The sequence below is a fragment of the Colius striatus genome, chromosome 1 (genome assembly GCF_028858725.1).
Source record: "Colius striatus isolate bColStr4 chromosome 1, bColStr4.1.hap1, whole genome shotgun sequence".
NCBI lineage: Eukaryota > Metazoa > Chordata > Aves > Coliiformes > Coliidae > Colius > Colius striatus.
In genome coordinates this window covers 177,354,398-177,426,486 of record NC_084759.1, presented here as the reverse complement: position 1 = coordinate 177,426,486, position 72,089 = coordinate 177,354,398, and the positions used below count along the sequence as shown (strand labels likewise).

Below are 72,089 nucleotides of genomic sequence, written 5' to 3'. Positions count from 1 at the left end.
CTCTGTATGAAGAGAAACACAAATAAAGCACAAATAGCTATCATGGAGTTTTTAATCTCTTCTTTCACAGCAAATGCATTAAACTGCAAGATATCCAAGCGCTGAGGAGAAAATAAGGATTTCTATCTTGAAGTTTTGTTCACATATTTTTTGTGCATAGATAGTTACAGCCAAACACATACCATCCCAGAATATGAGATTGCATCAGTCTTGTCAACAGAGGATCAGAAATATAAATCACGTTGCCAGCAGACAGGAATTTGTATTAAATGTATCAATAAGCAGTGTGTTCACATCATGACTGTGCTTGCCAGAAGGCTTGTATTCTCTATGATGAAGTATAATTTTTCCCATCAGTAAGTCAAAAGCTGGAGCCACTCAGCATTAAATCATTTGAGGCCAGACATCTATTAACACGTTTAAAGACTTGGGCAAACATTTTCAATAATCTGTGACAGCTAGGAGATAATTTATTCTTTTTATCTCCTCAGAGATAGTGATACAGATAATACTTGAACTCAAAAATAAGCCAAGGGATACAAGAATGGCAGCTTAAAGCAGAAGTTTTTGGTATAATATATGTATGACTAAATGTTTAAACATGACACAATTTGTTAATGTTTTTTGCCAAAATTCATCTTTGGGTAGCTTTATAGAATTCAATGCACAGGACAATAATCCAAAGAACGTATCTGTATTTTTTAGCTAAATAAAATAATAACATCAGAAATAAAAGTTGCATTTGTGATTGAAATGGTGCCTTTCATATTTGTGGAGGTTTAAGCCTGGCTATGTGCCAGGTGCCTACCAAAGCCGCTCCATCACTCCCCCTGCCTAAACTGGACAGGGGAGAGGGAAATATAAGAAAAGGCTTGCAGGTTGAGGTAAGGACAGGGAGATCACACAATTACTGTCATGAGCAAAACAGACTCAACTTTGGGAGAATTGATTTGATTTATTAACAATAAAAAAAATATATAGAAATGAGAAATAAAAACTGAATCTTAAAACACTTCTCTCCACCCTTTCCCTCTTCCTGGGCCTCTACCTTCTTCCCCACAGTGGTGCAGGTGAACGGGGGTTACAGTCAGTTCAGGACAGATGGTCTCTGCTGCTGTTTCCTCTCAGAGGGAGGCCTCCTCACACCTCCCCTAGTACAGTGTGGGGTCTCTCCCACAGGCTACAGCTCTTTACAAACTACTCCAGTGTGGATCCTCTCCACAGGGCAAATAATCCTTCAGGCACAGACTGCTCCAGGATGGGTCCCTCACAGGGTCACATGTCCTGACAACAAATCTGCTCCAGCATCGTCTCCTCCTTGTCTGTGGGGTGCTACCAGGAGCTTGCTGCAGCTCAGGCTTCCCACAGGGTCACAGCCTTCATCGAATGTCCACCCATTCCTGCATGGGGTTCTCCCCAGGCTGCAGGTGAATCTTTGCTCCCTCATGGCCCCCATGGCTGCAGGGGGCAGGGCCTCACTACGGACTGCACCATGGGCTGTGGGAGAATCTCTCCTCTGGTGCCTGCACCACCTCCTACACTCCTTCTTCACTGACCTTGGTGTCTGGAAGGTTGTTGCTCTCACATTCTCACTCCCTTCTTTTGCTGCAGTTTTTAGCACCTGCACAGTGACTTGTGAGGGTGAGGGAGCAGTGGCACGGGCTGTCCAGGTGGGGTGTGGAGTCTCCTTCCTTGGAGGTCTTCTAGATCTGCCTGGACATGTTCCTATGTGACCTGATCTAGGTGGACCTTCTTCTGCAGTGGTGTTGGCCTAGATGATTTCTAAAGATCCCTTCCAACCCCTACCATTTTATGATTCTATGACTCTTCCACTTGTCACAGAAGCGTTACTACGAGCACTAATTGGCTTAGCCGTGGTCAGCAACCAGTCTATCTTAAAGACAACTGGCTTTGGCCCTATCAGATACAGTGGAAACTTTTCACAAAGGCCACCTCTGCAGCCCCTTTGCTACCAAAACCTTGCCACACAAGCCCACTACAATATTATTTTAGCTTATGAATTGGTCTACATATCTTGCACTGTGCCAAGTTTATGTTTTATTTTAAAACTTATTATAGGTTATATGCTGGTTTAAATAATGATGATGATAATGGTGACGATAACGGTGATGACAACAATGATGGCAAGAATACTAAGTCTTTCTTGTATTTGGTTTTAATATCTGTTACTGGATCAATTCTCTTGAAAAGTGCTTACTGGGTTGTAAAGTGATGTCTGTCTCTAGTTTTATCCAACTCCCCAGCCATGATTTCCATAGACCTTCAAGGTCTAAACGATTTGTTTGGCATATTTTCAAACTTATTTCCCAGCTGGTACTGAAATATTTCCTCCACAAGATCCCACTGATTTCCATATTGTTAATTCAGAATTCATGACATTTGTTGATAAAATTTGGGTATTATAAAATTGTAACAATTTTTGGAAAGTATACTGTATTGAAGAAACATAAATCCACAATTCTGACGGTCTTTCAGAATGTCAGTCATGATATTAAAAAGCATTTGATGAAAACAACAGAACTTGAATATGTTTGCACTGCATTTCTAGGGCAACAGAAATTCAAGGAGCCTTTGGTTAGAGTTTATCTTCAAGGTTCATTAAGAAGATGGATGATAGGACAGTTAAATTAGTTGTTATAACCCACTGGTGGGAACTGTATCCTTTGGTCTATTGTTTTGGCAAGAAAAGGAAGCAAGGAGTGGATATGGCTTGTTTAGTTTCATTCAAAGCCTATTCTTTCTTTTGTTCCTGAAAAAAGTGAAGCACGAGGTAAAGGAAATACTTTTAATGAGATGACCCTCAGGAGGTCCCCTAGTGGCAATAGCAGGAGCTTCACATAAACCCAAGAGAAAGATACAGCTTCTGTCTTTTTGTTTCAGAGGGGAAACAACCTTGGGTGAAGAAAACCTGGGGTATCTCTTCAAGACATTTGGGAACTGTATTGAAGACCATGAAATTATATCTGGGGCCACAAGAGCATAGAGCAGCTTGGTGTTCACACACACATAGGACTGAAGAGGCAGATTTTGGGATGTCAGTTCATGTTTTAATGTGGAAGCATAAATTATATCAGGTTTTATTTCTGATTTTCTGACAGTATGATTTCCTTTCAGTAAAAAACTATATGTATCAGCTAATATAGCAGTAAAAAAAATATTTGTGACTGGCTTACTGTAAGTAGCACAATTCCTATTTGAAGTGTGTTCCTTTCCAATCCTCTTTCACTGCATGTATGAAACATCTGAATCATAATCAGGGATGTTTCCTGTAGGTACTCGGAGCATTCAAAGCCAAATCCCTGCCTTATGAAGGCACAAACCAGCTTGCTGCTTTTTTCTTTTTTTTTTACCTCTCCCTTTTTTTTCCTTCTTCTCTAAGGAATCCAACCCAAACTGGATTTGACTGGAAGAACTGAGTAGCTGGATTATCTTGCTTTGCTTTTGTCTGCTCACGATACCCTTCAGCCAAGAATAACTAACATTTTTAAGCTCTTGAGGATAGTTTTATCCTGGCCATGTGTTTAGGAACTAGATAATACAGCCATGTCTGCATGCCATGTCTGCCTCACATAATAAACTCTGCCAGTTCCAACTTGGGTCTCTACGTCACACTGCCAGTCTTCCTCCAGCAATGCAGAGACAGGAGCAGCTCATTTAACCCAATAACCAGTTACCATTGTCAGAAATAAGTGATCAAATTGAAATTGGCAGGACATAAGTTTGGCACTGTCTTTAATGTTTGTCAGCATAATTTCACTGAATGATTAAACGTAGTATCTGTAAATATTACAAGTATCTGAACTGGGACTGGCTATGAAAATACAACAGCAGTTCTGTAGAATAAGAGCATTATCAAAATGTAAATGAATGCAAAAATATAAAGAATACAAAACACATGTCAGCATTTTTCTTTCATTTTACTTGGGTTGGGTTTTTTAACATAGTAAATCTATACATAATTGATAAATTACATTGCATTGATTCTTCTTACCTGTATGAGAAAACATAAACCAAATAATTTTTAAAAAAAGAACCTAATTCCTTTTACTGAACAGTGCCTTTCCCAAGTGGTAACAAAACTCTGGAATGTCAATAAAATAAAATAAAATAAAATAAAATAAAATAAACCCCTACCCAAGTAACCAGAAACTATACTGCAGTACCAGTATCAAGATCACAGCCATTCACTTCAGGAGTGTGAACTTGCATGCTATGTATTTTTCAGCTCAGAAATAATTTCTGTGAGAAAACTGAATCTAGGCATTGGTGAAGATGGCTTTCATCTGATAATTGGATTTTTTCATTTGCATGTGCTCCCACAGTGCCTCTAGGGATCTGTATGTTCCAGTCTCTGATTCTCCCATATGGATTAAACACCCTGGCCAGACTACAGGGATGTCTCACATCCCTCTTAATGAGACACATGTAATGCCTATTGAAAATCTAAGTGACAATTAAGTAGAAATATATAGCAGAGTTGAATAATCAAAATATAGAGGAAAACAAGAGCATGAGATGTTCAAACTACGACTCCCAACAAAAAAAATGGGCAAAGCTACAAAGAGAAAAAAATTAATTATATTTTTAATCTCATTTTCCTTAAGAAATAAAAGTCCTGTAAAGGACATTTGACTAGGAAAAAAATAATTTAAAAAAGAGGAAAAAAAAAAGAGTTATCAAAATGCATTTTCCATCATTTGAAAATTAGTTTTGACAGCAAATCACAGACCAGATTCAAACTCCCATTGAGTTTTTGTCAGGGGTCAGGGCTGCCCATGAGTCAGGCAGGGCAGGCTATGCAGAATAACAACTTGCATCTGGAAAATGCAGCCCAATTCACCTTGAAAGGAAACAAAAAGCAGGAATACCTGTGTTCAAATTCTTCTTGACAGATGAAAATAAAAGTGTCCATACTCTAGTAGTTTGACACTATAGTACAGCAACCTTTATTTTTTCTTCTAAACAGCAGGACTGATCTCAGGTGAAAGAAAATGAGAAAAAAACCCAGAAAGTAAGCACTTGAGAGATAAAAATACCATTGTTTTGAACATTACAGCCGATGAGGATTCATTATTAAGCTTAGTAATTTCTGGCATTTTGCTCATTATATGACTAAAATATCTGAAACATGGACAGTTAATATTGCTCTCTGATTTTTATAGCACACATAGAGTTACTGTTATTTGAGAAATCAAGCTCTACCAGATTATTTATAAAGCTAGTAACAAACACATGAGCAATGCAGAAGTGGCAGAAGTTATACTTTTTTATATGTCAGAGGCCAGATCAGGTGGTGTAAAGTGGCACAGCTCCACCAGGGTCTCTGAATAGTACTGTGACTTCCATCAGTACTGGATCTGGATGACTGTTTTCAGACAATCTGAATGCCTGATTTCCTTGCATATATACACCTTTTGAGACTTTCAGTGTGTTTTGCTGCAAATCTAGTAGTACAACACAGGTAATTCCTTAAAGCATTTCCGTTTACAATTCCTTTCAACACTGCATATTTTACTATGTAACTGACTGCAATCACAGGAAGTAGAAAAACAAACATAACAGTTTTTGGTTAACCACCATTAAACATTGGATTAAGTCATAAAAGAGAACCCATCTGAGAGTTAATTTGACTGAAAATCTTAGAAAGTCGGTGGATGAGTACAACAAACATCCTATAAAAAATGTGTGGATTGTATCTTGGATGTTCATACTCCAGACAAGAACACTGTCATTTGAGTTAGAGAATTGCTCTAACAGGGAGCATTGTGGGGCAGAATTAAACAATTTTTAATTAAGAGAGGGGAGGAAAAAGAAAAAAAGAGGAGTAAGAAAAAAATATCAATTATAATAAGATACTTCATACAGACTCTTCCCATTCCTGTCTGGTTTTGGTACTATCTTCATCTGCTTTCTTCCTCTTCCTACTTGCTGGAGACTTGTTTTTCCTGTGAGTTGGACTATTTTTTCTCACCATGAAGAACAGTAATATTTGGATCATACTGCTATCTGGTCTAACAATACAAAAAACAGAAATTATATAGTAGTCAGTCATATCAGCACACATTAACCTGAAGTGCAACTACTCACTGTACAGCAGCACTTCTCACAGTCCAAACAGTATTTGGTTCAAATCAATATTTCTTTGATTACAACTTAAATACTATAATAACTCCACTTTTACAGCTTTTCCCTTGAAATTTGAAATTGCTAGCACTCATAAAAATTAAATGTGAACAGCACTGATGAAATATAGTATAATGTAGACAGACAATATGCAAGTATCACCAAGAATCTCTGAATGTAGCTCTGTTCTCACCTGAAAAAGCCTTGCTGATATTCCTTCCACATGCCGATTAAATTTCAGACACTGAAAGGTGAATAAATAGCTGCCTGCATAAAACACCCACAAACTGGCAAGAAAACATCATGTAGAGATAAAGATATGCAGATATATTTTTACCAGGAAGGGGAAATAATTGAGTTTGAGTCTGAAGGGGTTCTAAGCACCCTCTGTCAATACAGCATGCCAGAACAAATAGGTCTGAATACCAAATGAAACTGTACATTCCTAGTGTCCATTTTTATTTAAAGTAAGTATGGGAGGTGGGGGTGGGGGGTGCATCCTGTTAACTGCTTGCACATCAGGGGATGCATGGGGGATCAAATCCCATGGTGTCAAGCCACAAACCTTGACTGCTACTATGCTGCTGATACCTGTGGTCCACAATGGCATTTGAAACTGAAGTAGGTGTTAAGTGGCAAGAGGAGAATTAATTTATTTAAATTTTAATCTTTTAAGCTGAGCAGCATTTTCTAAATGTATATAGGGAGTTAATTTAAATCAAGTGTTAATAATAGTGAGCAGAAGAATTTTCTGATTTCTGCTGCTTTCTCAAGACTTGCCAGACTTTCTCCTAGTCACACCAGAATGATGAACAATTTACAGCTCAATTTGAAAACATATTCAAAACCAATTATGTCAGAATTCTTTCCAGTTATGTTTAAATTTGTTGGACCAATTAGTTGTAAAATTTTGCTACTTAGAAATCCAGAATCACAGACGAGAAAGTACTTTTAGGACACAAAATATCTAAGATATTATTTTTGTCTCTTTGTCAGTCCTTCCAAGGATTCATTCTGGCAACACAGTGGTGATGGAAGTACTGACTCAGGCTTGCACAACACAGAAACTTCCTGTATATGCTACAGAACTGCAGAGAAATATATTTATACAGCAAAAGACAATTTTCCAGCCTCCTTATCCACAAAACAAGGGATCGTGGTAAAACAACAATATGTGTTGTGAACACAGCAAATGTTACAAAACAACAAAAAGCAGTCAACATTTACGCAGAAGTACTATTTTCCTCTGTGTCTCTGTCTATGAGATGAATGCTCCCCGTGATCACTGATTCCTCTTGAGCCGAAGTGTTCTCCATCTGCTTTTTTGTGCAATATGGAATGTGGCCACAGAAATACATGTAAATCCATGGGTTGGTGCAACTATTTAAATTGCCAAGGAGCATGATAATGGTGAATGCTGAACCTGGAATGAAATAGTTAAAGGAATAACAAAGTAAATAAAGCACTTGGAAAAATAAGTAACATTTTCCCAGTCTGCTGCTTTCTGGTGTGTCTGTTCAATATGTTACAGTTAGCATAATAGTCAGAAATTCCAATTTATTCAATGCAAATTGCACTTATTGAAGGTATGAAGCATACTGTGTTGTATGCATTTCAGAGTTAAATAGTTCCATATAGATCTTTTTTTAATGTATCTGCACTGAATTTAAAAGCAATGACTAACCTGCTTAAAGACACAGATAAATACAGACACAGATACTGATATAAATGTGTGTGGAGTAAGACTAAAATTCACACTGACAGGAAGAATTCTTAAAGCAAAGATCAGAAGGTTCTTTTTTTTCAGCAAACAGAGCTGTTACCTTTTTTTTTTTTCCTTATATCTTTGAGTTTAGGTTAGGCAAACTTAGGTAGTCACATACAGAGACTGCCTTTCACAAGGAGGAAATACTAGAAGCTTGACAAGATTAATCTTGTTTACGATGGTGTTCTTTGATACCTCTCTCAGGCTTGCTTTTTCTGCTTTATAAACAATTGTTTCACAACTTTTAATCATTTCATAGTGTACTACAGAGATTTCATCAACATTATTTCAATATTAAAAAGAAAACCAAACCAGATGTCTTATAACATCACTGTTCTATCCCATAAATAAGAAATATTTATTTTATTACTTTAATTAGTTAGTTATTCCTTTTCACCTCAAGAACCCCAAATACTGCTGTTATAATATCTAAAATTCCTAAAAGTCTGAACCATTGCTGAAGTGGATGATGCTTTTCACTGAGCAGTTCACTATTCTTTGCATCATTAATCACTCAAAATACACACACAAAATGCACATCTATATGATGTTTTGTTCACATAACACATGATGTTCTATGTACTTAATTAAGTACAGTAGGTAATCAATCCAGGAATTTCTTTTCAACCATACCGAAACTATCACATGTAACTGTTACATACAAGCAATGTGCAAATATAAAACAATCTAGCAATGTGCCAGCCTTCTATGAATTTATGAAGGAGGATGGAGAGTATCTTACCTTCGGTCACGACACTGGGGAACCACACAGACCACAGCTGTGCAATGAAGAAAGGTGACCAACAGAGAACATAGGCAACAACAGTCACCACTGTCATTTTTACAGTCTTGATCATAGCCTTTGAAATACAGTTCATACTGCTTGCTCGGGATGGCAGGACTTCCTTCTGATTTGTTACTTCATATTCATTCTGCTTTTTCACATATATATTTCTTTTTATTATTTTGCAAATCTTAACCTGGCATGTGACAAGAATGGCTGAGGGAATGAAGAATATCACTAGAAAAATCCAAGTCACATATGCCCTCGGGCCCCACGGCTGAATAAATTCACCCCAACATTCAAAGATACCTGGAGATATTTCAGTCTTAGAAAAGATAAATACCTGTGGCAGGCTAAGAATTAGTGATATAGACCAGCTGGTGCAAATGGGGATATTCCAGAGAGCTCTCTTCTTTTGAAAGGTGACCATAGGGTAGCAAACCGCTTGATATCTGTCCACTGTCATGACCACTATCATATAAGTAGAGGCAAACATGCCCAGCAATTGTAGATACTTGATAGTTCTGCACAAGAAATCTGGCCCTATGAAAACATCTGTAATATCCCAAATAAGTTGAGGCAGCACTTGAAAAAAGGCTACCACTAAGTCAGCGATGCTGAGGTGAAGCATGAACACATACATCCTAGACAGCTTCTTTCTTCTTCGCCACAGCACCAGTATGAGAATAACATTGCCCACAGACGCTGTCAGAAATATGACCCCCAGTACAGCGATCTCTACTTGAGCTAATTGCTCGTCTCTTTCTGGTCTTCCAACAGCATCTGACTGATTTGTCAAACTCAGGAATCTGTGAGAAGGACTCTCGGTCTGATGTGTGTTATCCTGCATAGGAAATGAAAAATTCTTCATAGTGCACAGAAGCTACTCACAGTAGCTGCTACTTGCCACTCAGGTTGACAGCTGTGAAGTACTGGCTAGCAAACAAACCAGCCCGGGTTCAGGTTTCAGTGTATCTTCAAGCAAATCTCCTCCTGCTTGTGCAAACTAGAGCAGTGGGACCTGGAGCTTGATAAAATTCTGTCTCCTGCTGGCATGCAAAAAGGCTTTATATAGGCTCCCAGCAGACAGAGCCTTATGTAACTGCAGAGCCCTCGAGTAGGCTGCAGGGACTGCAGCCAATGGCAGAACGAGACACACAATTGGGGGAAATATATAAATAAAAGGCAAACTTCAGACACTCAACGTAATTCAGTTACTCACTTCAGTCAAAACCCGAACTTGTAAATAGCTGTGGTCCAAATCATACTTCAGTAATCTTACTCGAGAGAGTTCCTGCAAATATTTTTTTTACGCAAACCAAAAGCGCACACTTCAGCTGAAGAGAGAGGAATGTTTATATGTAGATGGAAAGTTGGGCCCCTGAGCTCAGGGGCATCGTAACTGCAATTCTCTAGGCTCCTGGGGCACGACCGCGTCCTAAGTGCAGCAGAGACAAAGAAATGCATTTTTCCATGGCCTTTTTTTTCCCCTTCTCTTCTTTGGAGTCACCTGATTCTAAAATAAAAATAAAATATTTGAACTGCCCTAAAAATAATATTTTTATTTCTGGACAAGGTCAAGAGTTAGAGGCCTTTTCTCAGCAAAATGAAAAATAACACATGTGAAATAAATTACTTTTAATGAGACTGTGAGTCTACTGAGAATTTAACAGAAAAATAAGGGAAAATTCAGTGGGAAATTGTACTGAGGAAAAAAGGTCTCTACAATGAAGCAATTTCCAAGGGTCTGAATTCTGCTATAGTACTAAAGGTTGAGAGACAATTATTCAGTACTTAATAATTTTATTTTTGTGGAGTAAATTGTATCATTACTACAGGATTTCATTATTCTCTGACTTTCCAGTATGTCTTTTGCATGTTGATAGTGGCAGATAAGAACAGCAATCTTGATTTGATTTAATGTAATTTTTTCTCCCTCAGTCTGCCCTTTTAATCACAAAAGAGAGATTTAATAAAATGAACTCATTCAATATGAAAGAAAATGCATTTTTGTACACAATGTTGTTTGAAGCTAGAGTATTCATATACTTTTGATTACAGTCAGGAGACTGGTAATTTGAAGTCTCTCTGATGAGAAAATTGATAAAAGTATGTCCATGATGCATGTATAGTACATAACTAATCACTGAATAATTGCTGTGATCGTGACTGTGTTACAAAAACAGCTCAGGAATCTCACAAACTGACCACCATCTCCTTGGCACTGAATGTTTTCATGTAACAACAGATAGAGAAAGGGCAAAATTCATAAACAGGATGCAGAGGTAGACAACAACAGTTTATAAAACCAGCGTGATCTCTTTTCTCTCCCTCTTTCCCCCTTTCATCCCATCATGGGACTGATGTTAATACCTCAAGGGAGGGTAAGACTATGAGAACAGACAACAGGCAAGCTGAACAATCTCAGGAAACTTTACCACTGACAGCAGCTATAAGTATCTGTAATCCAGATTTGGCTGAACACTTGCAGCTGCCTGAGTCTACAATGGCTTTACTCTAAGACTATGTTGCAAGGAGTATGAATCACAACTTAATCTAATGTATCTAATATATTTTTCCTAAATAGGAGTCTACTTACAGGAAACTTAGATTTCTGACATTGTTTCCTTTTAGTCTTCCCCTCACTTTGGAATCTATCTCAATTAGTGGGAGACAGCATGTTACAATCATAAGGGAGCAAACGGTTTTGCCTTTACCCTCCACCCTCCCTTCACCTAAAAACTTGCAGAAGAGTAACCAAATTGGCCACAGACCACAAATCCCTGGCAATTCTGCTGACAGCAAACACTGTGTTGTGGAGCTGGCTGATTTCCAGTTCTGCCTTCATATGGAGATAAAATTTCAGGTGTGTGCTCCAAAAATCGTAAGTTAGCTCCAGGAGTGAACAAAAAGCCATGTGAGATCTTATTCTTCCAGTGGGATACAGAGTAAACATCAGGCAGAGCTAGGACTAAATGGGTTTAAACAAGAACATGTCCAGGAGAAAACTAAGTCCAGGGTCAGACATGGAAGAAAAAATTAAGTTTACATTTCATGATCTGAAAGATGATTAAGGAATCATATGTAAGAAACACCAGAATATGCAACATAAGTAATTTCTGCCATGCTACTGGAAGAGTATCCAAAATACAGTACCAGGAGCATGTATCTGTATGATTTTCACAATGCACAATGTATGAGTAGACACATATTTCAGGCAAATGTGTTTGATCACTTACAATTGGAGTAGTTCAACAAGATCCCTGGAAATATGCAACTCTTCCTAGGCCTACACGTGAAGACAGCACAGTGTTTGAGCAGCAGATGTGCTATAACAAGTGTCAGATGTAGCCTGTGGACAAAGGTTAAAGGGCAAGCACACTGTACAATGAGTAGCCTTTGCCATGTTTATAAAAAGGGAGGTGGCTCTTGTTGTACACCTTTCCCTAGTGCTGTAAGACCCTACTACAGTCAGCATATAATCAGTTCAATATACATTGATGGTCTCATAACTTCATAATTATGCCCTTTCTTTTTCATCCATGCTAGCAGACATTCAGGACAATGTTATATTGAGATTGAATCCACTCTGGGAATATAACTTGCTGAGAAAACAAAAACAGGATAACAAATGATAATGTTTAAGTAATCTTAGCCGTTCCTTTACTCCAATAGCGTTCCTCTCCTGTTGCCCAGCTTTGCTTCATTCCAAGCTGAATCTGTCCAAGTTAAATTATTTTCCTAAATTACTTACTTTCAGTAGCGTGGGAAGGCACATTTTAATTAACTTCTGCTGAATTTCTCAGTGTGGTCTCTCATCTAATGTTTGTTGGTTAACTAGCAGGGAGGGATTCAGCTCACAGATTAAGATTTAAATTCAGGTGTCTGCTTAGAATTACATAATCACACAGCTGCTCGAGGCAGGGACAACACTGAATTCAGGCCAGTTTACTTAGGGTTTGTCCACTCAGGTCTTGAAAACCTCCAAGAGTCTAGACCTCCAAACTTCCCTGGGTAACCAGTTGCCAACAGTTAATTATTTTCATTGTGGAAAAGTTTTCCTCATGTGACACCAAACCTCCCCTGATTCTGACCACCTTCTCTCATTCTTCTGCCATGACCTCAGTGACAACCCAGCTCAAACCTCTTGCCAGCCTATGTGTAGGTACCAGAGGGTCACTGCTAGGCCTGCTGAAGCCATCTCTCCTCCAGGCTGAAAAAGATATGTGGCTGCCAAGCCCGCCACTAAACTATGTCTGTCAGTATCTCATCTGTACATCTTTTAAATATCTCCAGGGATGTTGACTTCACCACCTTCCTGAGCAGCCTGTGCCAGTCTCTAACTTCAGTGAATAATTTTTCTATAATATCCAATCTAAACAGCTCCTGGTGCAACTTGAGACAGTTTCCTCTTGTCCTATCACTCATTACTACAGAGAAGAGACTGATCTCCACTTCACTACAACCTCCTTTCAGATAGCCGGAGAGCATGATAAGGTCTCCTCTGACTCTCCTCTTATACAGGCTAAACAATCCCAGTTCCCTCAGACGGTCCTCATAAGAGTTGTGCTCCAGACTCTTCACCAGCTTCATTGCCTATCTCTGGACCAGGCTCCAGCACCTCAATGTCTTTCTTGTAGTGAGGGGCTCAGAACTGAATGCAGTATTTGAGGTGTGGCCTCGCCAATGCTGAGTACAGGGGGACAACCACTTTCCCTGGTCCTGCGAGTCATGCTATTTTTGATACAAGCCAGGATACCATTGGCCTTCTTGGCTACCTGGGCACACTGCTGTCTCATGTTCAGCCGGCTGTTGACCAATACCCCCAGGTCCTTTTCTGCCAAATAGCTTTCCAGCAACTCTGCCCCAAGCCTGTAGCATTGCCTGGGGTTGTTGTGGCCCAAGTGCAGGACCTGGTACTTGGCCTTGTTAAACCTCACACAATTGGCCTCAGCCTATTGATGCAGTCCATCCAAATTCCTCTGAATATTCTTCCTATACTCAAGCAGACCTACACGCCCAACCAAATTTACTGAGTGAGATGTAAAAACTTACAAATTTACAAGATGTAAATTGAGTGACCATTTTTTCCATATCTGCATCTGGATAATCACTTCAAGTCACTTTGTTGTTCTAGGAGATATTTTCAAAGGTAAGACATAGGCAAATCTCAGCTATAACTTCTTCTGTGGCAACAATATTGACTATACTATCCTGAGCACCTTAATCATGGAATCGCTGAATCATAGAATTACCGGTTGGAAAGGACACCCTAAGGCCTTCCTCCAGAGCGTAACTATATACTGAAGTGGAACTATCACCATCACTGTACCAGGTTAGACATAGCTTTGTCCAGCCTGGTGTTGATATCCTTCAATATGGAAATTCCATCTCTTGCAGCAGCTTGTTCCAATGCTCTTGGTGAAAAATTACTTCCTAATGCACCTTCAGAACCTCCCATGGTGACTGTTGCCCCCTGTTAGATCACCTATCACTACTGAGAAGAATTTGGTTCTATCAGCTCCATGGCTGCCCAATTTTTGTCTTCCAAGAACTGCATGAATGGCCGGGCATCACAGAAGCTTTTTGCCAAGCCAGGCAAGGAATATATGCTGAAGCAGAAATACATGTATCTTAGTGTTAAAAGCCCCCCACTGACTTTTAAAAATCAGCAACCCGTTCATCTCATGACAGATATTGCTTATTAAATACAACTTGTGAAAATAATAGGTTTGCACTCTTTTGCTTTGCAATGCATAAACAAATTCTTAAAAGATAGTGTTTAAGAAAAGATCGTGCGGAAAATCCTGCTGTCTGCTTTTAAGAGACCCATGTCTGCCTCTTTTCTCTATGAGACTTAGATCTTAAGAGCTAGTAGATCATTGCTACTGCACTTGTCAAGTCATGAAAACCAATTAATTTAGAAAATGGTTGTCTACCTCTCTAGAGGACCTTAGAGAAATAAAAAATTAGTTCCTTAGTGTTAATGTGATTCTATTTCTTTTCGAACATTAAAATGTAAAAAAAGCTACCATAAACTTTATAGAGTAGAAAGGACTATGGTGTCTAGTAAAAGATTTAGTTACCAAGAAAACAACAGAAACATTTACTTAATATATTTTTACACAAAATATTTTCTTAGTAATGTATTCTACAGTAGGGTAAAAGAGTTAACATAGTATTTCAATGAAACTGTCCTAGTGACAGAGAATACATTTGAGGAGATGTATTAAGTAAACACATACCAATAGCAAAAACCTAAGAGAACTCCCTGTGGTGTAAGGACTAACAAATGCATTCTGTCACTTCCTTGGAGGTCTTCAAGGCCTGCCTGGACATGTTCCTATGCAACCTGATCTAGGTGGACCTGCTTCTGCAAGGTGGTTGGACTAGATGATCTCTAGAGGTCCCTTCCAACCCCTACCATTCTATGATTCTATGATATAGGAGACTGGCTGGTTACACAAGTACTGTTCAAGGGTTTAGCCTGTAGCGTGGATGCATTTACAGTAATGTAGACTTATATTTTTCAGTATTAAATATTGATTATTTCCAGAATACAGTGGATAAGCTACTTCACTGTAAGTCATCCTTACTGAACTAAAACTATGTACACCTTTTTGCTGCTGTACTGGTACAACTTTACAGAGTTTGAGTTTCTTAAAAATAAATCCCACTGCTAATTCAATAGTCACATGAACATACGAAGTTCTTTGAAACCAGGCTTAACGATTCACTACAACCTTTTATAGTTAAAAAATTACTAGAGGGTCTATGAAACTAAAACTGCTTTGCATATAAACAGTCATGCAATACAGGCAGCTACATTGTCATGACACAAGACACCAAATGATGAAGAGCGTCAATAACTCCATTCCTCAGAAAGAGTTAAGCTTTGATTTGGACAAAAGCACTTCTGGACAGATGGGAAAATGGTTAGGGAAGCCAAAAAACACTAGAAAATGTCACGACAACCCAAAATCTCATCCATTTTCAGTCCAGACACATTACAAAGTCCCCTTATCTTTTCAAATTAACATTATAATGAACATGTGACAACATTCTGTCCTGCTAACTCTGTTTATACACCAAAAGTGGGATTTAAACCCTTCCAAGTGGATATCGATCTTAGTTGTGCATATGCTTACATTTTGTGTATGTGTGTGCAAACACAGCTCCTCTGCACACAGACCATCAGGATGCTTTTCACTTTCCATGAAACTATGTGCACTTCCCAGATAAGTGAATTAACCGTATTTAAAATAAGAGGATGTTACTTTGGCAGGATTAAAAGCTACACAACAAATTCAGCTGTGTAGCTTTAATACACAGAACTGCTACACGTCAGACTACTATAATTACTGTTAGGAAATATTTTGGAACACGCCTCTCCTAAATTAATTACATCCTTCAGTAGGAATTAGCCATAGGCACTACAGCCAGAGAAAAAACAACGGGTATGGGTCCCCTGTGGCTTGTAACTAAGTATGTCCCAGGTACTCACCATAAACAGTACTACTAACTACGTACATACTACGCACCTCTTTGTAATCCCCAAAGGATAACTTTTTAACTGGTTTCAGTAAAAGCTTTATTATTCATCAGTGCTGACCTCATTCTTTGGGTACATTTCTGATTTCACAGACATTAGTGACAACAGTGAGAGTCCCACTCAGCCCAAAGCTTGGAACTGATTTGCTTAATTCATGTACTCAAGTTGGGGTGGTAGAATTATCTTCCACAGCTTGCAAACCATTCTGTAAATAACACTTTTTTCCCACTGCTGTTGCAAAACTTTGTGCAGATTTAATGAATAATGTTTACCCATACAGAACTGAGCTTTTACTGGTACTTCTGCAACTTTCATCAGGCTACTTTCAGTGGAGATAGAACTAAATCATTACAAATCAGTATGTAAGCTTCTGCCAAAAAGTATCTTTTCCATTTGCAGCACTCCAGACAGTCTGGATTCTCTGTTAGGACACAGAATGACTGCCAACTCACCTGCCACCAGGGCCATGGAAAACAACAGACAGATAAGGACTCTCACCAAGGCTGGTCAGAGTGAAGAAAAATGGAGAAGTAATGTGTAACTTCAGGAGAAAGAACTATGATGAGCTGGTTTCAAACAAGAATGACAACGTACTTTATCCACAGATGAAAAGCTATAAACAGAGTTTTTTAAGAGAGGGAAAAATGCTAAGATGGAACCTAGTATCATACTTCAAGGTCTGGTGCAAATGCCAGATACATTTCAATGTTTTAATTAAAAGATGAAATAGCAATTACTCAGTTTCTCTGATGACATTGAATAAACAATTGCAAACAATACAGACAGTGAATTGATTCCAGTGGACATAAAAGACTGTGTGTTTTGACCTCCTCCCATTCATGCCAAGAACTTTGACACTTGCACAATCATACTCTCAACCAGATGCTGCAGTAATAAAATTCACATCTGTCAGTTCTTGAGTGCTGCAAGATAACAGACTATTATAGTAATGATGGGGGGCTGAAAAGGAATTGCAATATGAGTTCTAGCATGAGTCTGAATTTCAAATTATAAGTAATTAACCACATTATACACAGCTGCTATATAATTATTTGATTAGTACACTCTTGCTTTTAACAATTAGATTTCTAGAATGCACAAAATCACTGATCAAGGCCAGAGATCATTGACTATGAGCTGTGAAAGCACAGGAAATCAAGGCTAATAGCGTAAAGGACTTCAGGCACCAATTCCCTATGTAGATTTGAAAACTCTAATTTAGGGATCCAGAACCCCAATTTAGTGATCCAAGCACCTTTACATCATATGGCAAGCAGGAAACTGTCTAGATTTAGCAAGGCAGGAAAGAGTTGAGGAGGGCATAGCTAAATCCCAGATTCAGATTCTAATACTGGAATCTCAACTCTGAACGAGAGACAGGTACTTTTGCCCATTAGAGCCTGTAAGGCAGAAATAAGGTGCCTAAAGGCACCTTACAATCATTCCTTCAAAGAACAAGCTGGAACCTGTTCAGTTCTTCAGGACTAGGAGCGAAGAGGAATAGGAACAAGGTTATTAACAACATCTAGTATAACAGTATTTTCAATGGAATATTTGCCCAGGTGACAGAAGAAAATGGGGTCACTGGTATTTCCAGACCGAGAAGGTTTAAGTACACATTTCTGATCCCCTAAGAGCATTTTTAATTTGAAAAGCAGAAGGGAAGCTCTTTTCTTGTTGAAACTAGATGACTACACACAAAAGAATGGAAGATTCACAGAATCAAGAAGAAATCCTGGAAAAAGGGATATAGCTCTGTATCTTTGTTACTAAAGCACTTCCATTGGAAGGGGAATGCCACAGTGTGGTGTTTGCCTCTAAATATACATCTTATACCAAAATCTATGGCACAATGAGAATAATGAGGAACCAAGACCAGAAGCTATGGTCATCTTTGCAGATGACTTCCTAACCAAGAGGCAGGAAAGTCGTATTTACCTTTGCTCTTACCCTTCTGTAACAGTATACTTACTTTTCCTATGTGGAATAACCCCAACAGGAAAAACACTATGGAAAAAACTTGAGTCTTATCTGATTATAGTTCATAAGGCTGCCAGCAGTGGCCAACATGACACTGAAGATAACCAGACTTGCTTGGAGTCTGTGCAGTCACAGCAGCAGCACAGGGGGGCAAAGATTAGGTGAGATTTGGTGGAATCTGTTACAGTTCTCATACCGTATATGCACACCATGGTTTAATAGCAATGAAATTTGTGCTATTTATCAGTCCCACAAATGCACTACACATCTATACATAATAAGCAATGAAAAGCAAGCTTTTGTACAGCAATTCCAGATTATCTTCTTAATTAACAGTACCCTGTGCATGCACAGAGAGAAACTGCCTCGTTCAAGGTGCAGACAGTTGCGCAGATCCTGCAAGCAGTCACAATAGTGTGGTGCTATAGCTACATGAGCTGACATTTTAATGTGTGGTTTATTGTGGATGTACTCTTGGTGATTCTGACCCTCCTGCTACATTTCTTTTGGAAGATGTATCTGGGAGAGGAAAGAGTTAACAACCCAAAATGTTCACTGGCTGCTAGGTGAACTGATTACATAATATTTAGAACAATTTATAACATTCCATGAAAATTAGCTGTCTCCTTAGCAAACACATTACTTCCATATTATTTTCTAAGATTCAGCGATAATAAGAAGCAAAGCAGCCTAATGACTTCAGATAACTGACATAAGATCAAGATACTAAGCAGTTACAATATAAGTCTTACAAGATCTGCTTTTTGGACTATCTGGCAAGGACAGTTTTCTCTTAAAATTTCTATTTGAGCTGCTTAAGCCTTTCTAAGGCTTCAAGAATTTTTAATTCTTCTTTGACAAAAGGAAAATATTGAAGGGAAGTAACGGAGATAAAAAAGCAGTAACAAAATAATGAAGAAATGTTCCACCTGATTATTTGCAGTACCTGTGCCATACACCGCAGTCAAATGAAAGGCTGCCGAAATTATCCATGCTATCAGAAGAATGATAGTTTGCATCTGTATGCAATGGTCTTCATTTTTGTTGTTTTGAGAACTTTCAGTGGATGTTCATTCAAGTTGAAAATTAATTTTTCAATATTGTAGCTCCGAAAACAAGGAAACGTTTTTCCCATTTTTGTCTGCCATCTAGTGTTAGGAGGCAGAATATCCATGTTTTGCATTGACAAAGCTTAAAATACTCGGGAGCGCTACACTGCTTCTGCCTATGTTATAATATGTTAATGAAAATAGAAAACAGCCTTTTCCCTAAGGCTTAACTGCAGATATTATATTTAAGCAATTATTTCAGACTCCATTATTATCAGAATACTACCCTACCAAAGACTGTTAATTTGTCATAGTGCTTTAAAATACTTCGTTTTTTTTCTAATTTGCTTGACTCTCTCAGGTGACAGCTCTGTGTTTCCAGGATACCATCCATAATTAATACAGCAAATAAAAACAAAACCCCTGTCTGTATATACTCAAATGCTATTCATATAATACCTTTGTCTGTACTGTCAAAGTATATGCAAAACTATTTTCTCTGAATTAATATCTCACCCCTGGAATTTGCTCTGTTCAGGTTTAATTAATTTAAGCCACAGTCACTGACTCTGCAACTGGAATAGTACTAAAGGGTAAGAATTTTGTAGAGTTCCAGAATTAATTAATTTCAGAGCATTTGCACCACCTTTTATAGTGAAGGAGAGTGTAAGAAAATGTCAAAATTTCGTATTTCATAGATCATGAGAAAGAACCCTAGAAAGACAAAATTTGGAACAATTATTTCTGCCAAGTATCCATTTTTTGTCAAATTCCCTTATAATACATTATGACTTTCTCTCCAAGTAGCAGTATAAGACAGACATACAAATGCGAATGTCAGAAACAGTTAGTTGCATTATAAAATATAGCATACATATAAATGAACTATAAGTTACCTCACTTCTAGTATGGGATATCACAATATTTTAACATGAAAAAAATCATGTACAGCAAAGAACACCCACCATCTCCCACAGCATCCTTGCAGCAAAACTGAGATGATCAGTGTGAACTGGATGATCAGGCAGTGAAGTGGATTGTTAACTGTTTGAAGGGAAGATGGCAGAGAGTGGTGATCAATGGGTCAGGGTCTAGTTGGAGGCCTGTGTCTAGCGGAGTCCCTCAGGGGTCAGTGCTGGGACAGATACTATTCAATATATTCATTAATGACCTTGATGAGGGAACAGAGGGCACTGTCAGCAAGTTTGCTGACAATACTAAACTAAGGGGAGTGGCTGACACACCAGAAGGCTGTGCTGCCATTCAATGAGACCTGGACAGGCTGAACAGGGAGAAACAGGGACAGGCTGGGCAGGGAGAAACCTAATGAAATTCAACAAGGGCAAGTGTAGAGTCTTGCAACTGGCAAAGAATAACCCCAGGTACCAGTACAGGTTGGGAATTAACTGTTAGAGTAGTGTAGGGGAAAAGGACCTGGGGGTCTTCCTGGTGGACAGTAGGATGACCATGACCCAGACACGTGCCCTCGTGGCCAAGAAGGCCAATGGCATCCTTTCATTAAAGTGGAAAGATCTACCACAACTTTTGATCTGGGGCTTGCTTTGCCAGAGCTTGACTACTGGGTGTGCAATCTAATGGAGATCTGCAAAAAATCCATCAATAATCACAACAAATGATTGCTTGAAACTTCCCATGGAAAGTACTGAAATTAAAGTATTCTCAAAACAGTTAATGTACATCCTATTAAAACTGAAATATATCTCAAAATGTGATACATGGAATCGCTTCCATTCTATGTGAAAACTACGGTAATTGGAGTTACCAAACCCTCTGGATATTGCAAGTGGATTCATTTCTCTTCTCTAAAGAGTGCTTAGTCAAATGGGATGAATCAACTCACCTTTGGCTATTCAGAGAACCTAAAAAATTAGCTTAGTCTAAGTCTCTACCTTTTAAATAAATAAATCTGAGACCTCTTCTTCTTAATGTCATGACCTCAGTGAAGTAAAGGCTAAATTGGCAAAATGTTTGAGAAGGTGTAGGTGTGGATAGAGAAATTGTGCCTGGGAATATATTAATTTCTCCATTTCTTCATTCAGTGCTGTTTAGTTCTTTCATTGAGTTGTGTGATGGTTTTGAGAAGCTGATGAATCATAGGTCGCTGAGCATGTCAGGTCAGACAGGTTCATCCTTGGGGAGAGCCATGTGGCAAGAACACATGGGTTTGTGATTAGACATAATATGTGAAATCCTCAAATCTTTTCCTTAGCAAAGATATGACGCAGCACACCATTGTACATGTGCTGGTGGTGAGATGAATACCTGAGCAGGTATAGAAGAGAATTTTACAATGAAATTATGGAAGAAAGCATGACTGTTTAGGAAGGACCTAAGTGCAGCTAAAAGGGATTAGTTGCCATCTACAATACCATATTGGCCAGTCAAAGAGAGGTAGGATGTGTCCCAACAGCATGAAGCTTAATGTGGCCAAATTTCCTTCTTATTGAAGTTGTATATCTTGTTTTGCCTAAGCTTTTCTTGTTACAGGAATGCAAGCTAGCTTGTTTAAAGCCAGCTCAGACTGTGGCTTCAGATTGGCCACTGCTTCTTAAGGCACCTGATGAGATCCATTTCAGTTCACCAAAGCAATTCAGTTCACTCCTGGCAAGCCAGTGAGACTCATGGGGCTTGCACTAGGGCAGACACAGGTGGGAAAGATGCCTAAGCTCACACTGCTACCACAGTAAAATACATCAGTACTGCCTTGCTTCCCTAACAGTAAGTGGCCTTTACCTGAAAAAACTCATTCAAGAGGCAGCAAATCCTCCCCTCTTAGCTACATCTGGCACTTGGGGCAGATGCCACTACTGTTTGAGCTATTTGGTTTCAAAATCATAGAATCATAGACTCAAGGAATAGTAGGGTTGGAAAGGATCTTTAGAGATCATCTAGTCCAACCTAATAATATAGAAAAAAGTCTCATGATAAAGAATAGAATACAAGTAAAAAACAGTTGCCAGGAGTAAACCATCACTAGGTAATACAACCGGACGTGTAATCATCTACAGACTAGGCAGACAGGTCATACCTGCAGAACAGGCCACTGCAATTCAGAAAGCAGCAATTCTGAAAGCATTTAGAAGAGTACAGCTGATTCCCTGGCAGTGAACCTCCACTGTCCTGTGCAAAAGGATCCTAAATAATATGGGTCATGAACTACTTGTAGCCACTGAGTACTTCACTGAGGAAATGATACTGGAATGTTGCCTTTAAGTCTTGCCTTGATAAATGTGCACTCTTAAGAGTGCAAAAACGTCATTGCATTGGGTTTATGTGGCCAGCTGAAACTTCTGTGTTGGAAGGAGCACAAGGATGAACTTGCTGCTGACCAAGGCTGTAGCTACAACAACCACAACAGTAGCACCCCAGTGATAACATATTTAAGAAGGGGGAAAAAGCTCCAAATAGCAATTGCAGCTGCAGAGAGGAATGAGAATATCAGAACAACTCTGCAGGCACCAAGGTCAGTGAAGAAAGAGGGCCAGATGTGCTGAAGGCGTCAAAGCAGATTCCCCTGCAGCCTGTGGTGCAGCCGGGTGAGTCAGGCCCTGCCCCTTCAGCCATGGAGGCCACAGGGGAGCAGAGATCCACCTGCAGCCTGGGGAGGACCCTACACAAGAACAGGTGGATGCATCCAAAGGAGGCTCTGGCCCTGTGGAAAGCCAGTGCTGGAGCAGGCTCCTGGCAGGACCTGTGGACCTCTGGAGGGAAGAGCACATGCTGGAGAAGATTTGCTTTCAGGACTTGTGACCCCATGGAGGACCCACACTGGAGCAGTTTGTTCTTGAAGGTCCGCATCTGTGGAAGGGACCCCCATTGGAGCAGTTCATTAAATGCCACAGCCCATGGGAAGAACTTACGTTGGAAAAGTTTGTAGAGGACTGTGTCCCATGGTAGTGGCCTGACCAAAACCCCCACTCCCCATCCCCCTGTCCTGCCATGGGGAGTAGGCTGAGACATTGGAAGTGGAGCCCAGGAAGGACAGGTGAAAGGAAAAGGTGTGTTTAGATTGTATTTCTCATTCTCCTATTGTTATTAATTGGCAATAAATTTAATTTCCCAAAATTGAGCCTGTTTTGCACTTACTGGTACTATTAAGTGATTTCCCTGTGCTTATCTCAATCCATGAGCTTTTCACCCGTATTTTCTCATGTCCTTTTGATGGAGGGGAAAGTGATACAGCAGCTTGGCATGTACTAGCAGCTTGCCATGTACCTAACAACTAGCTAGGGCCAACTCACCACATATACAGGAGCGAGAAAAAAAGACCTACAAATTATTTGCTTAATAGTCATTAAATACTGAAGACATGAAAAATGCCCTGCATTGGTTAATGCAGAAAATTCAATCTGGACGATTTAGAAAAAATACCCGATAATTACAATACATAATGGATATAAACTTTCCTTTGGGGAAGAAAACACTATGTAACAAAATCCACCTTACTTTTGAGAGAAAGAACAAAAGCAGATGACTGAAATCTGAAACTGGAAATGAAACAGTATCCTCCCGATGTTCAAGGTGAGCTGTCCATCAGCCTGCCGAGGCCCGCAGGCCATTCACCATCTTTTGCTGTCATCACCGTTAAGTCTAGGCAACTTCACGAAACCTGCATTTTTCAGAAAAGCCGTGTGAGCAGGCTGGAAGCTCCCAGGCCTCCTGCTACTCTCGGGTCTGTTTGGGCAACACCAAGGTGCCTCCTAAACCTGTCAAATCTATGAAATCTAGAAAAACAGTTATTTCTGATCTTTCTCCAGAATTAAGTGGGAAATGCGGGAGGCCGTGCCCAAAGTATCTGCACCGAGCGGTCGGATAAGCGCTAAGCCGAGCACAGTACCTCCTCCTCCCACTCGCCCCGCTCCCAGAGCGTCCTGCGGGGCGGCTCCCAAAGCCCGGGGCTGCCGCCGGCGCCTGGCCCCGGCCCGGCCGTCCCCCTCGTGCCACCGCGCACGTCGCCGCCCCGTCGCCGCCGGCCGCAGCTCGCGCGCAGGCGCAGTGCCCGCCCGCACCACCGCGCCTGTGGCCTCGCCCCGCCCGCGGCGGCCGGTGAGGCAGCGCGTGCCTCCGCCGCTTCCGGTGTGCAGGGCGCGGCGCAGGCGCAGTAGCGCGGTTCGGTTTTGCTGCTCCCCGCCGCCGCCGCCGCTCCCGCCGCCTTCCTGCCCGCTCTGCCGGGCTGGCACTGCCCGGGCCGCGGCCCCTGCGGTCGCCTTCCTCGTGAGGGCGACAGGCCGTGCCAGGCGCTTGGCGGCGGGCTGGGGAGCGGGGGGAGGCGGGAGCCGTTGCCAGCAGGTACCCGCCGCCGCCCGGCTGGGCCGCTTCGCCCTAGTGGGCGTGAGGAGGGGGCGGGGGGGACGGTGAGCGCGTGCCAGGCACGCGGGACGCGCGTGTGTGACGCGGCGGTGGGTGTGAGAGTGACGCGGGGCCGCCGCCGGGCAGGGCCGGGGGGGACGGGACGGGACTCGCCGCTTGCTTACGCGGCCACTCTCGAAATCGTTTCTGCGAAATGCAAGGCAGAAACAGAACGTGCTCCCCCTCCCGGGGCAGGGGCCGCACGCGTGCCTATATAGCGGCCCGCCCGCGGCCGTGGCCTGGAGCGCGGCTGCACGGCGGCGGCAGTGACACAGCGGAGGGTTGACAGGTGCGGACGGGCACAGCGTAGGCTGAGGCAGCTGCTGAGGACACTGTAAGTAGCGATGCTGCTGCCCGCGGCGGTGTCGCCGCTACTGTTGCTGTAGCATCGGCCTGCGCAGGTCTTGGCCTGCCTGACCCCCTCTGGCACTTGTCACTGGAGCTAGAGAAGTCTGAGCTTGCCGATGAGGCAAAGAATAGACTTTCTTCTGCAGTTTCAGCAAACTCTTGTATACTGTGTAAAACTTTGATCTACCTCAGAGAAGTCTTTATGGATCAAGGATTAAAGATCTATAATCCTTAGCTCTTAGGATAGGGATATTTTGTTGAACTTGTGGGGATATACTGAAACTTTGCTCAAAGGATTAATTGGTGTCCGTTCTTCCCTGGGAAGAATTCTGCAACGAGGCAGTAATGTAATAACAGTTTAATTTGAAATCTGGTCTCTGAGCTCTGAAGTCTGGTCTCTGCATGAGATAATTTGCTGAAGAAATACAAATTTCTCTTTAATGGAAAGACCAGCAAACAATCTTCTATATTACTAAATGCTTTTGACAGGTGTTGCATATTGCTCAAGGTGGACTTCAGCTGGTCTTTAAGCAATAAGATGTTGAAAGTAATGTCAGAATGATACTACCAAATCTCCTGAGATTATTTGAATTGAATGTTCATCTGTCTTTACTGAAAGAGTAAATAAGCTGCATCTACTCAAAGCAACTCTGTGATATTAGTTTAACTTCTTAATGGTTTGGGGATTCCATTGTTTTTGTCTTTCTTTTTCAGGTAACACCGTGATATGAGACTTATTTATTGAAATATATTTTCTTGAATGAAGTAGACAAGCAACATAGAAAAGGTGTAATTATAAGTAATGACAGTTCATTTACCTTTAGACTCATATTTTTTCTTTGTGATTAACCCAAAAAGTCTTTGGTGGAAGCAAAGAAACAAATGCCTGTATTTGTATAGACCTAAAGTCTGCTGGAGGATAAATCATGCCATTCACCCCAGAGTTTTTCACACAAGCGAGCTTCGGTGTAAGTGGGCCAGAAGCAGAACATTTTGGTATAACAAATACATTTACAGCCATGACTTTTTGTACTACAGAGTTTCTAATCTTTTAACTTCTTCTTCCAAAAGACTTGCAAAAGTGAGCAATCGCATGTCACGTATTAAAAATACTATAGAATCTGTTTCAAAGGCAGTGTCTAGCACCCACAGTGAACTGGTTTCACGGATAGCTCGATTAAAGTCACACTCGGGTACTCTGGGAAAAACAAATAAAAGTAATGCAGATGCAAATAATATCAATGCAAATCTAGAGAATGATAAACAAGTTGCCAGAACTCAGGAGGATTGCAACAGAGGCCCAGCTGCAAAGAAGTCCACTTGTGCAAGTGAAGGCTCGGCGTCTATGTTAGTAAGTTCAAGCGACCCTTCCCAAGATACTCCAGAAGATTCAGCGTCTACTAAACCCCACCTTTTTCATATAAGCTTCTTTTCTACAAATTTTGGAGAGACTTACAACTTTGTAGCTGATCATATCAACTGGTACTTTAATAATAATTTTGTTATGGATCAAGAGAAAAAAAGAAATGCTTTATTACAGGATTCTAAAAGTGAAGAGAGGAGTAAGCTTGATTCATCAGAAAAAACCATAACGAATGAAGAAAAGACAGAGGATTCAGCAACTACTTCAGTTCCCGGAGCAGAGACTCTGGATGCCGAAAAGACAACTACTGCCCTTCCAGTTTCCACTAAAAAAAGTATTGCAAACTTTCTTTCATATCCCAGTAACAGTGTACAAGCTTTTGTAGACAGTTACATTGGTGGGCTGGTTCCCAAGTTGAGATCTGATACAAAAGTTGTTTCACAAGAAAAGAGTAAACAGCCAGAACAAGAAGTGTCTGAGAAAGATGAGGAGGACAAAGCAAAGGCGGCCAAGACTGCAGAAGAGAGGGAAAAGCATCTGTCTCTTCAGAGAGAAAAGGCAAGTCTTTCTTTAGTGTTATTTCTTTATATGTCTTTATTATGTGTATTTTATACAAATGTATATGTCTGTAGGTAAATTTATATATACACACATATGTACTTAAATAAGTGTATACTTACCTACATATAAGTACATATATATTTACACAAACATTTATTTATGCATTATACTTAAAAGTGCATATGTACTTATATAAGAATATACTCATATATAAAAGCTATATAAACTTGTATATATACATACTATATGTAAGTTTACATATAGCTTACACATATATGTACATAAATACATATGTGTGTATACATATAGTAAAATGTGTGTATACCTTTTATATAAGTACATGTATGTCTATGTAAGTTTATATATTAAGTATACGTATGTAGGTACACATACATGTGTGTACACCTATTCAGTTCATATGTATGTGGAGAGAGAGTACATAAATGTGGTGGTTTTGTAGTTAAAGTAAGCATATGCTCTTTCGTGGTCCACGTACTGTGGTTTCAGAATTGCCCTGAAATTACATAGGGACACATGGTTTTATGGTATATTGTTGCAATGAGCTGCCTTTATTTGTTTTTCTAGTAAACAAGGAACTAAAAGACTGCCTGTTGCTGTTTAAGCAGTGCTGATGCCTAATCTCTAGTACAACATGCTGTTCATTACTTCTGAGAAACCTAAAAATAACAGTTTGGCGTTAGTCTAGGCAAATTTTACATGCTTCTTAGAGTAGTTTTATGTTACTTGTATAACATTATCTTTTTTTTTTTTTTTAGATTATTGCAAGAGTGAGTATTGATAACAGGACTCGAGCTTTAGTTCAAGCACTAAGAAGAACTTCTAATCGAAGAGTCTGCATTAGCAGGGTTGAAGAACTGACCTATCATCTTCTAGAATTTCCAGAGAGCAGAGGAGTTGCAGTTAAGGTGCAAATAGTATTTATGCTTAGACAGAAGATAAATATCTGAGACAGAATAACATAAAACTTCCTTCTTTGCTTTTGTGGGCTAGTCATACTGTCTGTTTGTAAAGATTATAGTGTGACTGTCTCTGTAACTGGTTTTTTAGCTGATTCAAGCAGATTTGTATGCAAACCATCAGTAGTTTAGCTAAATGCTCTTCAGATTGCAATGTTTAATTTAGAAGTGTTCAGCATTGTCATGTGGATAGATATTGTAGCTTGCTCTTCTGGTAGATGAAGGTCATAGGCTGTGTCCTCTGTTGCAATTGACCAGACAGGAATGTATGGTACAGTTGATCTGCATTTGTGCAACAATTTTTATGCTTGTTTGCATGCTTCCTTTGAAGAGAGGTGATGAGTGGAGTGTAACCGTCAAATAAGTTGATGTAATCTAGTCCAACTTGTTCTCTTTCCTGCAGTGAGAGGACAGGAGGTGGGTGGTAGACTATTCTAGCAGCATTAGCCAAATCACAGCATTTGTCGGTATCATGCCTTTTTCTACAAAGTGGTACAGATGTGTGGCATAGTTAGTAGAACTGGTGGAAAAGAGATCTTTAGGAATGGAGTGCAGCCCAGATGAGTCATCTGGGTGAGGTACAGGTCAGACATTACATTTTGATGGGACATACTCCCATTTTGATGATAGTACTCTGTCTTTGTGACGATAGTTGTATGTTTAAAAATTCCTCAGTCTGAGGAAGAATTTTAATTTTTGTTTTGCTTTAATATTACTGTACTTTGAAGGCATTTCCTGTTTTCAAGTAATGTGGTACTTACTCTTACCTATGTTTGATGTGCTCCATACTTGAGTTTATATTTGGCCAATATGACATTCAAGTCAATAAAACTAAATTGCTGCTAAATATAGCTTCTGTAACTATTTGAAAGACTTTCATTTCATCTGTATTGTTTAATTCTGACAGATAGTTACTTTAGCAACAAGGAGTGTACAGCATAATATTGGAGACCATTTTTTCCTTGTTAGAAAGAGGGACGGGTAAATACAGATGAAAAATCGTTTCACTCTGAGTTCAAGAAGTCACTTTTACACTTTAATGCCAAACTAGTAAAGTTAAACTTGGATTCTTTTGGTATAAGCATATAGTTAGAATGAAATTTTTTGTATTTATCAATAGGAAAAATTAATCCCATGCCTACTGCGACTGAGACAGGCAAATGATGAAAGTCTTCAGGCTGCTGTTAGAGAGACTTTAGCTATAATTGGATATACAGACCCTGTGAAAGGCTGGGGAATTCGAGTTCTTGCTATTGATGGAGGAGGAACAAGGTAAAACCTCTTTTTTTATATGCTTGTAACCTTTTTCATACTGTAACTGGACATGAAATTTCAGTTTCTCTTTGTTAAGATTGTGTTACGTTTGACTATCCAAGTAATGGTTATTATTTTTGTATGCATTTGTTATTAAATTTCCAAGCCTTAGAGGTTCTAGGACACTGAAATTACTTACCCATTTAAAGTTGGCTATGCACTTACATGCTTGGATTGGCTCTTGCTCCTTTCAGAAGTGAATTAGTTACTTGAGTTAGCCTGCTCACAAGTCTAACCTCCGAAATACAAAATTGAAATGAAATGGCTTAAGTAGTTTATACTTGCATTGTCTTTGTGCTTTTCAGAAGAGTGACCTGCCTTAGCAGGACAGGTCTCATATATTAGAATAAGTAAACTTGTGAAGATATTCTATCCATGCTCTTGATTTATATTTCTACTGCTGATGCTTTTTTTCTTTAAGTTACACACCACATGCCTTTAGTTATGTGCACACTAGTTTTGCATGAATTTATGCATCTACAGCAATTTGCAAAGTGTACTAACAGAAGCTTGTTTAATAAATTTGAAGTCTGATGTTTACTAAAAGCTGTATTTTCAGGCATATTTGAAGAAATCTTGTTGGGAAATATTTATTGGTTCACAAATCTTTATTAATAGAAAATGAGATATGAAATCATTGCAGAAATACAGTTTCGCAAACTTTGTTTCCCCATAGTATTTATTGCATCAAAATCAGTTACCTTCAATAAGGAGGTGTATGTCACAACTTCAACATGTGTGTTTCCAAAAATTAATGGTAAATCATTAAGATTTTACAAAGTAGAGTGGAGGGTGCTTCACAGATAATGGTGTGATGCTTATATGTGTAAAGAAACTCTGCTAATTTTTCTATTAGATTTCAGTGAGGTTATAAGACACCTTATATAAGTGGTTTCTGTGTCTGTTAACACTAAATGGAACAAGTCCAGAGAGCAAGCCCAAGTACTGACTACTCACTGTTGTGCCACTTAACTGTTGGTAGTTAGCCAGTCATGGTTTTGTGCTGGGTTGACTGCTGCACTTCAGCTCAAGCCAGGACAGATTTGAGGGCAGCATTAAGGGGATGCCATTCTCAACAGAATGTGTTGACAATATGATACTCAGTTTGATGTTCCTTTTGCTATACACAGTTCTCTAGCACCAGGCCAGCAGATTTTGCACCTCTGCATACTCATTTTTATACTGTAGAATCATAAGCCTGATGGCCTGGAATGCATCTCACCTATTTCAGACACATTGAATTGAGGCAGAAAAAACCCCACAGACAGAAAAATAGTATGCTCCAAGGGAGCATATTTTATAGCCCTGTTAAGACCAAACTTTAGGTCCTGCGTAGTGTGGATGCAGCTAAAATCTATTCTGCATCTACAGAAGATGATCATCCCAGAGCCTTTGCAGCAAAACAGTATGGCTGTAAAACAACATGACTTTAGCTGTTGAGTACATTTTTGGTATGTCTAAGCATGTCATTTATATTTAGTGTTCGTCATTCCATTTTACTTGTGTACTGCTGCTCTTTCATTTCTTGAAATGTTAAAGATTCTTACTGTTGTAGTTTTTCAGTTACCTTAATTATAAGTAATTGTAAGATGAAACTACCATGGTATATGAAAGGGATTTTTGTATTTCAGGGGTTTAGTTGCACTTCAGACTCTACGGAAACTAGAAGAACTAACTGGAAAGCCGGTTCATCAGCTTTTTGACTATATTTGTGGTGTAAGCACAGGTAACTGTTAAGCTACAAGTTGGAATTTCTTATCAATATAGTAAAAGGAACATCTGAGAATAAATGTAGATTTTGCAGAACTTACCAATTTCTGACTTTGTGTGAAATCTGGGAAATTACAGATGTGATTTCTTCTTTCTTCTTCTGAATAAGAACGTATTGATTCATGATACACTTGTAACTTCAAGCTGACTGACAATTTTTTCAATGGATATACGACCTTAATTTTGCACCCAGATACAAATATCTTAAAAGTTTATGCAGCTTTACAACTAAGGTAGTGTCCCCTGGGGACTAGTGCTGGGCTGGTATTGTTTTCTGTCTGTGTTAGTAACCTGCACAGCAGGATAGAGTGTGGCTGTAGCAAGATCTTGCATGATCTAAATTTGAAGAAGTGGTCAGTACAATGAGGTCCTCTGCTCAGATTGACCTGTACAGGCTGGAGAAATGTCTTGACAGTATCTACCTAATGTTCAGTAAAGCCAAGTACAAAGCACAAGAACATGCTCAAAAGGTTAAGGGGCTCTGGCCACTCTGTCTAGTTTTGGGCTTCTCAGTAAACCCTTATTGTGTGTACTGAGTGAGTCTGGCAGAGGTCCAAGTACTGAAGATCAGGACACAGAGGGAGTACAAAAACATGAGTTTTATTCAGCCTCAAGAAGAGAAGCCAAAGAAGAAGCCTTACTGTTGTTCCAACTAATGGGAAAATGCAGAGAATATGAAGCTCAACTCTTCTTGAAGGTTCACACTGATAGGGAAAAAGCCAACAGACAAGCTGGAATATGGGAAGTTAGAGTTAGGTATAAGGAATCATGTCTTCCCTGGAAGGTTGGTCAGAAACTGGAAGGAGTTGCCTGCACAGGCTGTGGTAGCTCCATCCATGGAGATGCTCAGAACTCAGCTGAACGAGTAACCTGTTGTAATGGAAGCTGTTTAAACAGGGAGTTGAACTAGATGTGCTCTAGAGGTCCATCCCAGCCTTATTTAAGGCTTGTAACTCAATGATAAGTTACTCCTTAAGAAGTAGGAAACTCTAGAGCATGAGTTTCTTTTAAAAAGACAGTAGTCTCTTTTGGAGATGATACTTGACTAGTAACAGCATAATGCAGATCTCTAACATCAGAGGTGTGCTATAATTCAGTAGCTCTGTTTCCTTTAGAAACCTGGATTTTTCAATTCTTTTTCACTATACTTCCATACAGTTTAATTCAGAAATAACATTAAGTGCAGATCTCTGGGATTAGGTGAAGTGTTTGTCTTGTCAGAGATTTGCTCAAAATAATAGAGGAGAGGAGAGGACAGGAGAGGAGAATGTTTAGGTCTAGTAGAGATAATTTGATTTTCGGTACAATACAGTTCCCTGCTTTATATTTTTAATAGTCATTGAAATAAATCCTTTTTTAGTTAGTTTAGCAGTATGTAGTTGTTTCTTTGGAAGATAGTTTCACTACAGAACACTTCTCTAGTCTCATTCAATCATAATAAAGACATTTTGTTTCTAATAAAGTGACCTGATGTTCTTAAGTTGAACCCACTGCTCTGATTAGGTCTAATTTTTATTCTTAGCTCTTCTTGGGATCTTGGAGTCTGTAGCAGCTAGTAAGTGCTTAATATGTTATTTTAAGCTTTGTTTACACTTCCAAGCTTTTGTCTGCAGTAGTTCAGCTGGCAATAACGTTTGACAAGACATGGCTGAGAGAGGTGGTACATACCTGTCAACATGTGTTAGCACTATACTTCATTGGTCCAGCTTGTGTTGACAGTACATATGCCAATATGATTTGCAGAAGCTTGCAGATGGATGAATTATGGTTTACAAGAGTGAGATATTAAATAATAGGAAGGGTGCCTGTTGCACATTACAGTTGTTTTTTTTTTTCTGCTGTGCTTTTCATATCTCTTAATATCGTTTAGATGTTTTGCCTTTGCAGTTTATAAATAATCAGTTTGCTGTGAATGCAACATCAATCTGTAGTTAGTTTCCCTGTACTTCATTGCTCGTCATAGGATGTAAATGCAGGCAGTCACAGAGGCAGACACATCATTATAGAGATCTTTAATGGGTATACTTAGATCACATGCCTGTTCTGAGCATGGTGTCTGGGCATAGAAGCAACAGAAAATCTGAAAAAAAAATGCAGTGCACTAAGGGCTGTGGAACATTTTTATGGGGAGCCAAGTTAATGTAAATTCTGTATACAAGTTTGTGCCTGTTCTGTGCAAAAGTCCAAAGATGAAAACAAGGCTTTTGAGAGGAGGAAATGCCATTGCTCCATGAACCGAGCTGCTAGGAATTCTGTAAGTGACAGTGGTAATCACTGTTCTTAGAGTATGACGTGCTTTCATAGACGTACAGAGCACTTAATCCATCTAGGACAACTTATCTGCAGGTATGCTGCAGGTGTGGCTTGCGTGTTCTTTTGACTGCCCATGCAGTCTCTCAGTATATCAAAGATAGTGAGACACTTATGTCACAGGGAGTAGTTAATAACAAACATTAAGAGTAGCTGGTCAGACAAAGTGCATACTACCACATTTTCAATGTGCTGGCCTGCTCCAAGAATTTTTAAAATACACTTTTTTTCCTGGATTTCTGTATTAAGATAATAATCCTTGGCATGCAGATGCATCTTATGGAGGACTTGATCATTGACATAGTATTATCGAAAGCTGTCTAAGCATATTGTTTTCCAGTACATTTTACTACAAGGACATCTGAATTGTACTAGTCTCTTTGATCACCAGTTTTTGATATATGTGAAGTTTGTGTAAAGATTTCACATTGGGATATTCTCTCAAAATATCCTTTCCATGTCATTAAAAGCAGCGTATAGCTACTGGCCCCATGTACTCTCCCAGCCTTCAATAATTAGCAGATGAGGATAATCTGTCTCTACTGATGATTTATTTTTTGACCATGATGTCTTTCCACTTTTGAAATCCATTTTGAAAGACTTTCTGATGGCAGAAGTATTTTTTTCAGTACAGAGCTGGAAACATCCTTAGGAGGTTTCTTTTTTTCCCAAGGAAAGGATCAGCTGTGTGTTTCACTATTGACAATTTTCAAAGATTTTGAATCACGTGAGTCCTCTCAGAAAATCTGTGCTAGTAATCTTCTGTCTTTACATTTGGGGAAAAAAATAGAACATCCAAATGCTTATTGTGGATGTTCCTGTTGCAGTTCAAGTTTATCTACCCTTGCCCTGACTCCCCTGGAACATGGATAACATTCTTTCTTTTTGCAGTAGCCTTCAATGCATTTAAAAGCTTTTGCCATAGCCTGTTTGGTACAGACCTATTTCCTTGACCTGTGGTTGTTTTGAGAGGATTTTTTCATGTGGTTTTCAATTGATACACATTTTTTTGAAGAATGTCACTTGAGTCCAGATAATAGCACTTCAGATGAAGTCTGGATAGTACTGAAGGAGGAAGGAATACTTTGTAATTTCTTTCAGGTTGTATCCTTGACTGTCTTATGTCTCATTAGCCAGCTGGTAATTTTTCACACTGAAGTCACACTGTCAGGTCTGAGATGGTGGCTGGAATGTAGGAGTCTGTGCTGTAGAGCAGAATGGGATGGAAACATTAGAATGTTAGAATCAGTGAGGACCATCTGATGGAAAATGTGAAAATGAGTTTGCATTTTGTATGAATTTTGGCTCTTTGTCTTTGAAACTGTTCACTAAAATAGCAAATGTGTGGTATTGTACAATTGGTGCTGGAATGTTAAGAGGAAAAGAAGGTGGCAGAGAATTTGTGTGAGTCAGGAAAATGTTTTTTTCTCTGTTAATAGATGTTTAGTCTATGTTGAATACAAGAATTTGGTGATTTGGCAGTTGAGCAGGTTTCTCTTGATGAAATTTTTATATGCCATGTAGGCCCAGGTTACATTAAGCACGTGTACTACATTTTAAAAATCATTCCACTGACACTCAGCTGTCAATGATGATGGAATTTGTGAGAGCAAAATAAGCTTGGAAGTCATGTTTTCTTTGAAGTAATTTTTAAATTTCTGAAGGTAGTTCTTTCAGTGTATGTCTTATTCTTACTCTATTCCAAGAATTTACTCTTTTTAAGAATTAATTTTATACAAACCTATTGCATTCATTTCCAAATTCCAAATATCGTGCGTCCTAATTATTCCTAATGCCTAATTACATGTCCTCATACTATTAGGCAATTATATTTGCAGATATTGTATGTCTCTTTAATATATCTAAGAATTGTAGTGATGCATTAATTATATTTTTCCAGTCTTTGATGGTATTCTGCAACCTTGCTTTTTGGATGCTGTGTTGTTCCTACAAGGGTAGGTTATATTTTTTAGGCACACACTAGATGCCAGTAGTTATGAATGACTAATTATAAATGGTTGCAACCAAATGGATTCCAAACTAGTCAAAACTCCCTTATTTTTACAGAATTCTCCTAGAATTTTTCTTTCCTGACTCGGAGATTGTCAAATACCAAGTAATGCTCCAAATACATTTTAATTTCACAGCATAGATTTCTCTTACTCATTTCTCTTTCCAAATAAAGGAATTGGTTTAATTTGCTTTCTGCCATATACTTGTTTGCAGACACAAAATTTGCAAAATGAAATAATACCATTTTTCAACTTCTTATAGTTCACTTTTTGAAAGTAGCCTCTCTTCCTATATCTCTTTCTGTCTTATTTATGTCTTTTTGAAACATAGTTTGTGGTCTTTGAACAGGAATTTAGTGATCTAAATACCAATTGATCTTCCCTATTCAAGATAGTTATTCTGCTAACCTATGAACTACATTAAATGGTAATTTATACTCTTACTCCAAGCTATATTTTACATTTCCAAATATTTCTTTTTCAGGATCTATATTAGCTTTTATGTTGGGGTTGTTCCATATACCTCTGGATGATTGTGAAGAACTGTATCGCAAGTTAGGATCAGATGTTTTTAAACAGAATGTCATTGTTGGAACAGTCAAAATGGGCTGGAGCCATGCCTTTTATGACAGTGATATATGGGAAAAAATGCTCAAGTAAGTAAAAAATGACCAGGTGAAAAATAATTAGCATAATATCTAAAAGCCTTGGGTTTTGTTGTTATTTCACTGGTAAGCAAATTTTTAAAACAACTAGGAAGGATTAGCATATCCTCTCATTCTTTTGAAATAGCTTTTTTCATATTTACCAAAACATTGAAAGCCTTTAATGTAATAATTTCTGTTTCTGGGGAATAAAGTAAGCTTTAGTGCACTGATTTCTGATTGTATTCCTGTATGCTTGCCAGCTCTGCTTGATCTCACTGATTATACATCTGCTACAGATTTTACTAGTCACCTGCTGTGCCTTTTTTCTTATAGGATACGTAGTGAATGAAGTAATGTGGTGTAGGAGGGATTTTTATTCTTAACTGCTGTATTTTAAAGGGAAATGAGCTGTAAGGTTTACAATGAAAAAAGTCTACTGTGTCAGAGTTGCCAGTGAAATGTTGTTTGTTCATAGAAACGTACACAAATGCATTCACGGCTCTTCAGGAAGAGGCAGTGGAAGAAATTAGTACAAGTGTTATTATTCAGTTTCTCCATCTGTGTTTGTATTGATAGTTCCATTGTTTGTAATTTTTAACAAACTAGTGTCATAGTTTCCCAAGCAGTGTAAGCTCCACTGCTGCTGAAAGAAATGAAACAACCTCTGAGGACAAATATAAAATGGTAAAAAGTTTCTTTGGATAAGTAATGACAAGTTCTTTTGGGAACATGATTAATGTGTTTTATGGGATTGAAAGAGTATTTTTCTAGGCATTACAGTAGCGTTATCTATGCTGCCTGAGTCTTAAGCCTCTCACTTCTTTGCTGAAGTAGGGAGAGAGACTTCCAAGAACTGCTACTCCATGCTCCTGCCCTTTTTTAGGAATAACTGTATTTATCAAATAACATCAGGGGTGTTTTTTTCTCAGCTATAGTGATCTCCTCTCATTTAGAAGACATATATTTCTCTGCCTTCCCTCTTTGTCTCCCCTGCTAAACTAAAAGAAGTCTTGCAAAAACCAGAATTACCTCACGTGAAAGTATTTTACATGCCTTTAATAAAAATGCTGTTATTCTTTGCAGCTACATGTGACACATGATGGAGTTAAACACAACTCTCTACTCCAGTGCAAGAGACAGAAGCCAGGCAATTAATATATCATCCATAGATTAAGTTAAAAATGAAACATACCGATCAACGAATTACTTTTTGTTGACCTAGTTTTGCAATTTTAGGGAGATATTATGCCTACACAATGTTTTACTGAAACAGCGGGGATTTCTCTAAGCTTCCCTGTGGCATGGAAGCCAAGAACTAACAAGAGAATTGAAAGATTATATAGCATCTCTTTATGGCAATAAGAAGCTTGGGTCTAATGTTCAGTCATTGCCTGGGAAAAGTGCTTCACATTTTGTTTTCAATTTGAAGCCTTGATTGTATTGGGTAGGGTTTTGTTGTTAAAATGGTGTAGACTTGTCTACCTTTCTTTGAAATGGAGTATCTGTTTACAGTGTACAGGCATGCAATACACATTTAGCTCTACTACAATATGGATAGTATTATTTTCTGCCAGAAAGTATTCATGCTGAAAATAATTAAGCTAATGATGCATTAGGCTAATGTTGCATGCATTCATGCAGCATATTATCAATTCCATTTCAGAAAATGGCAACTAATTTTGGTTAACTTTTTATTCCGAGTGTTGATTTTATTTTTCTCTGTGTATTTATTTTAACTCTCCTTATGTATTCCTTAAATTGCGATTTGGGGGTGGGTTTTAATCAGTTACTTTTATGACTTTATGCAGAAAATTATACTTACAGTGCATCAGTCTAAGTAATGCTGTATTGAACTCATTTGTTAGAAGTACCTGGCTTATAGGTTCCAAATTTCCTGTTTTATTTGGACTGTTGTTTACATGTATAGCTTTCTTCTTTTATGTTATCTTGAGAAACTGCTGGAGAAATTTGGTGAACAACTAAGGATTTTCATAAGACAACTAAAATCCCATTATGGGAATTTGTAAGATTGAGAAGCAATCAAGCACTATTACAGAAGGAAGGGTAGTGTTCTCAGTTGGTACGAAAATGGATAATGCATGTATTTGGGATTACAAGTAACAACACTTCAAACCAGTATTTGTTATGGAAAAGGGAGTATAAATTGAGACATCTCTCCAGTGATTGATGAGCCAGTACCTGAGTAACTGTACCAGTTAGTCACTCCAGACACACTTTACAGGTCTTGCAGCATTATCCGTGAGGTATTCTCTGTCCTTATGGAACATAAAAAGCTTTCCTGAAGGTTTGGTAAATGTGTCATGGTTTCCTGGTACATTTGTTGCTGTTAGAAGGTAGTAAAAGTGAAAATGTTGCCTTTTGAGTTGATTGCTCTTTTTCTAGACTGTTTGATTGCACCCTGGCCCTAGCCTGTTGGAATATTTCTTTAAGCATGTGGTTGGCAATATATTCTTCATAGCATTATTGCAATAAGTGTTGCAATATTAGTGACTCAAAGCAATGAAGGAGCAACATTTGTAAAGGAGACTTCTTGTTTAAGTAGATCATGTCTGGAGGACAGAGGTCACAGACAGAAACAAAGCTGATAATTTAATTTGCCATCCTATTTTTCCATTTACCTCTAAAGTAAAAACCCACGAGTGGAGAAATGTAAAATGCTTGCAGGATTTAAACTAACTTTAATATCAAAAGTGATTTGGATCTTACCATGGACAATTTAATGAAACATCTGTATACTTGTGGTCAAATAGATGGTTTGATGTGTGATGGTTGAGATTGGAAATACAGAAAACATTATAGAATGCCATTATAGTCATCCATAATACAGTTTCATTTAAAATACTATTTACAGTCCCAGTTACTTCATTTTAGAGAATGTTTCTCTTGCAAGATTGGTAAAAAGTAGCCAGTGACCTAAGGACAGCTCTCACAGAGGAATAAGAGCTCTTAACGTTGCTTTTTTAAACAGTAATTACTTGACATAGTAAGCTGTCTTGAATTACCTTTCTTGTCTTTTCTCCAATAAAGGGATTATTCAATGGAATTAGGAGACTTTTTGTTTTAACGCAGTACGTGAATAAACTGTGGAATTAATTGTGTTGTGACTTTGCCAAAGAAAATAATTGAATGGAGAGGCTTGGGAAAGACATCTATATAATGTGCAATTACAATATTAATGCTAGCAACAAAATCTAAAATAAATTCTTCAGACCTTAATGTCTAAAAGTAGTAAATTAAGGGATTTCTTGTACCTACTCTGAAGTGTCTGCAACAACATGTTAGAAAATAAATTACTCAGTTTGACACTTGCTGTGATTAAGCAGTGGATATTGCTTATGTAGTTTTTTAATCTTTGCATTCAGGGTTTGGGGGAAGTAACTTAACACAGATATTTAAGAAGTAGCACATGAAAGTGATGCCAATCAGTTGATCTTTCCTATCTCATCTCTATCAGTCTCATAATTTGTTTCTGTATGTTCATGCTTCCTGGTTTTGTGTGCCTTTGTCTCCTGTAATCAGTTAGTGAATGCAGATGGCACTCTTCTCCTTCACTTTGGTGATTGTGAGACTGAAATTAATGCACTTATGGGAAACGCAAAACAAAACAGCACTATTGGTAGAAAAATAGTGTCAACAGCAGTCTTCTCATAAGACTAGAAACTGTCTCTCTTCCTTCTTCTCTCACGGGGACACGTACACAGCCATTCTTCAGGCACAAATAACTACTAGTGCAACAGAAAATTGTCCTGCTTACAAATACAGTTTACTGGCTACTTTGAGGACTATTGCTCTTGTAGCATTTGGAGCTTCTTTTGTTTATCTTCTTTTACCCACAGTTGGTAGATGTACCACCTGTATATGTTCAAGGGGAGGAGGAAAACTTGATGAATTCAATGGAAGCCTGTTTGGAATCATTATGGATGAATACTCACTCTGTAGAGTTTTATACCTTTACTCTGAAAAAAATCAAAGTTGAAATAGCTGCTGATACAAGATTACTGGCTATAATGCTGATATCCTCCAGTCCCCTGCACTGTGCAAGAAGACTACCTTCTAGTTAGCACCTAGCTTGCATACTCTGATGCTGATGGGATGATAAATTACAGTGCTGACCATTCATGTGATTTCACTGCTAGGTTTATAAAAATGTATGTATATGGAAAAAATTCCCCCTCAGAAAGGGATGTAAAATTCATATTCAATTATTATTACAGAAAATTACATGTGGATGTTTTCACTTCTAAAGCATGTAGAATGGCATATTTCTTTCCTTAGCTTTTGTTTTGTAACAGTTCAGGAGAGTAATTTTCATTACTACAGAACTGTTTAATAAAGGTACTAATTTTTTTAATTCTTAAATTTAGCAAAAGTACTGTTTTGCTCTCACAAATTGAGTAGTCCTGAAGTATATGGTGAATTGAGTCACTGAATCAAGACCTGAATCATGCTTCGCACTTATTTCCGACAGCCCAGAAGGTTTGAAGTATTGCCCCACTGAAGTCAACTGTAGAAATCTGATTATTAAAGTGCAATCCAAGCATTGCTTCCTTTAAATGCAGAGTTCTCAGAGTAAAGATGATGAAAGTGAATGTCTTCTATTGATGCTGAACTGATGGAACATTTTTAATTTTTTTTTTACATTTATTTGTAGAGAAAAAATGGGCTCAAATCTTATGATTGAAACTGCAAGAAATTCCAAATGTCCAAAGGTAAGTACAGCTTTATAAGGTAAATACTGGTTGTGTATTCCACAAGTACTTTTAAGAGACAGGAGTAAGAGTACTATCCCTAGAAGAATATTGGTTGAACAGTGTCGATGTGCTCTCCAGGCTCCCATATAAAATAACACTGAATCACACTCAGCATCACGGAATGGTAGGGGTTGGAAGGGACCACTAGAGGTCATCTCATCCAACTCCCCTGCTAAAGCAGGTCTACCTAGATCAGGTTGTCTCACTGTGTTAGTGAGAGAACAGGGCTTCTCTGCACTTTTACCTGGATTGCTAAGTTTTCTGCAGTCACATTTGCCTCAAGTTCTCTACTCTTCCTGTATAATATAAAGGACATCAGTTAATTGGAGGAGTATTATTTACAGCAGCAGCACGAGAATGAAAGATGAGCAAGCGCGGGTATTTTATTTTTAGTGAAGGATAGAGTGTGAAGAAAGAAGAGAAATATAATAGCGCATATTTCAGAACAATCTGTAATTAACAGGTGTTTTGGTGTCATAGCACTATATTTGATGCTTTACTGTTAAATGGAAGATATTCACATTTTTCTAAACATAGCAACATGTGCTTGACTGACTGCGTTCCTATTCCATGTCTAAAACAAGGACATGAAAAGACTGGAGTGGTATGTTGCTCTCTGAGAGAGAAGCTATCCTACATTGACTTGAAAGTTATCTTTGAACCAGGATCTTTGGCTTCCTTCCATGCTCTTTGGTAATAAAATGGGAATATAAATAGAGTTGAAACTAGCTATTTCCAGCAGTTGCTTTGTAGTGGTGGCATTCTTTGTAAGGCACAGCAAAATCAAAATAAAACGTGCAGTTGTGTACTTTGGTGCTGTTGAAGTCATGACGAGATGGATTTTTCTAGAAAGTGCTCAGTACTTTGCAATTTAGACTCCGTTATGAAGTAGAGGTGTATATAGCTATTACTAAAAATTAATTCAAGCATCAGTTTGATAAGGTTCTTAATTAAATTTTTTGCAAAGATTTTTTTCTTACCACTTCTGGTAACGCTTAGGACCAAACTTTACTTTTGACAAGAACAGGAAATTTCCGTCAAATGATGGCATACATATCATGCATGTGTGTTGGTTATGTGTTGTCATACAAAAGTTGTACTGTTCTTGTTTTCTTTCCTATAAGAATGCAATTAATGTGAATCAAAGGGTTTAACATATGTAGCTGAAGAGTGGAAATTAATACAGTGCTATCACGGTGTCAGCTGCTAGTGCTGTTGAGTAACTGATCAAAAACACCCTAGTCTGTCAAATAGTAAACAAAATAGAGTCCGACACCCACTTGGCTACGGAAGAGTATTTTTCTGACAGTGCCAGCCAGGCCGGGTGCATCATCACTAGGAATTCTTGTACATTGTAATGATCACCTTTTAACTATAGATACTCCCACCTCCTGTGATTAAATGTAAGATGTAAGGAGTTTGCAATCATATGTTTTAGTTAATGAAAATATAATTTTGACTCTTCACTTAGTTGTATATAGGTGATTTAATAATATTTCAGCTTTTTCTGCTTGAATATCAATGGATAGATACTGGCAGTAACAGAGTAGCAAGTAGAAACAATTTCATTTTGAAAATAGCATTTTCTTTAGGGAGTTCGGGAGGAGAGGTGTTGATTTGGTTTATTTTTACTTTCAAACATTTAGGTAGGCACTATAATTAAGCAGATAAATAATGAACCAAGTAGGATTCTAGAGATGCATTATAGTAGAAACTGAATTTCACATTGTGGAAAGCTGTTACTATCATCATATATAACTCTTTTTGTTGCTCCTAACTCCCTAGGTAGCGGCAGTAAGCACCATTGTAAACAGAGGAACACCACTGAAAGCATTTGTTTTCAGAAACTACAATCACTTTCCTGGAGTTAAGTCTCATTATATGGGAGGCTGTCAGTATAAACTGTGGCAAGCCATTAGAGCGTCATCAGCTGCGCCAGGTTACTTTCAGGAATATGTTTTGGGCAATGATCTTCATCAGGTAAGTTGAAGTCTTCTTCAGTAAATATTTTGCAATACTTTTACGTGAGGAAAAGAGTTGTCTAAATTTCTGAATCATAACTAAGTTGGCTATCTAGGATGGATAGCGGCAAAAAGGAAACTTTTTAGCTTGTATAGCCCTTATAGAACTGGAAAGTGTATGGGCTTAAAAATCTTATTCTTCTCAATACAAACATAAGCTCTTCTACCATTCCTTTCTTCTCTGCCTGGAAGGAAACCTGATACGAGTTCTGAATTGCCTCTGACTTCCTGCTTACAACTGGTATTTCATTGAGCATTATTTCACTAAACAGATGGTGTGACTTAAAATCCAACAATACTGTAAAGTGTGAAAAAGTCAAGTTACGCTTTTCAGTGTTCCTTTCATTAGTGCATAATTTTAGTTTATACTCTAATTCTTTTCATTGATAGCTTACTGAGCTGTCCTGGTTCTGAGCTATTAAAAAGAATAAGAGATGCCACAACAGTAAGATTAAACTTAGAGGACAACTGCGAAAGAAATTCTCTTGAGGATGAAGCAATGTCTCCTATCAACAGTGTATGCTGTTTTATTGTAGCTTCTGTCTGTGTCCCCAATTAGTAAAGTGCAATGCAAATGAATTTTGTTAGTACTTTTTTAACCATTATGTTCTTGTCCTCCAGTACTTTTATTGTTTTGCGGTTGTCTGAGTTTTAAAACAATCTTTTTTATCTTTTAATTAAAAACTATTAGTATTGATGTTCAAACAGATTTGTTCATTATCTGTGGTGGAAAAGACTACAAAAGGCGTTCACAAAGTCATCACAGGATTCTATGACTTAAATGCAAATAAAGCATCTATTACTATCTGTTGAATTAATCCATATGATGGTATTAGCCTTAACTACTGGAAAGTAGTAATAGCATATTTTGAGTTATATGATGCACTTGGATCACATGCAGACTTACTAATGGTGTCCATAAAAAGTCTGTGTAATCTCATTAGCATTGTAATGTGCATAAGTAACACCAAAGTTTAAAGACTAAGATAAATAAGAAGTATAAAATGAAATAACAAAAAAGATTAGATTAAGAGATAAACAGAAGCACTACTACAAACAGCTAGAATTTAACTTGAAGAAAATGAGCATGATTCCATATTTCTAATTAACATTAATAAGGAGACAAATCTTACATTCAGCTATATAAAAGCTCTACATAAGTTGGGGATGAAAGGGAAGAGTTCCATGGAGGGCAGGATGGTGCTACTGTAACAACCAGATTCTGAGAGTTTTTTCCATTTTGTTCTGTTTCCTCCTGCTGTTTAAGGTCATTTTTATTTTTTTCCCCATGCCCCAGCCTCCTCAGTATATCTTGTTAATCCCCAAAACATTTTAATCAAATACTACCTCAAATAAGCAAATACGTTTTTCTGTTTCTTTTCAAACTAAAAATGGAGTAACATGTCAGATATTCCAAGCCTAAGCATTGCTTGAAATACTGAAACATGTTCATCTTTCATGTGTCCAAGCACAACTGGAAAGAGGACTACTTTAGCCTTTGGAGCTGTTCCAAGCTGCTCCTTAACTGCTTGAATGGGTCAGTGTTAAGCTATTTGAAGCACTTTTCTTCCTCTTCTCACCTTTCCACCCCCCCTTTCCTTGAATTGAGAGTACATAAAAATCTGTCTATGCTTCTGTATGAAGAATGTCTAAACAACATGGTTTGCAGTGCTTAGAAAATTACTTGTATTAACATTGTTTCTGAACTGCAGACTTGCATGAAATGTGGTAACGTGGATATTCGTTTCATCTGTATTCACTTTTAAGACCAGTTTACCAGACTAGAGAATATGTGATGGATGTTAATAGAGATCAGATGCAGTATTCTTAGGCACACAGAGCCGGAGTGAAGTGTAGTTCATTTTGTCCCTACTCCAGAGTCTTTGGGCAAAGCCTTTCCGTATGATCTTACCAAGTCTGTTTCACAAACTCCTCATTCTTTTCTGTTTGACGTATTCTAATTACTGGGGCTTAGGATGTGGTTCACCTTTGTAAGCCAAAAAGAACTAATTTTTTTTTTCAGTGCTAAAATTGTTGAATGTAGTAGAAGTAGGTGATAAATTTTCTGACTTAAAATTTCATATCATTGGAAAAACATCTCTTCCACCCAGGCACGATACTTAAACACTTTTCCATAATTTTAGAATCCAACGGTTGTCATCTCTAATGTCTTTCATGCTTTTCTTTCCCTATAGTACACTTTTCTTACCACATGTCTATTTCCATAATAATATGTTTTGTGTGGGATGTGCTTGGGTTTGGTTTTTTTTTGGACAGCTGGCTAGCAAGGTGCTACATGGCAAATGCTACGTAACTGTCTTCATGCCCATTTCTGTCTCACATTATAAATCCACCAGTGCACACTAAAACTACCTTGAATTACCTTGCTTTAATTGTGAGGTAAGAGTGTCCATGCACGTAGCAGACCATTACCATTATGTTCTTGAGTGTGATGATACCTCAGTTGAAAATGCAAGGTAATCCAGAACTTTAACTCTATTAAAATATCCAAGGTGAATTTAAAAGAAGGCATACACATAAATATGTTTTAAGTAAGTAGAATCCTAAATGCACTCATATTCATGATTAAAATAGGTTTGTGATTATTTTTAAGTATGTTAATAACTCTTAGTCCTTAGTTATAGCTCATATCATAAATGCGAGAGTCATTTTTGTTAAGCATCTTTATTGTAAAAGTGTCAAGTTGCTCATCAGGGCAGGTATGATACTAATATTTGTAATTTGTATGGAAATACTTACTCTTTTCTGTCATAGCAATTTCAGCCTGTATGCTGTCTAACAGATTGAGCTGCTTTTGGGACTACAGAAATAAGTGAAGCGTAATATTATTAGATGTTCTCAGTAGTACTGTGATTTTTTAAAAGTGCATCAGCACAATACACATTCATTGTAAAAAATAATTTGTGCCAGAGGCTTCAGTGTAGTATCAGATGATCTTTTGAGGATTTCTGTAATGGACTGGAAACTTCCATTAATTAATCAGCATAATCTCTTTTCTGAACATAAACTATGCTAGTTTCTTTTTAACTTCTTATATATAAACTGCTTTTGCAGTGTTGATATTTCTAAATAATCCAAAGAATAGAGATGGCCAAAAAGTGAAAATGATTGTAAAATGTCTATGAAAATTCAAAATAGTAAATATAATGAGATTTGTTTCCTGGCTTTGAAATTTGGGACTCTAAAGGCTTATATGTAGAGACCAGGTTTTGTGTTAGCTTATCAAGTCAGTTGTACATTTAAATCTGAATGAAAAGCACTCTGACAATTGATCTGACTTAGGACTCTTCAAATGTGTGAAAATATTTTTTTTTTAACAGAAATTTAGTGGCATTGTTTTATGGTCGGGTTGCATATTCTTTTCCTACCTTTTCTAACTTCTCGGGAAATTTGAATCGTTTTGCAAGCTACATGAAGTAATCAGATGAGAGTTTTGTGTCAGGTTGAGATTAATGCTTAAAGATTTTATGTATTACTCTTAAATGTATATGCCAGAATCATGCCTGAGCTGAGCTGTAGCTGTTCAGTTTAACACCCACTTTTCCGTGATCTGAGTATTTATATACACATGTGTATTTGTGTACACACATGTATGCCCTTTCTCTGGGAACATTCCAGTCTGACTTCCTGTACTAGTCACTGTAAATGTTTGAGGGTATTGTAAAGTGTGGGGGTCTTTATATTACTATATTTTTGTAATAACATAATAAACTCTTTTTAGAATTCTTCTGATACAATTGTTTAGAAAAAGGTTTCCAGGCCCTGAACACTTATTCTTATTTGTGCTACGCTAAGGTGATGACAAGTTTGTTAAATTTCCTCAAAAAATAAGCAGTTCAAAATCAAATAGCAATATTTACGTTCAAGTCAATCATGCCATGCTATCTGGTTCCACTCTGTCAAGTAGGAAAAAACAGTGCAGCTGTTGGTAGATGAGGGGAGGAGGATTAATGTTCTTTGTGGTTCAAAAGAGGAACACATTAACATTCAAAGGGATTTAATCCCTGTAACATGCTTCTCCAGGAACCGTGCAAGTCAAGAGAGACCAAGTCATGATGTTACAATATAGAAGCTCTATTGCCACATGTCAGCTTCTTTATTTTGAAATCTATTTATGAAGCAATGAGGGTTCTTAACCTCTCCCCAGCCCCATTACAGCCAATGATTTTTTTTCCCTACTTCACACTGAGGTGTGTAGTGTCTTATATCTATTCCTCTTCTTTTTCTTTTCTTTCTTTTTTTTCTGTAATGTGACAAACATTTGAAGTACTCAATAATGTCACTTCAGTAGACAGCACAGTATGCTAAGTAAATTAACAATTAATTAAAAGAGCAATTTGAGATTTAACAAAATCATTATGCACACATCACTTAATAGATTTTACAGTAAAAACAGAATTTGTCCCACAGGATTAATTAAACAGGCAGCAGGGACTGTATGTATGTGTGTGTGTGTGTGTGTGTGTGTCTGTGTGGTGGTGTTGGTGAGTTTAACAAAGCCACAAATTTTTCTCAAAATAAAATAGATACAATTTAATACAAAGACTTTGCTCACCTTTTTCATGATAGCTTCCCATGATTTCATCACTGCATCACAATTTTGTTTGATAAAATTCTGATGTTGACTCATAGTACTGTTTAAATCAGATAATCACATTTTCTTTCAGCAAGATGAGATAATAAAGCTGTTATTAAATTGGCAGCTAATCTGTTAGAGGTGTTTTGGTAATGCAGGTGTAATGTGATGTGTTCTGAGTACAACCTAGGAATAAAAATATATAGATATTACAGTAATATGATGTAACTAAAATTTGAAGACTTGCTTCATTAAAAAAAAAAAAGATAATACACAGTTTCCTCATAGTTTTCAAATCTTTCCCTTTATTAGGCAGTAAATCTATAAAGCCGTTTCATCTTTGTAGCTTGTTACAGGAGAGGCTTTCAAAAGTGATTGGCTTAGTGGATCCTATCCTAATTGGTTTTACATGGTAGCTTTTAAAATTAGATTCAAGGGTGCTTCCCAGGCTCTAAGAAGACATAGAATATAGGTCACATTGAAGTTCTTTTCATTCTTAGGATATGCCACGGTGATCAGTATGCAGCAGAGCCTTTACAGACTGCAGTTTAATAGGTGTATCTTGTTCTCACAATGATAGAAACAAATATTTCTTTGTTTCTCTGTCTACTTGTTGCCATACAGATTTTCCTACAGCCTTGAAGGCAGTTGCCTGCTGTTTAAGAAAGAGGGAGTTTACTGGAATGTGCTAGCTACATGGATATGTGCATTTCTCTTTCTCAAATGGATTCTAGATGTTTGATTAGCAGCTCTTACGGTGGACACGCATGATGCAGCTTGCCTGCCTTCGAGAAATTGCCGTGATATTTTGCAGAGCAGACCACAAGATTCCCTGCAGGGAATTGTTAAGTGAGGTGTTATTGGCAGATTTGTTTAGCGGAATGGAATCAAGAGTATATTTAGTTTAGGTATTTAACTTGGAAGCATTATCATTTTTACCTCTAATGATTCAGTTATGCTTTGCTAATGTAATTTTCAGAGAGCTTATTCAGAAAAAGCCCAAACCTCACTCCCAAATGAGCTGTATTACATTTAACTGACTTTTTCTTAGACTTCAGAATCCGTGTATCTTTAGTGACACTGTTTACTGTATATTTGCTGTAAATCAAATTTTGCAAAACCAGAGGAGACTGGTATAGTGAGAAATTAAGAACTGAATCAATCCAGCAATCTCTACACAGACGATGTAGGTCACTGCCTCCCAGATCTGATGTTACTGGCCACCATTTCGTAGATCAGAAAGAACAATTTACTGTCAATTCTTGATAGCCTGTAATTTTTGTTTTCCCAGGTTGAATATCTGTCTTTATACTGGCTTGAACGGGGCTGTATTTCAATATGAAATAGTCTTGTGATACACCTTTTAAATAAGGCCTAAGACTGTAGTGGGACTATTGATGTACTTTTACCTGTTCCTTAGAGAGAAAGCTTGCTTATAGAGTCATAGAAGGGTAAGGGTTGGAAGGGACCTCTAAGGAGGCTCATCTAGTCCACCATGTTTCCTTCCACATCCTTCCCGTAGGTCCCTTTCAAGTACTGAAAAGCTCCTATAAGGTCTCCCTAGAGCCTTTATGATACATAGTGGTCTGGTACTTAATGCAAACAATCACTTTGTGCCTTGTCAGCTACTATCCAGCCCCTAACTGGCAATCTCTATTGTAGTGTAGGAAACTGACCCCTTCTAGTTGTGGATACAGGTCTTAGTTCTGTGATAGGAATAATTTTCACCGTGTACACATAATGTGCATGAAGTCAATTAGTTCAATACCCAGTGTGTTCCCATTAGTCAAATGGGGCACAGCATCTAAGCTGTATGTCCTGCACTGAGCTTCTCTTCTAACACAAGTGTTAATTTTGCAAATCCCAAATAAGTTGGCAATCTCTTCAAAGATTCTTTACCTTGTGAAGTTTATTTCACTGGGTGTATATTTACACTACTGGGTCTAGTAGCAGATATGTTTTAGATCTTTGGGTACAGTATTTTAGTTGACGTTTCCTCAGGAGAAAAAACAAAAAAGAAAGTATAGAATGAAACAGTTGCCCTCAGGTTAAATTCAGGGTCACCAACTGCATCATAGGCTGTAGTTCATGAACAGGGAAAGCTGTCTTTGCTGTTGCTACCCTTCTGAAAAGTTATTTCAAGAAGATAATTCTTCATTTTTCTCATGAAAAATTTCTTTATTTCACTCTGAAATCTATTCATAGCTAATGGATGCAAATTCCATGCCAGTACTGTTCTGTAGTTTCGTTATATTTTCTTCTTGTAATATTTACCCTTTTGATGTGTATGTAGAAAGCACATGTATCTTTTTTCATTCTGTTAATCTAAATATGTTAGTCTGTCTCAATCTTGCAAAATACACTCGATGTCCTCATGGTCATCTTAAATGTTCCTTCATTGCACCTGCTGATTACTGAGTGTGTTTTGGCATGACCAAAGTCATAGTGTGCAAAGTGGAATGATATACCAGATTCAAAATTAGCATTTCTAAATTAGAAGCGAAATTTAGAGAAATTAATTTGATCAGTCTGGGATACTGTATTGTAGACAAAGTCTTAACTGTGTCGTGTATTTCTTTTTTACAGTTGCCTTTTCAACAGCTACTCCATGTATATGTGATTTAAATCACTCTCTGAGTTCTACTCAGATCTTTCCTATGGTTGGTCTGATTCCAGCTTAGTTCTGAAGAGGAAAGCTTTTGTGTATGTGAGCACTTTACTTGGCTGCATGTTGTCTCCTTTTGGTTTTCCTTAGGGTCATTCTGTATTTACAGTAAAGCCATTGTATTTGCAAAGCCTCTAACTTCATAGTAACAGATTTCATTAGCAGTTGTACACTTTTCAGAAAATAATGTTAAAAAGGATGCTCTTAAGTAGCTCTGATAGAAAAGAGTCCCAGCCAGAGTTTCCTGTTAACTGTAGATTGCTGTCCAGTCTGATTAGCCAGTTCTTTCTGCACTGTAGTTGCTTCCATGCAGAGCTTTTTCCTTCAGTTCTCTCTCCCCTTTCCCCCACCTTCTGCTGTGGGTACAAACATTAGTTCATCTCCAAATCCTGAACCCTTCATATCGATTATCTTCAATAATTAGTTCACTTTATTTCTTAAATTTTTCCATTGTAAGAAGAAATCCTTTCATTACAAACCCACTTTGTTTCATTTGCAATTAAATTAATGTTTAAATCTAAGCATAAAATTGTATTAAGAAATGTAAGTAGCTTGCATAGTTTTATAAATTAAAGGAGTTAATGGGAAATCTGATTTTAGTCTGAAATTATAATAAGAAAGATAAATTTGTGGAATCTGTAATACATTTAGTTTTAAAAGATGTCAGTAGAGTTAGCTTACAGCGTTCTGATTATTGTACGGTTCCAAACAGATGAATAACCAGCAGGTTTTGAGTAGCATTTATAGATTATTATTTATATATTATATTCAATGATATATCAAATAATGAGTCACTTGGATTCCCCACAAGTCACTAGTAGCCTTCATACTCTTCTGTGTTTTTCCCAAAGCATTTTGATTTTCCTGACATTTCACTATTATTTAATAAAATGACAGCTAAAAGTATAGACCAATTAGTTAGCAAAACAAGTATCAATAATAGTAATCAGGTTATTGATGTAAAAATGTATTGAGTCCTAATATTTCCCTTATTAGCTTGGGAAATTAAGGACTTTTGAAATTTTGAAAATGCCATATGGTCAGCGTTCACAAGGATCAGGATATCTCTGCATCTGGGATTTCTTGCTTACTTGTGGAGATGTTACATTAATGTGATTGTTTTGTGCAGCTACCAGAGCTTGCTTTTTAGTCTGATACACCCTATCATAGCAAATAGATCAGCAGATGTGCTTCCTAAGTTCAGTGTTCTCAGAAATCTTCTAGGCTTGAGCACCCCAGTGTCATCTGCATTCCAATGGATTTTGTTCATATCTAAGAGTTGGTGGGTTTTTTTGTTTGTTGTAGTTTGGGGGTTTTTTTGTTTGCTTTTTTAACTGTGCTCTTGAACCTTGCGTGTGCTTCACAGACATACAGAGAACCTGAGTTCAGGCCTGTGTGTGGGGCCAGTGAAGATTCAACCACGGGCCAGGGTTTTTTCCACTTGCAGTATTACAGGCAATTCATCATTTGGGAACCAATGTTAAAATACGTCCTATTTTGGTGACAGTGTAAGAGTATTTTTTCTATATCTGACATAAATCCATACATTCACTCATGTCTTCAGAGCAGCTTGTTATCCTCCGTGAATTAATGACTCACTAGGATGAGTAAATAATTGAAAACAATCACCTAGCAGTCTACCTCAGCCAACCATTTGTTTTAAAGAAATGTCATGAGCAAATGGGGCTAATGTAGGGTAAAATAATGCAAAATGTATTATTAAATGTTTAGCTTGTAATAGTATTGATAGCTCTCACAAGCACTTAGCATGGCATTTGTATGTATGCAAACAGTGTATTACAGTTTTGGTGGGGTTTGGAGAAAAAAGGACCCTATGAGTAATGGGAAAATGGTTGTGTTTAAAAGCTTTCCAGCAAACTGTCAAACTTGTAGATTTTTTCTACTTCACGTAATGTGATCTCTGTATAAAGTGCTGTCATTTTTGCAACTGATGTAGCAGATGTGGCTAATGTGCCTTCTGTTGTTTTTTTTTTTCAATCTGTCAAAGACAGCAGTAATGGAAATGTTCATAATAGTGTCATTCGATAAGAGAAATACAAATCCATTCAATTTTCATTTTCTGTACAAATGTTTCCTGAAGATATTTTCATTGGCCAGTTCAAGGCAAATTCCTTTTCCAGTGCACACTTGAGCTGTTACTTGTCACAGGGTTTCTTTTTCTAGTATCTGAAGAGAAATCTTAATTTTGAGATAGCTTTACAAAGTAATGAGTGGAAGATGTTTATTTCAGGAATTTAAAGGAGCATCTCTGCCTCTTATTATATAAATTTGGTGTACAGGAGGATTGCATGAATATCTGTCAGCAATTAAGGTCTCTATTGTGAATCAGCATAGTGCAGGACACATCGTATGTAGTTGACCCAGTAGCATCCCTGTTACAATGATTAGAAAGCAAAGATGAATCTTTCTAAATAAACTGCATTAAATATTTGTTTAAAGAGGTAACTGCAGGTCATTGCATGCTTTGTAAAAAAATTACCTGCTTTATTTCATCTCATGCACTCTACATTTCAGAGATTTGTTAGAAATTTTGGCATCACTGTCCATTGTTTGTCAGCAAGGTAAAGGGGAAACAACTCTACTTTGGTACTGTTTTGTGTTTGTAAAAGACTGTACATTTTACGGGGTCAGAATAGTTTGTTCAGGGCCTTAAAGTTTGCTGGTACTTGCTGTGAGCTCCTCATCAGCAGTTTCAGCAGTGCTGTGATCAGACCAAGTGACTACTCACAAGAAGAGAGACATAATCAATGTGTATTTCAGACATTTTTTTATACATTGAACAGCACAGGATAATCATGTAACCTTTGTATTGATGAGAGTATATTTGTGCTTTAGACTGTAGAGACTAATTTATTGTACAGTTAGATCTGAATGTGTAGATTCCTTGTTCACAAGCATATATTAAAAACTGTAGTCTAGTTGCCTAGTGATGTTTGACTGAGCAAGCCTTAAAGCCTTGCACTAACATTCTCATCATGGCCCCCATGCCCAGTGCAATGAGAGGACTAGGTCAGGATGTGAATCGTGAGGTTAATCCGTATAAATAGATCTTGCAGGTAGTAAAAAAACCTCTCATGTTTCTCATTCCTGACTTCTACTCTGAGGACATTTGTTGAGACTCCTGTAAGTGTATGGAGTTGATTTTTCAGAATGATTCAGCATTTTCCTTACAGAAACTAGAGGAAATGTTTTTAGAGTAGTTATTTTAATTTTTCCAAGTTGTAACCACTTGTCATAGTACAGCAACTTCTCAAGCTTCTCATTTGAAACAACAAACTTTATTTTTAATCTCTGTATTTATTAATGTCGGCTTTAAACATGCAATTTAAAAAATACTCCTGAAAAGTCCATTCGGAATCCGAGCCTGTCTTGTTCTAGCCTGTGATAGCTTTGTACTAATTCTGTCTCCACTTTTTCACAGTCAGTGAAAGTAAACAACAGAGCAAGTCTGTAAAAGTAAACTCAAATGCAAAGCATGTCTGCATAGGCAGGGAGGTGAAGTGGTTACTATGGAGCCAACAAACTCTGCTTCCAAATATCAGACCTGTCTTTCTTAAGTTATCTATCCTTTATCCAGTGCTAGATCATTTTCTTCACAAACTTTTGCATCATTTAAGCAAAACAGTAGCACACAGTAATTACACAGAGCAATTACAAGACACAACTTGAGTCTGACAAAATGAGGAAGTGCAGTGACAACCTATGAATGCACAGAGTAATCTGAACATGTTAGAAACAACTGCCTAAGGTAAACTGTGGTTCAAACTGATACTTCAGTATCTTAATTTTTGATAACAGTTTCAAAAGCACTGACTTAAACACCAGTGGTGATTTTATTCACATTCACGGTAATTATTTAAATGGGACAAGACTTTCAGGAGGTCTTGTCCTGCTAAGCACCTAACTGGCCTGGAGCACTTTGTGTGAGACTTTCCAGTGTATTTTCCTTCTGATGTTAGAATTTAGCCTCACCTATTTCATAATGTTTAACCAAGTATGGGGCAGATAGGATATCTTCACTAGATAATTTTCATTGGAGTATATGCCTACAAAAGATGTATTTTTCCGGCTTTAAATAATTCACCATCTGTAGTCAAATCATGAGAGAGCTTTCTCTGAGTATTTTGCAGCTATCAACTAACAGAAAATACTAGTCTAGTGCTTTACACTCATGACTAACAACCAGCAAGCCTTAAAAATACGATTAAAATTCCATGAGGATTATTTTTGAAAAAAAAAAATATTAAAAAAAGAGACTTCACTTGGGACTTGGCAGATAAAATGTTCAACAAAACATAACAATTGAATTTTTACTTGGAAAGCCTTTGGCAAAAGACTGAAAGTGACCTCCCATTCCAGAGTTTGCTTCTTTACTCTCACTAACAAGCTCAGTTTTATTTGTATTAAGCTTCACTTTAAAATTATTTTATTATTTCCATTATTTCTATTACGAATTTTTAAAAGCCTTCTTCCTTACCAGTCACCTGCAAGATGGCATAAGGAAAGCAACACACCCTTTTTCGGCACTTCCTTTGATTAACATTACTACTGTGGCGTTTTGTATTCAATGTACTGACAACAAATTAAGTTGATTCAGCACTTGAATGGTTTTGCAAAGTTCAGCATGTGGAGAAACACCCAGTACTTGCCAATGCACTGACCGTAGCGGCACAGAAGGTGGCAAAAGCGGTAACTCGTGTGTGTTTGGGCAGTGAAAAAAGAGGGTTTGCAATCAAACTGAGAACCAGCCAAATGAGAGGAGATAGTAAAATGTCAGGAAGGCCAGACAATCTAAGAATGGGAGGACAGGCAGAATGAGGGGTCTGCTCTGGCTGTTTGCCCAGGTCTGAGTCTTCAGTCAGAATGTGGGACAACTGCACATTTTTGTGAATGTTGGTCAGCAGTTCAGTCATTTGAAGAGTTCCTGTAAGTTACCCTTTCAGTTACAGATTCCAAGGTATGAGTTGCATATGGAAAATGCATGTTTGCATTTTCAACAAGACTTAAGACTAGTCTGATAAAGTTTGATATTTAATAAGAATGGTTTTTTTAATGTAGTTTTGTTTTACAGCTAAAATAACATTCATCTATGATTCTTATAGTATTTCTTTAAATAGACGAGAAAGGAAAATTTGGGGAGGAGAGGGCGTCAGAGGGTCATCTATCTCAGCCTCCTGTTCTAAGCAAGATAAACCTCAAAGCTGTTCAAGGCCTTGCTGAGTTTAGTTTTGAAAACATCTGAGGCTGGAGATTGCACAGATTCTCTGGTTCTTATTCTGCACTTCTTGAAAGAGTCTGGCTATGTCTTGCCCCATTGGGATTAGATTCCTCCTTGGCTTTTATTTCTCCAGGTTAAGCAAGCCCAGTTCCCTGCAGGAATCCCTCTCATATGTTGTGTGTCTCAGCTCCCAAACCATCCTAGTGGTTCTTTACTATATGCCAGCAATCAATGCCTTGAAACTAGATGTCCAAAGCTGCACGCAGTATTCCCAGGCTGATGTCCTGAGTACTAAATGAAAGGGACAATCGCTTCACTTGACACCCTGGTTTTCCTGTTAGCCGAAGTGTATGTGGGGAGTCTAGTAATTGGTCTAATGTACTGTTCATATTGTGTCTCTTTGTGCACACAGATAGTACCATACCGTAGCAACTTATAATATAGGTGAAAGGAGGGACATTTGAAGACATTCCAGTCTGTCAAAAAGGACCTGATAAATGTATTAGAAACTGAAAAGATTTAGGGCCACTCATAAAGTCAGCATTGCTGTCTAGAATTGTAATTCCTTCTGAAGTTTATAGTATAACTTAATATCACTTTATTTCAACAAGATTTTTACATTTAAGAATTAAGATTGAGAAGTGGATCAAAGATGAGAGATTGTATGAAGAAAACAGAATATTTGAAATTGAATAGACTCGAATTACTTCCTTCTGAAAATAACAACAAACAAGAATTCAGACTTTGGCCAACAGGCATCTCTGTACCTCTAGATTAGATAACTTGGCCTTGTTTATTTACATTTGTTTAACTGCATGAAACTTTGAAGTGACAAGAAAGTTCATAGAAACTAATATGAAAGAAGAATCTATTGTGTTAGTCACCAGGACATTCCATACTACAAGCAATCAGTTCAGTCTTTTGGTTATATTGCGTTTTGGTTGGTCTATTTTTATAAACGTCTTTTAAACTCTGAGTGCATGCAATAAAATATTTTCATTGATAAATTGATTTAATTGAGAGGAGATCTTATTAACATTTATAAATATCTAAAACTCGGATGTCGGGAGGTTGGGACATCTGTTTTTCTATAGTAGCTAGCGACAGGACAAGGGGTAATGGGATGAAGCTGGAACACAAAAAGTTCCACTTAAACATAAGAAAAAACTATTTCACTGTGAGGGTGATGGAGCAGTGGCACAGGCTGCCCAGAGGGGTTGTGGAGTCTCCTTCCTTGGAGGTCTTCAAGACCCACCCAGACATGTTCCTGTGCAACCTGATCTAGGTGACCCTGCTTCTGCAGGGGATTGGACTAGATGATCTCTAAAGGTCCCTTCCAACCCTACCATTCTATGACTCTATGGTAAGTTACAAATAATTTAGATTAGTTTTGATAATACTGTATAACTGTAGAATAACTTCAACAGGATCAGAGAAAAAAAAACCTCAACCAAATTTAGCAATTCTCCAAAATAAATTGACAGACTACATATGTAGGAATTCAGAGCAAGTATTAGTGAAGATTCTTGTCATCTCAATATATCTTATGTACAAAACTGCAGAGTTGATTGCATGGGATTGTACTCCAGTGTCTCAAGGGCAAGCGTGAAGAAGAATATGTCATGATTTCTTAAAATTATTTTTTTTGAAAATGTGGATGTGTCTTTCATGTTTCTGTGTTGCTAATTTCGTGTATTTCTTGAGAACATATCATTTTATCCGGTTTTACAAAGATAAGAACTATTCAGAATGAGGAAGCTTAGTTTCTATTTTAAAATCTTAGAACTGGAGAAATCTTTGTTGTTTACAGTTTCCTTAGGATTCACATATGGGTGAAATCATTGCAACGAATTTTAAAGCTTGTGAAATATTTTTCCACAAGAGTTTCACCTTTTGACATAATCAGCTCTAAAGCTTCTGAAGCCGAAGTCAGAATTAATTAAATTAGTGCAGTGTTTCCTTCATTGAGTCCTTAGTAGTCTAATTTAATTAATAACGTTATTTACTGCTTCAGTAGTTAATCAATGTAAGCAAAAGAACACGAACATCTTTGTTTAACAGAATAAGCTGATCTGAAGCACAGTATTGATGAGGATGTGGCCATTATCAACCATAATCTGTTTGTAAGAAATAAAACAGTTGCCTTCCTTATTGAGTCCTATATAAAATGCTAGAAGTTATATTAAAGGTGTTTAAATTGAAAATTATTAGAAACGGATAGTTACTGTCCTTTCAATAAACCTAAATTGGAGAATGTTTAAATATGGAACTCATTGCACGAAGCTGCTAGTTATCATCACCATACACATTTGGTATGTGAAGGTGTGTGTATTTTAGCTTCCTTTGATCTTCCATTTGTCGCTATTACAAACATATTGTAGTATTATAGTGTTATATAGTCCATGACTTGTGATAGCATTAATTTTTCCCATGGTGAAGCAATCATGTTTGTTTCAATCATATTGACAATATCGGTAGAAATTATTTGGTAAGAAACTTTTCAGTCTAGGATTTAAAGAAAAAAAAGTAGCGACCACAAAGATAGCTATTAAGATGTTAGATTAAGATTCATGGGGAATTACATCAAGGATAACAACGTACTTGTATTTAGTCTTCTGTGTAGAAGCTAATTTAAACATAAGCAAAGGATAATAGGCACTGAAGAGCTCATTTATTTTAGCAGTGTTTTGAGCAAAGCAGATAGTATCCAGAAGGAGTTCAAAGAGCTCTTTGTAAGTTGAAATGAAAACTGAATGGAAAAAAAAAAAAACAAAAAAATAACCTCAAAACCCCTCAGCTCAGTAATTCTGTTTTTACTTATTTATCTAGCACAGCTGTAGTTAAAAGGAGTTTCTGAAAAATGCTTTTCAACTCCAAAACATTTTTTATTCTAAGCTATTCCAGAGGAGAGCTGCCTTTTTTTTTCCTAATTGTACTGTGGCGGTCAGATACGGGATATAAGGGAATTCAGGGAGCTTTTGCATAATTCTTGTTCTAGTCAATATTCTCTTTCTTTTACATTTGACATGTTTTCTTTGTATGGATTTTGAATGGCTTTAAAGGTCTTTGTCACTGATTGTGATTTTCACCTTATGTTTGGCATTTATAGTTGCTTTAAAACATTCCCAATATAGAAAGTCCTATTGAAATCCAAATCCAAAGTAATCTATTTCTTGGAAGGAGGGAAGATATTTTACTTCCAAGAAATACTGAACATACTTTTTGAGGCTGTTAGATTAAAATCTTGTCTAAACACTTCTCAGACTTACTGTCAGTCATATGGATTGTTATTAGTCCTGAAGTATTTTATCCCAGCCTCATCGCCTGTGCTTTTAACACGTTGCTAGCAAAAGATGTCTCTCCTCAATTCCAGACATAGGAGAATACCCTTTGTTCCCATTAGTCTTGGACTGAATTCTGATCGTCAGGCAACTAAAGATGCCTTGTGTTCCCAAGACTGGGTCCTCAGCAGGATTTGAATCAAACTGATACTTCATAGGGATAATACAGAAGAGTTCAAGCATTGCAAACTACTTCCTGCTACAGTTGATGGGGAAGCCAGCAAGGAAAGTTGCTTTGCTGCACGTGATGCTTATGAAGAATAAAGAACTGGCCAGGTCATGAAAGTTAAAGAAAACCTTGGCTACAGTGACCATTAATGGAGCTCAAGATCCTACAAGAAGGGAGCAGGGGAAAAAGGCAGGATTACAGTGCTGGATTTTGGGTGAGCAGACGTCGTCCTCTTCAGAGCTCTGCTTGGAAGAATCCTAAGGTCTTGAAGAGAGAAGGGGTCCTGGCTGATACTCGGTGGTTACTTCCTCCAAGCTCAAGAAAGAACCATCCCAACAAGTAGGAAATCAAGCAAAGACAGGGACGAGACTGGAGGTCCTAACTGGGGCAGCCCAGGTGGAGTATAGTGCTCCTGTCCAGTCTTGCAGAGATGGAGTTACGAAAGCAAACGCCATCCTGGAATGCAATCTGGAGAGGAATGTGAAGGGCAACAATAAAGGATTCTAGAAGTATATAAATAGCAAAATGAAGACTAGGGAAACTTGCTACTAAATGGGACAGGGAAGCTGGTGGCAAATTACATGGAAAAGACCAAGATGCTTAATGCTGTCTTTTACTATTAAAAATGCCTTTCAGGAATTCCAGGCTACTGAAGCTGGAGCGAAAGTCTGGTGCAATGAGGACGTAGACTTGGTAGAGGAGAACCAGGTTAATTCCAGTTAAACAAACTGGAAATAGATAAATTCATAAGACCTCATGGGTTGCTCCGAAGGTTGCTGATGGAGTTGGCTGATCCTATTGTGAGGCAACTCATGATTATTTTTAAATGGTCCTGGTGGCAGGGAGAGAAAATTTCATTCCTATCTTCAGGAAAGGCAAGAAGAAAGCTCTGGGGAACCACAGGCTAGTTGGTCTCAGCCCAACTGTTTGGCATGTGATGGAGGAAATTCTTTTGGAAAAGATTTCCAAAGTCATGAAGAAGAAGAATGTGATCATAGGTGATCAGCATGGATTTACAAAGGGGGACCTCATGATTGACCAACCTAGTAGCCTTCCGCAATGCACGTGACTAGCTCAGTGGACAAGTGGAAAGGAGTGGAAGTTCTTTATCTCAGCTGTAGTAAAGCTTTTGACACTTATATCCCATTACATCATAGACAAGCTGACAAAACGTGGGTTAGAGAAGGAGATAGTGAGATGGATTGCAAACTAGCTGAATGACCAGGCCCAGAGGATTGGGATCAGTGTCACGAGATCCATTTGAAAGCAAGTCACTAGAGATATACCCCAGGGGTCAGTACTGGACCCAGTACCATTTAACATCTTCATTGATGACCTGCGTGATGGAACAAAGTGCAGCTGCAGGAAGCTTGCAGATGGTAGAAAACTGGGAGGAATGTCTGGTACACAGGATGGTTGGGCCACCACTCAGAGGGACCTCAACAGGCTGGAGATTTCACATCAGGTTTAACAAGGAGAAAGGCAGAGTCCTGCATCTGAGGAGGAAGAACCTCATGCACCACCACCAGCCCAGACTGGAGACTGACCAGTGGTGAAGCAGCTTGGCAGAGAAGGAATGCAGGGGTCCTCATGGACAAAAAACTGAACATGAGCCAGCAACGCACCCTTGTGGCAAAAAGGGCCAACAGCATCCTGGGCTGTGTGAAGAACCATGTTGCCAGCAGGTCGAGGGAGATGATCTTTCCTCTATGCACTGCTGGGGCGGTATCAGGAGCACTGTGTCCACTTCCCCAGTACAAGTGAGACATAGCATCTTGGAGCAAGCCTAGCTCAGGGCCACAAAGATGATTAAGGAACTAAAGCATCTCTGACACAAGGAGCGTGAGAGAGCTCGGACTGTTCAGCCAAGAGAAGGATTGAAGGAGATTTTATTAATGTGTATAAATAAAGGATGGGAGGAAATGAAGATGAGGAAGCTCTTCCCAGTAGTGCCCACTTAAAGGACAAAAGACAGTGGCACAAATGAAAACACATGAAATTCCATCTGAACAAAAGAAATTTTTTTACTGTGAGTGTAGTCAAACATCGGAACAGGTCACCCAGAGAGTTTTGGAGTCTCCATTTCTGGAGATGCTCAGAGCTCAACTGGACATGGCCTTGGGCAGCATGCTCTAACTGACCTTGCTCGGAGGGCACATGGCACCAGATGAGCTGAATGTGTCTCTTCAACCTAGACGATTCTGTGGATTTTCAAGTCTCACATCCAAGCTGTAGCACCCAGTAGCACCACAGCCTGTGGCTGTGAAGCAGCTTTAGCTAAGCTTAGCTCTTGAGATTTTTTTTCTTTTTAATTGTAGAACCTGGAAGTAGAGATTGGATTTTATTACAGAGTATATCTGTGTAATACCAGTAATAAACATCTTGAGATACAGACTTTTGTATTATTTAAGAAATTGTCACTGCCTATCTATCTTACCTAAAAGGTCTTCTGAAGGTGAAGTCATAACTTCCTCATGTATTCCAGTGAGTGCTGCTGTTTGAGCCTGCCCCTTCCATGCAGTGCTGCCAGCAGCAGAACTGCCTACAGCCTTGGGAGCTGCCCTGGCAGTGCCCCTAAGGCCAAGAGGCTTTGCTGCACAGCTCCTGCATGGCACAAACACAACAGTTCCACGAAAGATGCAAATGAGTGCTGCTTTGATTTGATTGATTTTGTGTATTACCACTGTCTGTGCTAATTTAGGTTATAGTTGCAGTTTATTTTATGACCATAACTAACGTTCATGTTTCTTTTTAATTTACAGGATGGAGGTCTGCTTCTAAATAACCCTTCTGCACTGGCAGTTCATGAGTGCAAGTGTCTCTGGCCAAATGTTCCGTTGCAGTGTCTAATATCTCTGGGCACTGGTCGATACGAAAGTGAGGGGAAGAGCAATGTCACATACACCAGTCTGAAGACCAAACTCACAAATGTTATCAGCAGTGCAACTGATACAGAAGGTTGGTCTCTTCAGATACATTTGTACTGTAACTGGTTTCAGGTATTAATTAGAATAACAGTTCCAGTTCCAAAGGCAATCTACAGCTTTTTCGATTTCCCATTTTCTTCTCTACCTCCCCTATTGAAACTACTTGAAAAATCTCTCTTTCTAACTCATTATCTGTTGTTGATGGTTTAGTACTAGTGTTACGGGTTTTCAGGAGATGATAATGTGCAGGTGTTTCTGAGCCTTATCTCCATGGATCTTCATCTTTCCCATGTTGTTGCTGAGCTCTTAGAGTTTATGAGTTTTCATCTCTTAATAGGAGGCTGATGACATAGATAAACTAAAGGTAAAAGATACCCTGATATTTATCAGAATGACAAAGATTTATACAAAATAATGTGGTTTTACTTGTGCTTCAGGATAAAGGCATTCTCAGAGATTAATTTCAGTGTAAAAATATTTTCTTATATTTGGTTTGGTTTTCCCATAAACATAAAATTCCTTAGTAGTTAGTATAGAACATTGATTGGTTTTCAACAGCTTCAGAAAAAGTATTTTAGTTCTGTTCTTTTTTATATGTGCTTTTATATGAGTGCTTTTCCAAGAACTAGGCCTTACCTACCAATGGTCATAACTTCCATTGCTGTCAGGAGGAGCCAAGCATGTGTGTTCCAAAATAAACTGTTCCCTAGGACAGAAGCATACTAGAACTCTATCACTAGCAGTTCACATCTATGGCTTTTTATAAATAGGAAATATTCATATGCAGATGATTCCCCTCTCTCCTTATAAAAGAAGAAACTGATAGTGTAAAAAGCTAGGGAAAAAGAAATACTCTTACGATCTAGATCTTGTGCTGATTTGGGGATGCCTTTGTTTTTTGCACAATTGTGGAAAGGCAGCAGGAATTGTGGGAAGGAGAGGGTGCATTCTGAAGAGTGTGACCAGCAGGTTGAGGGAAGTTATCCTCCAGTACACTCTGCCCTGGTGAGGCCTCATCTAGAGTCCTGGGTCCAGTTCTGGCCTCCCCAGCTCAAGAGGGACAGAGAACTTCTGGAGAGAGTCCAGCGCAGGGCCACCAAGATGATCAGGGGACTGGAACATCTTCCTTACGAGGAAAGGCTGCAGGAACTGGGGCTGTTCAGCCTGGAGAAGACTGAAGGGAGGACCTCTTGAACACTTAAAAGTATTTGAAAGGTGTACGTCAAGAGGATGGGGCAGCAGTTTTTTCTTTAGTGTCCAGTGATAAGACATGGGGTAATGGACAAAAGCTGGGACATAGGAAGTTCCACTTAAACACAAGGAAAATCTCCTTTACTGTGAGGGTGTCAGAGCCCTGGCACAGGCTGCTCAAGGAGGGTGTGGAGTCTCCTTCTCTGGAGATTTTAAAACCTACTTGGACGCATTTCTGAGTGACGTGATCTAGGTGGACCTGCTTTAGCAGGGGAGTTGGACTAGATGATCTGTAGAGGACTCTTCCAACCCCTGCCATTCTGTGACTGCGAGAGACATTCTGTCCACTTTCTATCAAGACCAGAAAAAGTTTCATTGCAGCTGAAAAATCAGCCAAGAAATGTGATGGGGAAGAGGAGGAAAGGAGAGTTCCTTGTGGATATCGAAGAAGAGGAACTGGAAAGAGGGAAGAGTAGAATTGAGCAAAAGAGAACTTACATTACAAAGGAAAAGATGAGAGTATTAAATAGGGCAAGAAAAACTGGATGTAGTGAGACAAGAACAGTGACACAGATGAGTGATTTACAGGATGGAGGGACCAAACAGAGATTTCAGGTTAACAAGAATCTTTTGCTGTAGTCTTACCCATGACTTTTTATTTTACTTCAAAATCTTTATGTTACAGTAGGTGTTTAAAAGAATGGAGGAATGCAAAGATGGAAGTAAATGAGAATGAAAGATGGAAATGGAATTCTAGGGGATCCAACAAAGAAGAGAGATCTAAAAGGAGAGATAAAATGAAAACAGGAAGAGGAACACAGAAATATGTAACATGGCCACTTTATCATTGCACAAGTTAATGGAATTGTTAAATGTTAACTTGAATATTTTGAATTAAATGAATGTTAAATTCAATCTCCCAGTCTATAATGATATGTAAAAAATGATTAGTTGCAAACAGAGGAAAGCTTTAAACTACATATTTTTATACAGTCTTTGAGATTAGAGAAGAGTATGTAGCTGTCATTTTCATGTTACTCCCGTAACAAATCACAGGTGTCCTGACCAGAAATACGCCACAGTGGTGTTCTGCTCCTCAGAATGCACCCTCACTTGTGAGGGAATGGAATGTACATGGAATTAAAAATCTGGGTAGCTGCAAAGCCTTCTTAATTGTCATACCAGGGAAATTGTCTTAGAATAAAAGCTGAAGCTTTTCCAGAGTAAACGGAGCTACAGGGTCACTTGCAAACCGTGTAATGAGAAAGAGCTTTTGGTAAGGCAATGGTGGCAAAAACGTTTACTCAGCAAAGCAGCACATATTTACATTCACTGTGTCACTCCAGGCACTTGTTCAGAGACTGCAGGACTATTTGTCTGTCTTGTGTAAATACAACTGTTCCTTCATTTGTTGTCAATGCAGAAGTTCATACCATGCTGGATGCGCTGCTACCTCCCGATACTTACTTCAGATTTAACCCCCTCATGCATGAGGACATAGCTCTGGATGAAAGTCGTAAGGAGAAACTCAATCAGCTGCAGACAGATGGAATTCGTTACTTAGAACGGAATGAAGAAAAACTGAGAAAAGCTGCAAAAATACTAACACAGGAAAAAGCAACTTTGCAGAGGCTTCAGGACTGGTTAAGATTAAAGGCTGACATGTATGAAGGCCTTCCATTTCTTTCCAAATTGTGAATATGTAATGCATGAAAGATCATAAATGTAAATCTTGTTCCAGAAAATCCATGCAGTGCTGCAAAGGAAGAATGTTTATTGGAAGTAAATAATGTCTTTGTAAAGCTATCAGAATTCTGGACAAAGCCACGTGGGACAGTTGTTTGTGCACACTGACTTGATACAAGGTTTTATGGTGTTAATTATTTTTCAGACTTTACGGATCTTATTGTTATTCTACTTAAGTTTCGTGAAGTCAGTAAAAGTGAATATTATCAACTATTGTGCTGTGCATTTTTGGATGTACGTACCATAATTATGGTGGCAGTAAAACTTTTATCAAGCACCAAGGTTCTTGAAAATAACAGAAAATAAAATCCTCATTCACTGTAGTGATACCTGCACGATACCTGTTGGGCCATTGAGTAGCCAGTGAATTTAACAGAAGTGTAACATTCTTACAGAATCTGCCCATGTAAACTGCACTTTGACATTTGAAAGGTAACACTTAAATTCTTTTTTTTTTTAATTTTCAGTGGGTTTTGTAAATAACAGTATTGAGTAAGATGTTTGGATGACTATAAATGGATTATTAAATTATCAGAATTAACTGACTTGCTGACTATTGTTTTTTGTGGGAACAACTTCAGATTGGATCATTACTTGAAAATCATCCCAAGCCCCAAAGCTTCACTTGAGCAGCTATTCCTGTCATGAGGTAAAGGAAGGAAAATCTTGAAATAGTTCACAGGAGTGAGAGGTTCACTATAGAAGCTTCAGTTTTAGATGCCAAACTTCATGTGTTTCTAGTCAAGGTGAAAATTAGCAGCTAATACATGAAATAATAAATTACATGTTTCCCTTTGTCTTTTTCATAAATGCACCCTCTGGAGATCTCCTTAGAGTTGCAAAGGTAACATTTAGAGCTTACTGTGATCTTTCTTACTGCTTATTGCTTTGCAGCTTTCTGCTTATGTCAAGAAGGGTGGCGTGGTAAGCTATGATGATATGGTATCTCAATGAAACAGTATTTCCAAGAGAGGAAAGCACATGAGACTTCTTCCAAACAGTGTGGAGTGAAATTAGACTTTAAAACCGCTGCTGTCAGATGTTGGGTGTGTACTTATTAAAAAGATTGCTTGGCAAGTTTCTTTTGCCTCTTAATAGACAGCTACAGTACAGGAAAATATTTGCTAGATAAGATGTATGTTTTATGCACTAGGTAAAATGTCCATTTTCACCAAAGAAACAGTGCCATTTGACCTTTTGGGACTAATCACCTGCTATTACCTTATCTAGTGAATATAACAATTGATATCAGTCACCTTCTGTACTTGTCATCTTAAAACATTGAAAATCTTCCTGGGCTGCCTTTAGGAAAGGAACGTTGAGGACAACAGCTGAGATCCTTTGTTATCTTAGGAATTGCTACATAATATTCTGTGACTGTGCAAGAAAACACTTGTTTTGGGCTTTTTTTAATCTGATGTATTTTTAATTTTCACTTGTGTCATTTTACTTGGATACCCATACTTTCCTGGTGCAGCCTCGTTTCTCTGCCTTGTTTTTGCCGATGAAGCTATTAATTGTCCTTAGTGCATGAGCTGTAGCCTTCACATGTTTTTAGTCTAGAGAACAGGAGACTGAGGGGGGATCTTATTAATATTTACAAATATCTAAAGGGTGGGTGTCAGGAGGTTCTGGCATCCCTCTTTTCTATAGTAGCTAGCAACAGGGCAAGGGGTAATGGGATGAAGCTGGAACACAAAAAGTTCCACTTAAACATAAGAAAAGACTATTTCACTGTGAGGGTGAGGGAGCAGTGGCACAGGCTGCCCAGAGGGGTTGTGGAGACTCCTTCCTTGGAGGTCTTCAAGACCCACCTGGACACGTTCCTATGCGACCTGATCTAGGTGAACCTGCTTCTGCAGGGCAGTTGGACTAGATGATCTCTAAAGGTTCTTTCCAACCCCTACCATTCTATGAGTCTGTGTTTTACATTGTTCCCAAGGCAGACAGCCAGCATCCTAAAATAGACAATATAGAATAGTCTCACATAACAACATACATAATGCACTACTTCCCAAGCAAAGAGCAAAGTTAAGGCTGTCAAAGGCTTTCTTCTGAGTTCCTAAGTTTCCACTCATAGTTTTTTGGGATATTTACTGACAAAAATGCTTACCTACAATGAACAAAGGGATAACATTTACATTTATTTCTTATACAAATAAAACCTCTGAGTTAGGAATGTTTAGACCTTGGGACAAGTGGACATAATGAGCCAGGCTTTTCAGGTCGAATGTTGTTTCTGTTTGCCATAATGCAAGACTTTTTCTTCATTAAGAAGTTCTCAAAGTAGGTTGGATAAATTTAACATTGTACTAGGAGCTGATTAGTGAATGTAAACCAGGAAAGCTAGCCATCTTTTCAAGGTGTACAGAATACCTCAAGAGAGCTTTGTTTAAGTACCAGGTTATTTCTAGCTCTTCACAAGCTGCCTACAAAGCTTCCACCATGGCTCTGTTGGAAAAAGTCATTTTGTACAGAGCCTTGGTTTTTCTCCTGTGCCTTCCAGGAGACTCCTTTAAGCATATTCTAAGCTGATGAGTGAAGCTGTTTGCCTGACTGTTGAGGTCCCACATTTAAGAAGTTAAAATATCCTTGGTAAGACACCTATGATGTCTCCATGTTTCTTGACACGGCCTTTCAAGGTGGATTTACATACATGCTCACGTGCCTTCAAAACGAAGCTTGTGAAACAGTATTTGCAGCTGGTGGCTTTCTCTCTGCAAATTCTCAGTGTCTGTAGCTTCAGCCCACAAACCAGGAAAAGCGTGGGCTTCATGTTAGACCTCTGTAAAGCTGGATTTTAGTCTTTGGTTGGTACTAAAGGAAGTCTAGTGCTGAGTTGCATAACTGTTCAGAGTTGAGAGAGAGCACATGCGTGTAAAGGTCAGTTTGAGAGCAACAACACTAGGCAAATCTCATGAAACACCAGTTCACTTTTGTGCCTAGAGAGGGTAAAAACATAGCTCTCAAACTGCTGAGGTCAAGGCTACATATAATAAGCAAGAAGAAAAGGCTATCTTTAAATCAGATTCTGACTCGGTTTCAATGTATTGCTAATGTTTTAGGATGCTGTCTTGAGGAGGAGGGAGGAGTTCATTTCAGTTGGGGCAAGATGTGGATTTGTAATGATGCTGGTTTTGCTGTAAGCTATTATCTAGCCTTCATTCACCCTTTTTTCTCCTCTTTCTTGCTGTACCAATGCTTTTTCTTAACATGGAATTGAGTTGAGCTATGGAGTAAATGATTCAGACTGTTCTAGGCCACGGTGTATATAAATTCTTAAGATGCACATATTGAAGCCTTTCAAACTAAATTCTTTGATCCTCAATGTTGCAAGTGCTGCCCTGACTGTCAGGCACTAATTAGGAGTTTGCTCTCCCTCTAAACTACTTCAAAATGTGCAGGTGCAACAGTTTTATCACTCTAACTGTAATTAGGTTTCAGTTATGTCAAAAAAATATGCAGTTTGCAAAGAATCCTGACTATGGTGGATGTGTTCCTCAGCACTGTATATGCAGTAAACCATTTCTGAGACGTTTATTGAGGCATTAGATGTGGAATCCTGCATGATACTTTAACAGAAGAAAATGGAATAAGGAGAATTTTAGAGGAATCAGGACTGGCTAAATAAGGAAGAAGAATTGTAAGGGAGGTTTATTGATAGGGAGCAAAGAGATTTGTGCTGGGTCAAATACTGGAGTGTTTTAACTAATCATTTAAATGGATTGAAGAACATGATAATTTTCTTCACGGGTGAGAAGGGAGTGATCATTAATATTTTGAACAATAAGATTTCAGTGCATGGATATGAGAAGAAAATAGGCTAGTAGGGAAAAGTGCCTGTGCTGAACAAAAACATTAACAGTGAGAGAAGGAATACTCTCATGCAGAGCATCACATTAAAGGAATCCTGCTTTGAAGAAGTACCCTTGGGAATGCTGTACCAGTTAACAAACTGAAATTGAGTCAGCAGTCACAGCTACAAAGGTAACTTTGTGTATCAATGCACAGGATAAAATCAGACAAATCTGAAAAAAACCCTGAGATACCAGTGTAAACTGGAATAGAAATCACAAGAAGATATTAGATAAAAATTGTGGGTTACTCGTGAACTCAGAGAAGACAAAAAGGTTTGTCTGTCCAGGTGAGTGTTCGCACTTGAAAATGTGCCAGGATTGCATCCTGTAAAGAAAATCGGAAAGCTCATGCTTTAGTTTAGAAAGTGTTAACATTAAATCTTTGCAAAATTGGCATGTCTTTGGTCTGATTTTTAAAGGCAGGAAGAAAGAGCCCAGACCAGGAAAATGAAATTTATAGACATGTCCCTTTGTGAAAAGCCAGAAAGAGAAAAAGCCTCTAGGCCACCTCTAAATATCATTGCATAAGGAGATCTTAATTGAAGATTTTGTTACCAAAGGAAAGAAAAATAAACTTCTAAATGTTGAAGTGTGATCACTGATCTCAGGATATTTCCTGTCAGCATCCATTGTAGCAGCAATTTGAAGATGCTGATTGTATTGCACAAGGCACAGGCAGCAGCAGTTGAATATAGGTATAGTTTTGGTCACTGCTAACAGAGAAAGAGAGATTCAAACTAAAACAGATGCAAAGAAGGGCTGCCAAAGGGAAGATTTCAAGATCATGGTTTGTTTTGTCCCACAGAACAAGAGCTGGAAAGAGAGTCAGTGCTGCTGTTCAAAAATACTTCATGAAGGAGAAGATAGTAAGCTGAAGGCCAACACTTGCATAAAACCAAAGATGGTCAAACTGACCTGAAATAAATGTAGCCAGAAAGTAAAAAGGTGCTGAAGCCTCAAGGAGTGGAGCAAGACTTAAGGACTGCACTCCCAGTCACAACTGTGATACACCTGTAGTATTTTACACTCAACAACAAAAGGCAAAAACATTTTTTAACACTATTGCCTAAAAACTGAGTCAAATTTTCAGAGCTTGCAGAGCTTTTCCATTTGAGAGACAGCCCAGTGCTAGAAGATATATTCTTACTGTTACCGTATTCATTTACAAAGGAAAGTAAGACTGCCAGATGCTTCTTCCTCAAACTGCTGGAACTTCACTGAGGTGTGAACTCAAGGAGCTGCTGTCCCCTGACTCCCTTTTGGCTGCTCAGCCTCCTCAGTCATGGCCTCCTCATTCCCATACCTGCAGCCATGTGTGCTCCTGGTACATAGCAGCTCGTTCCAGTGTCCCACCTGCTCCAACACTTTGTTGATGGTCTTCACTGTTTGCAGCTGCTTGTATAACAACAAGGATTTGGTTTTAAATTGTTCATTCTTGAAGATTTAACAAGGACAAATCTATTAATAAAACTGGCAGACTTTGGTAAAGGGTAACCATTAGCAATTTCCAGCATAATATAAAAATTGAACAAGCACTGAAATACTCCCATCCCTGGTAATGCATCTTCAATCTTTAGCAGCAATGCCATTTTGCTTTTTAGTTTTTATTTCATTTATCAATTTCTCATAACAATAGATCTTCAATGGCTAGCGTACAAAAACCACAATATCACACTGAAATCTGTACCTTTCAAAAGAGACGCTGTAATAACATTTTGATGTAAAAGCACAGAGAGAGTCTGGACAGATTACTGATACCATCAAAGTGCAATGCCAAGTTTGGGAAACTTAAGATTTTAGCATTTAAGAGTGATTTTTCACTTTCAAAACCTTGTAAGCTGGAAAAGAAACTTTGGTTTTTGTGCTTACACCATCACTTTGTAATTGAGTAAGATAATAATCATCACAATAGTATCCCAGGGAAACAGTCCTCCAGAATGTCTCAAAGCTTTGACAGCAAAACCCAAAAGTAATGTCTTAAAAAAAAATGGTCTCTGTCTACTCTTGGGCGTAATTTTATCAAAGCTGCTGTTCTGTGCTTCCTTACTGGCTGCTCTGTAGACTTCAAAAACATGGTGCTGACGTTTTGTAAGCCACATTCGAATGTATTTTCAGGCAGGCAAGCCATGCAGTCATGGCAGTTGTCAAGAGGTCCCTCTGCAGAAGGTTCCCATGGTAAATTCTTCATTGCAAAAGCACTTCAGAGGTGTAGAGTCTCCAAAACAAATATACTACATTTGACTGTAGGTATATCATCCTGGTAACCTTTTCTTTCAAGAGCATCCATGACAGACCTGGTATCAAGTGCCCAGATGGTATATAGGGATGCTTGTGAAAAGGGCAGAGAGTTATTCTTAGCAGGGAGCTGGTGCCAAGCCTCTTTCTTTCTGGCCAGGATAGTTCCTCAAAAGCAGGAGCCAACCTGTACAGGGAGACAACAAAGCTCCTGAGCTAGATCAAGTGTTGGGCTCAGGGGTGTTAGAACAAGTTTCAGGTGTGTGAGGAAGGGAGCACATTTCCTGAGCAAGACAAAAGACAGGAGTAGGTGCTGCTCTGCTAACCCTACAAGCCACTTGTATGACTTTGGGTTATCACCATGGGATGGCATGGGGTGAGGCAGGCTGCTATTCCAAATGTCTGGCTTTCTGTTGTGTCAGACGGCACTCTACTGTTGCTGATGGAAAAGCATCATTGGTCCTAATATGTGGACATCAGCTGTGTCTTTTTCCAGAGCCCAAAGCACTATGGGTGCTGCCAGAGGCTAAGGGAGGAGCACGAAGGGATCTGAAGCTGTGCACAGCAGACCCAAACCCTGTAAAGGTAGTAGCAAACAGAATTTCTAATTAGGTGCTCAGAAGTGTGTTCTTTGTTTCTCATGACAGTTTCTGGACAGCTTTTCCTCTCCCATTACCTAAAAAGAAACAAGAATAAAGGGTTTCTTCAGAAGGTAAGTCACCCTGTCAGACTGTATTTGTAAAAACAAACACATTGCATCTCATAAACCCCTTCTCCACAACAGTAAACAGCGGATTAGAAAATGATTGAATGTAGCTGATTTTCTAATCTGATGCAGACATGCTCAAATAGCTTTATGGAAGTAGAGCACTCCAGCCTTCATTTAGCTTGAATCAAACAATACCTGCTACAGCTAGTCTGTATTTTAATGTTTGCTTCTCATCTGCAGTCACCTGCTGTGAAGGTCAACAAGTCAGATCACAGAAGGCTCAATGTTAGCCTCTTACATCTTTGAGGTTTTATTCAAGTGTATATGTCAGAGCTGTGTATCTCTAATCTCTGCACATACATCTCTATCGTTCCTTGTGGTTCAACTCCAGCTGGCAACTGAGCACCATGCAGCCATTTGCTCACTTCTTCCCCCCCAGCCCTGCTGGCATGGGGAGGAGAATCGAGGGAAAAAACCCAATAACAAAACTCATAGGTAGAGATAAGAACAATGTAATAAATAATAGCCATATATAATAATGAAAAGGACGATAACAGAGAGAGGAAAAAACCCAGAGAAAGTCAAGTGATGCACAACATAATTGATTATCATCCACAGACCAATGGATGAGCAGCAATTGGACCCTCCCCACCAACCCTCCCCACTTTATATAG

General features: G+C 38.4%; 2 protein-coding genes across 3 annotated transcripts; one reads left to right on the top strand and one right to left on the bottom strand.

Annotated features, from left to right (window-relative positions):
• Positions 1-6,619: 6,619 nt before the first annotated feature.
• Positions 6,620-9,636, bottom strand: LOC104550679 ([Arg8]-vasotocin receptor). The gene is made up of 2 exons (XM_010196737.2): positions 8,652-9,636; positions 6,620-7,567 (listed from the first exon to the last, which is right to left on the bottom strand). The coding sequence occupies exons 1-2, from the start codon at positions 9,562-9,564 to the stop codon at positions 7,368-7,370; spliced, it is 1,113 nt and encodes a 370-aa protein (XP_010195039.2). The 5' UTR covers positions 9,565-9,636; the 3' UTR covers positions 6,620-7,367.
• Positions 9,637-24,497: 14,861 nt separating this feature from the next.
• Positions 24,498-65,159, top strand: PNPLA8 (patatin like phospholipase domain containing 8). Of its 2 annotated transcripts, none has more exons than XM_062017306.1 (10): positions 24,498-24,584; positions 25,707-26,913; positions 27,693-27,842; positions 29,014-29,165; positions 30,839-30,933; positions 35,784-35,955; positions 40,619-40,676; positions 42,504-42,698; positions 61,513-61,708; positions 64,292-65,159. In XM_062017306.1, the coding sequence occupies exons 2-10, from the start codon at positions 25,795-25,797 to the stop codon at positions 64,564-64,566; spliced, it is 2,412 nt and encodes an 803-aa protein (XP_061873290.1). In that variant the 5' UTR covers positions 24,498-24,584; positions 25,707-25,794; the 3' UTR covers positions 64,567-65,159. The 2 variants fall into 2 exon arrangements, with proteins under 2 accessions (XP_061873290.1, XP_061873279.1); XM_062017295.1 differs by lacking the exon at positions 24,498-24,584 and adding an exon at positions 24,740-24,978.
• The last annotated feature ends 6,930 nt before the right edge of the window (positions 65,160-72,089 follow it).

Bases quoted from the DNA above. Each gene is read 5' to 3' on its own strand.
- LOC104550679 (XM_010196737.2), bottom strand. From the start codon at position 9,564: ATGAAGAATTTTTCATTTCCTATGCAGGATAACACACATCAGACCGAG. The intron at 7,568-8,651 runs GTAAGATACTCT...ATTTCATTCCAG, and splicing joins CCCCAGTGTCGTGACCGAAG to GTTCAGCATTCACCATTATC.
- PNPLA8 (XM_062017306.1), top strand. From the start codon at position 25,795: ATGACAGTTCATTTACCTTTAGACTCATATTTTTTCTTTGTGATTAAC. The intron at 27,843-29,013 runs GTGCAAATAGTA...ATTTATCAATAG, and splicing joins GCAGAGGAGTTGCAGTTAAG to GAAAAATTAATCCCATGCCT. The intron at 61,709-64,291 runs GTTGGTCTCTTC...TTGTCAATGCAG, and splicing joins CAGTGCAACTGATACAGAAG to AAGTTCATACCATGCTGGAT.